At 37.1% G+C, this 60,716-nt stretch overlaps 7 protein-coding genes and 1 long non-coding RNA gene across 10 annotated transcripts; 5 read left to right on the top strand and 3 right to left on the bottom strand.

Annotated features, from left to right (window-relative positions):
* The first annotated feature begins 3,917 nt into the window (after positions 1-3,917).
* Positions 3,918-8,210, top strand: ABCG21 (ABC-2 type transporter family protein). Its single transcript, XM_021959461.2, has 5 exons — positions 3,918-4,583; positions 4,755-5,553; positions 6,764-6,961; positions 7,056-7,237; positions 7,341-8,210. Exons 1-5 carry the CDS (start codon positions 4,362-4,364, stop codon positions 7,989-7,991), a joined length of 2,052 nt encoding a protein of 683 aa, XP_021815153.1. The 5' UTR covers positions 3,918-4,361; the 3' UTR covers positions 7,992-8,210.
* A 7,120-nt stretch (positions 8,211-15,330) lies between these two features.
* LOC110757737 (uncharacterized) lies at positions 15,331-15,995 on the top strand. Its single transcript, XR_002526841.2, has 2 exons — positions 15,331-15,722; positions 15,801-15,995. It is a non-coding gene; the product is annotated as an uncharacterized LOC110757737 (long non-coding RNA).
* A 260-nt stretch (positions 15,996-16,255) lies between these two features.
* Positions 16,256-20,925, bottom strand: LOC110757736 (putative isoprenylcysteine alpha-carbonyl methylesterase ICMEL1). 2 transcript variants are annotated; one of them, XM_021959440.2, is made up of 11 exons: positions 20,307-20,925; positions 19,579-19,655; positions 19,316-19,385; positions 19,133-19,213; positions 18,781-18,855; positions 18,468-18,569; positions 18,205-18,345; positions 17,677-17,742; positions 17,425-17,568; positions 16,988-17,078; positions 16,256-16,512 (listed from the first exon to the last, which is right to left on the bottom strand). In XM_021959440.2, the coding sequence occupies exons 1-11, from the start codon at positions 20,693-20,695 to the stop codon at positions 16,351-16,353; spliced, it is 1,398 nt and encodes a 465-aa protein (XP_021815132.2). In that variant the 5' UTR covers positions 20,696-20,925; the 3' UTR covers positions 16,256-16,350. The 2 variants fall into 2 exon arrangements, with proteins under 2 accessions (XP_021815132.2, XP_088103120.1); XM_088246994.1 differs by having other exon boundaries at positions 19,579-19,650; positions 20,307-20,446.
* A 10,026-nt stretch (positions 20,926-30,951) lies between these two features.
* On the top strand, positions 30,952-36,640 carry PHO1;H1 (EXS (ERD1/XPR1/SYG1) family protein). Its single transcript, XM_021959396.2, has 14 exons — positions 30,952-31,497; positions 31,582-31,882; positions 32,189-32,603; positions 32,750-32,798; positions 32,890-32,961; positions 33,286-33,415; positions 34,113-34,233; positions 34,343-34,592; positions 34,713-34,817; positions 34,910-34,954; positions 35,090-35,242; positions 35,349-35,627; positions 36,007-36,143; positions 36,302-36,640. The coding sequence occupies exons 1-14, from the start codon at positions 31,159-31,161 to the stop codon at positions 36,390-36,392; spliced, it is 2,487 nt and encodes an 828-aa protein (XP_021815088.1). The 5' UTR covers positions 30,952-31,158; the 3' UTR covers positions 36,393-36,640.
* A 232-nt stretch (positions 36,641-36,872) lies between these two features.
* LOC110757698 (Zim17-type zinc finger protein) lies at positions 36,873-38,318 on the top strand. 2 transcript variants are annotated; one of them, XM_088245885.1, is made up of 4 exons: positions 36,873-37,140; positions 37,226-37,349; positions 37,649-37,777; positions 38,040-38,318. In XM_088245885.1, the coding sequence occupies exons 1-4, from the start codon at positions 36,953-36,955 to the stop codon at positions 38,088-38,090; spliced, it is 492 nt and encodes a 163-aa protein (XP_088102011.1). In that variant the 5' UTR covers positions 36,873-36,952; the 3' UTR covers positions 38,091-38,318. The 2 variants fall into 2 exon arrangements, with proteins under 2 accessions (XP_088102011.1, XP_021815087.1); XM_021959395.2 differs by having other exon boundaries at positions 36,874-37,140; positions 38,056-38,318.
* On the bottom strand, positions 38,226-39,398 carry AGP19 (arabinogalactan protein 19). Its single transcript, XM_021959394.2, has 2 exons — positions 38,658-39,398; positions 38,226-38,522 (listed from the first exon to the last, which is right to left on the bottom strand). Exons 1-2 carry the CDS (start codon positions 39,369-39,371, stop codon positions 38,427-38,429), a joined length of 810 nt encoding a protein of 269 aa, XP_021815086.1. The 5' UTR covers positions 39,372-39,398; the 3' UTR covers positions 38,226-38,426.
* Positions 39,399-40,654: 1,256 nt separating this feature from the next.
* On the bottom strand, positions 40,655-45,991 carry TADA (tRNA arginine adenosine deaminase). Its single transcript, XM_021959408.2, has 4 exons — positions 41,787-45,991; positions 41,622-41,709; positions 41,188-41,315; positions 40,655-40,984 (listed from the first exon to the last, which is right to left on the bottom strand). The coding sequence occupies exons 1-4, from the start codon at positions 45,800-45,802 to the stop codon at positions 40,711-40,713; spliced, it is 4,506 nt and encodes a 1,501-aa protein (XP_021815100.2). The 5' UTR covers positions 45,803-45,991; the 3' UTR covers positions 40,655-40,710.
* Positions 45,992-54,358: 8,367 nt separating this feature from the next.
* LOC110757759 (ATPase E1-E2 type family protein / haloacid dehalogenase-like hydrolase family protein) lies at positions 54,359-60,614 on the top strand. The gene is made up of 11 exons (XM_021959471.2): positions 54,359-55,900; positions 56,205-57,556; positions 57,747-57,857; positions 57,956-58,232; positions 58,332-58,420; positions 58,516-58,624; positions 58,819-59,028; positions 59,163-59,288; positions 59,397-59,495; positions 59,592-59,783; positions 59,893-60,614. Exons 1-11 carry the CDS (start codon positions 55,505-55,507, stop codon positions 60,511-60,513), a joined length of 3,582 nt encoding a protein of 1,193 aa, XP_021815163.1. The 5' UTR covers positions 54,359-55,504; the 3' UTR covers positions 60,514-60,614.
* Positions 60,615-60,716: the final 102 nt, after the last annotated feature.

The following is a 60,716-nucleotide window of genomic DNA, read 5'->3' as shown; positions in this document are numbered from 1 at the left end:
GAAGGCACTAAGATGTTTGTAGACTTCCTTCTCAACAAGATATAGTGGGATGCTTCCCCTTAGTATAACACCAGTGACTAATAAGTATAACCATTTTAATTGAACTTGCATATGCATATGCATTTACTCATTTGATATTGATGGGGTTTCCAGTGGAGGCAAAAAGCACAACAAGATGCAATGAACGAGCAGTGCAGTGCAGGCCCCTGCGTCCTTGTGCTTCTTATTAATGTACGTCCCCAAAGCAACTTGGACAAGACGGTCGATTTGCTCTTATCTGATATGTACATGTCCCCATTGTTGATCAACCACTTCTATGCCTTTTCCTTTCAACATTTTAATTTGGTTCAGTGCAGCTCATGACCTGCACAATGGGGTAAAGGTAACATATATCTCATTATTGGTCTCACATACAATCATGGATTCTATAAAAAAAAAATTATTTAGTTTCGTTACATATATATACATGATTGTAGTGAAGTGGGATAACCTTCATGGATCTCGAATCTCTATATTTAAGTCGACACATAAGAGTTTTGTCACATCATAATTTGTGCATATATGTAAATTAGTAGTCAACGATCATGTTTATCACGTACATATGAACTATTCACTTTCCTCGCTCTCTGTCCTTCCAACGGCTCCGATTATTATAGCATGCATGCAGCTACATGATTCCGTATACGTCAGTAATAATATCTAATTCTTGATGAACATTATCTCGGAGAAACTTCACCTCTTTTTTTAATTTTATTTAAATAAAGGTTAACCTTGTCGCTAATTTCCTTAACATGCTTGCTCACTAACCTTATCACGTACTTCCTTGACATACTTTTCTTTCTTCTATAAGAAAAGGGGCTCGTCTCCAGACCATAAATATATGTCTAACTTCTGATATATATATCTCGTGAATTGACATATGTTTATAGAATGACATGCATTATGCATATATTTACATAAGTTGAGAGACGAAAGCTATATTGAGCAAACATGCTAACGATGGACAATTATTGCTCATGCATATAATTGCTACAGTTTTTTTATTTTATAAAAAAGATATTTTTTATTAAGAGGGGCGATAACATACTAAACTCATACACACTGCTAGGACTTGAACCCAGAACTTTTCCTGGAAAAGCAATTACTCCAAACACTACACTAGTGGATCTTTTGCTACCTTATTTTTGATTGATGTGAAAGTCTCGTATTAAATCTTACATCAATTGATAACTAACAATAATCAATATTGTTTGTCTATCCACAGACCAAAGTTATAACTTTCCTTCCTCATTAAAAATATAAAAATCCGATGGATATAATCTTGATCATAAATAAAATAAACTAAAATTTTACTCGCAAGTTCTTTTTTCCCTGAAGATAGTACGTATTAGTCAATTCTGAATAGTATATAATGCTTTGCCTACGGAATTCGCTTTTGAGGTTTTACCTGTTTGAAACAAATTGAAATGAATATATAAGGTCATCATCATCAAAACCCCACAAGTGTGATATTTAGAAGAGAGCTAGGGATTTTCCAAAGTGCAGATGCAACGTCACCAAAACTTGAGTGCTGAAAATTATTGTCAATAAAGCAATGGCCTTTTTTCATCCTTGAATCTTTTCTTGGTGAAAATCAAATTAGTAAATTATTTTGACCATCTCCACCAGTTACGAGGGTGATGATGATCATTACAAAATATTTTCATTTCTTGGATTCAACTGTAAAAATCTCATTTCTTTTATATATGTATTTTTGGGTCTAGAAGACTAAAATAAATCTCATTCTAATTGCGAGTAAAGTAAGTAAAGAATCTGATTACTCACAATGAATGAATTTTAAATTAATTGGTCACTCACGTCAAACTTGGATAGCTATAAAAAAGGAAAAAAGAAGGATCGTGGGGAAAAAATAAAGCACTAAACAAAGCCATACGTGGCAACTGTGTAAAAAAGTTGTATCGATTGCCCTCCACTCTTTCATGGCAATGTGGAAAGGATGCGTCTTCCAAAGGGGCCTTCAAACAAGGAGCATTGCAACACCTGGCACTTAAAGAGGCTCCTCTCGCAAGATAAGACTTATAAAGTACCTCCGAATCAAATTTACTGTATTATAACAGTAAAGGGTTAAAAAAAAGTATACAAAAGAAGCTCCCTTTTTCTTTTTCTCGTGACAAACGAACAATATCGTATGCATAACATCTGTTAAATTCATCTTCTTCTTTTTCGGTACAAGGAATGAACATGTCATTACCAAACGGAGATTACACAAGACCCAATACAAAGTCATAAAAAGAAAAACAAAGACTCAAATACAGAAACCCTAAAATCAGATCCTACAAACAAACCCTAATGATCTGTTGAATTTTTATTTTGATTTGGGGTTAATTTGGGAGTGTGGCATTACATATGGATGCCTTCCAACACAAAAAATAAAAATAAAATATATGAATGCCTTAATTAGATGCAAATAATAGAGCTTTGAACCCCAATATTATATGCATGTACCCGAATCTTGTCTTGAAAAGTAAAAGATGTCAACAGATTTTCATTTCGATTTTTCCGACCGAGCTTGTGTTTAATCAATCAATAACTGCTACACTATTTATACTAAAGAATAATTCGATCGACCTGTAAATTATATATACTTTGTCTGGGGTCCAAACAAATATGGATGCTACCTCTTTTTGCCTAAAACACGTATGTATATAATTAGTGAGAGTAATTAGCATAAAACTACACGACTCCAACCAAATCCATCGCTAGTTGGTGTGATTCCAATTCCAAGAAATTTTTAAGAAAAAGTATGGCAAACTTTCAATGATGGTGACACCATAGAGGACCAAGCTTTTTATGTGAAAGACGACACAATTTCTCAGCCACTATCTCGCATAATGAATAGGTATTTGACACCTACAAGGGGCACGAGGAACCCAGCATTCTCTCTCTACTACGTTCTCTTTCTTTCTTTCTTTCTTTCTTTTTTCCCTTAAGGCACACCACAAAAGGAGATACCCTACAAAGAAAATAAAGCCAAGATAAAAAAGAAAAAAATGGGGTTGGTTGGAGTTCCTTTGCATTCAAATTCAACACCTAATTAGTGATACAATTAGTCTTAATTTAATTCATTTCTGTACTAATTCATACAAAGTCAGAGATTGATGATAATAATAATAATTAGTCTTTGGGGCCCCCCCACTCCATAACAAGCATACTAAAATATCGTAAACAAGAATCCTCAAGGGAACATCTGCGACCAATCTAAATAATATATAATAGGTCGAAGCTTATGGACAACAGTAGTTTTTGTATTGTAGAATTCGAATAAGCTTAGCTAGCAGCTGCTGAGAAATAAAGCGCATACGCATACTTTATTTGTCTGGTGCTTTCTAATTTTGGAAAAGAGATGGGTGTGACATATAAATTATTGAATACATGTACAAAGTCATCTAATGACTAAATGCAGAAACTACCCAGCTGATCAAATATGGTTTTGATTGATGCCCATGTGTGGTACGAACGTAGCACACAATTTAAGCCTATTTTCGTTGACATCAAATCATATTATGGGAATGTGAATTTAGTAGGACCTCTACTTTTTTTTCTTTTCTTTTTCCAAATAAATAACATACATATAAATTATTTCCGTTGCGGAAAGCTTAATTATAGAATATTAATACAACCTAATTTGATAGCCAAATCTTTGTCTAATTATCTTTTGAAATTGATAATATAAGGGGGAATGGGGAATGGGAATTGGGGGGAGAAAATAAAGAAAACATGAGAGAATATGTCATTCATCCATCCATCATAAATAGTGATGATCGAGACTATAAGGCATAGCATATAAATCTCTATTGTACAAGATATATGAGAAGAGCACAAGGAGCTAACGAATGCCCTGCAAACACGTTACCCCCCAACAAAACCAAAGTAGGAAAGAAACACTATTTTAGTTTAATACGTGCATCATCCCTACACCCAATCAAACTCAGTTGGTTGGTCTCTTTTTAGCCTAGCTGCTACAACTAAACAGCACCCTAGCTAGCTATAAGCTTCGCTTGGCCACCATAAACCACACAACACAGACAATCAGTCCTCCCTAAGAAATTCTCGTGCCTTGATCACTTTATAAAACTCATCACATGTCTTCTTCTCTTGCATGTGACCTTCCTTCCTTCCCCTATTAATTCCTCTCTTCCCCGCCCAAACCTCCTCTCTTCTCTTCATCCACTCATCTCCTCTCTCTCTCTCTCTCTCTCTCTCTCTCTCTCTCTCTCTCTCTCTCTCGCTGGTCGATCAGCTAGCTAGCACACAACCGCCTCTCTGTTTGATCTCATCTTATTGCAATATCCCTTGAAATTATGATACCTCCTGAGCAAGAAACCAGCATGACAAGCACTCCAGCTAACATTTTTCTCTCTACTCTGAACCGGCCCGACCAGAACGGTTCGGTTCATGCTGAACGGTCTGCTCCTCCAAGCAGTAATGTCAGCCCATGTTTGGGTGATGACATGCCAGCTGACCGACCCACCTCACATAGAACTTCCATTTTGCGCCAATCCTTGCGCCCTGTCACACTCAAGGTAATTACCAGACTAAATTTTTATGTTGCCAGATATTTGACATGTTATAATAATTCAGGTTTACATATCGTGTAACATGTTAAATTATCTGATAAAAAAAATTTATCGGACATTCATAATAATGTAGATACATTAAGCTAACATTTGTATGTATGTATTTTGATGGTGCAGTTTGAAGATGTCACTTACAGTATTAAGCTGCAAACCACAAAGGGAGGTTGTGTAGCTTCACATGAGCCAAAGCAAACACGCACTATACTCAATGGAGTGAGTGGGATCGTTCGACCCGGTGAGCTACTCGCAATGTTGGGGCCATCGGGCAGTGGCAAGACCACCCTCTTGACAGCCCTCGGCGGCCGCTTGCCTGGTAAAATCTCCGGCAAGATAACCTACAATGGCCAGCATTTCTCAAGCTCCATGAAGCACAACACCGGCTTCGTCACACAAGACGACGTCTTGTACCCTCACCTCACTGTTCTCGAGACCCTCACCTACACTGCCTTGCTAAGGCTGCCCAAGCAGCTCACTAAGGAAGAGAAAATGGAGCAAGCTGAGATGGTGATCATGGAGCTCGGGTTGACCCGGTGCCGTGATAGTATAGTTGGTGGGCCTTTGTTACGTGGCGTTTCGGGTGGTGAGCGCAAACGGGTCAGTATCGGGCAAGAGATGCTGGTTAACCCGAGCCTTTTGTTGCTCGACGAGCCCACGTCTGGGCTCGACTCCACCACCGCGCAGCGTATCGTTGCTACGCTGCGGCAGCTGGCCCGTGGTGGCCGGACGGTGATCACCACCATTCATCAGCCGTCCAGCAGGCTGTATCGGATGTTTGATAAGGTGGTGGTTTTGTCGGAGGGGTACCCAATCTATAGTGGGCATGCGGGTCGGGTCATGGAGTATTTTGGTTCCATTGGATATGAGGCCGGGTTCAACTTCATCAACCCTGCTGATTTCTTGCTTGATCTTGCCAACGGTATGAAATTTCTTCTCCATGTTTTTTATTTCTTTAAATTTTAATAGCATTATTAATTTCATTACGTTTCAGTATATTTCTTTAAATTTTAATAGCATTATTTCTTTAAATTTTACTTATAATTATGAACTGTAATTTAATTTTCTAGTATAATGTTGACCAAATTTTTTATTTTCCTAGCATAATAATATTTTTAAATTGATATAGAGTAATTTTAAAGAGATTTTTTTTCTTTTTTTGGCTAAAAAACTTTGAGATATATATATATATATATATATATATATATATATATATATATTATGTTATCGGATAATATATATTAGCTAAAGATAGGATGTCAACTTCACAATGTAATTATATTGAGAAACTTTTAACAGTTAATTGCTTTAGGTAAGAGTTAATTTTCACAATAATTATGTAGTGCGTGTGTGAGTGGTCCAAAAAGGTTTGATCGCACCGACTGCCTTGTGAATAGAATAGAGGGGGCAAAGGCAATCACGTCCCTCTTATTAGTCGCATTTGAAAGGAACACCTCACATGGCCAATATGGAGTATGGACTTGGTGCCAATCCAAAGCCCAAACTTTTTTTCTTTCTTTCTTAATTTAGCTATGAAATTGATAAAATCTAATTTTTATAAATTTGAGCTTATGGAGCATTTAAAAATGACAAATTTAATACGTAAAGATTTGTAACTCAAGTAGTCGAGATCGTTTACTTATTGCACTTAGGATGACTACTGCATGCCTCTCCACCAAGTAAACCCACCCAGCTTGAATTAGGCTTTTCAATATATGGTGCAAGCCAATGCATTGAAAGACTCTTACAACTCGATTTGACCCCTCATAAAAAACTTTCTGCTTTGCATCCTTTTCATTCACTTCTGTCAAATTTTGTAACAACCTGAAACTGATGGGATGCTGAATTCATTTCCATATGAGTATGGAGTGGTGGATCAAAAGAAAGGAAAAAAAAATCAAGAACTTTACATCACCATTCACCATCAAGATGATTAAACATAGTGGGTCATACATGGTTTTCTGTTTTATTGGTTTTTATAGGGTGATTGTTCTTCAATAATTGTAGTATGTTTCAAGGACCATCCAAATCATACAACTTTACCTTTAGTTTATCCATGAGTATGGTATTTTCTTTTATCAATGATCAATTTATTTTTTTGTTAAATTTCTTGAAAATTGATTGACAAGCAGGTATAGGACCTGATGCTAAACAGGATGATCAACTAGAGTATAATGGAAGATTAGAGCACCAAGAAGATCAAAACACAACCAAGCAGTTCCTAATATCTTCCTATAAAAAGAACCTATACCCTGTTTTGAAGGCAGAGATTCAGCAAAGTCATAAAGACACAGTTCTTGCTCCTTCAAGAACAACACCATCATCTAGAGGTAAGTAATTCCAACTAAGTCTCTCTAGGTCTTGCTGTTTGATTTGTGCTGTTGTGCATTGCGTTTTGATCATTTGTACATGGTACATCTGCAGGCAGTGGAAAGTACCAATGGACCACCAGCTGGTGGGAGCAATTTAAGGTTTTGCTGGAAAGGGGTTTAAAAGAGAGGAAGCATGAATCTTTCTCAGGCTTAAGGATTTTCCAAGTCTTGTCAGTTTCCCTTCTTTCAGGCCTTCTGTGGTGGCACTCTGACACTTCACATATACAAGATCAGGTATTGCAATTTCCACCCATCTATAATTTTCAGGCCTTAATAATATTTGAGCAATATTTGATCGCTATAAGCACTAATCAAATTAATATTACACTTTGAACAGGTGGGACTTCTTTTCTTCTTCTCCATATTTTGGGGCTTCTTCCCTCTATTCAATGCCATATTTGCATTCCCCATGGAAAGGCCAATGCTAGTAAAAGAACGCTCTTCGGGCATGTACCGTCTCTCTTCCTACTACTTTGCGCGAATGGTTGGTGATTTGCCAATGGAGCTTGTGCTCCCAACAGTGTTTGTGACAGTAAGCTATTGGATGGGGGGTCTCAAGCCTTCATTTGTCACATTTGCACTAACCCTTTCCATTGTTCTTTATAATGTTCTAGTCTCCCAAGGCCTGGGGCTAGCACTTGGGGCCATTCTAATGGATGTGAAGCAGGGCACCACTCTGGCTTCTGTGACCATGCTGGTGTTTTTACTAGCAGGTGGATATTACATCCAGCACATCCCATCTTTCATTGCTTGGTTGAAGTACATTTCCTTCAGCCATTACTGTTACAAGCTTCTTGTGGGAGTTCAATACTCAGTAAATGAAGTTTATGAGTGTGAGATGGGGATGCATTGTAGTGTCATGGACTTTCCTGCTATCAAGTATCTGGGACTTGATAGCATGTGGTCAGATGCAGCTGCTTTGGCTGTGATGTTGGTGGGATATAGGGTTTTGGCTTATGTGGCTCTAAGGATGGGGCAACCTCACTGACTTCTTGAATCTTGACGGTGATAGATCAGAAACTGACATGCACCCCTGCAGCTAGAGAATTTGATGACGTACTCTTCGATCTCCAATTTTATCAAAATAATCATATGGTTTTCAACTGATATTGTGAATCTGGATTTCATGCTGGCTGGAGAAATCTCAATTGTACTCCTTTTCATGGAAATTGATATGATATTATTAATTGTAGGTTTGTAAACAAAATTGCAATTCAATTTGCTGATGACAACTCTTATTCCATTATAACTTGAACAACAGAACTGTGAAATAAATAGAAAGAATTTCCTGAACCACTCGGGCTTGTTTAGATGAAGTAACCAAGCAATGATGTTTTAACAGTTTACCAAATTTCAGAAGTTATCACTTTGATGCAGTAAAAAGTTCTGCACTACTGCAATATGGTGTTCCAACCAAAATTTTACTTATTTCATTCTGTATAAAAGGTTCTGTGGTGCTTCATATTTTCCTTAAAACTACAAATGTATACACTTAACCTTCATGCTACTGAATTGAAAATTTTACAAAAATTTCAAATGAGGGAGATGCATGTTAGGCTGCAAAATGACATGAGGTAAGGTTTTAGGGAAATTTGAATGGAATATCTGAAAAAACAGTAAAATCTTAGTCCACAATGGATTGATATCTACATAATATCTTTAGTACAGAAAGTGGATGTACTTCTCTGTGGGTTTATGCATTTAAATCAACTGTATACCAATGCGCACCCTAGAATACGCATCGAATGATGTCAATTTCAATAGGTCTTGATTAAGCATCTGATTCAACGGCATCTCCCAACAGGCCACCAGACCATTTTATTCCATCTGCTCATGTGCCATCAAATCTCTGTTCACCATATATCTTCTGCAAGTAGGATTCTGATTCCGGGTCACAATTATGAACCTCAACTATAAAATGGCTGTATCATAGTAGAGCTAACAATTGAAGCCAGACAGGAAGCAAACGAACACTTTTGTGTGTAAGCTTAACAAACAGAAAATGGCATCACTCAAGGTTGAGAAACCTGTTGGCACTCAACCCTCTGCAGGGCAGGCCAAGAAAGAACCTGCTCCCAAAGCTAGTGGCACCACGCCCAAAGCTCCGGCCTCCAAACCAGCCCCTAAGAAGGCTGAGCCAAAGCCTAGGGAGCCTAAGAAGAAGGTAAGCAAGCAAGCCTACATACCCCATCATGCTATTGAATTATAAGCACTTATTCTCCATTTATTTCTTAAGTGTGTTCTTACATAGAATCTTCTAACGCTTATGGGGCATTGATTATGTGCTTACAAGCTTTTTATTATGACTATTTTCTTAGACAACGGGAAGCAAGCCTGCAGCCAAGAATTAGATGAAAACCAGCGGCGCAAGGTGTGAAGTAAATGAAGATGCTAAATCACCGCCGTCCTCCCTATGTTTTATAATAACATAACCAGAACACTTGGTTGTGATATATGTACATGTCTCTCGTTTTAGGCTTGGCGTGATGAATAAAAAGATACCTATATTTTAAAAGGAACTGGTCCTTGCTTGCCATTGTCTTAGAAAGTTCAAGTGCTTAACCAGATGAACTCGAAAAACTTGGTCATGACAGTTGGAGGAGGTTAATGAGGGTAACGTTGCAAACTGCAAGGGGTTTGATTGATTACAAGTTAAAACAAGGATGACTAATTAATAAGAAAAATGTTCAGGATTGAAGTCATACTGAAAGTAAAAACTTGGGAAATTTTGATCTATTCGTTCTATTCTAATGTGGAATAAGGCTAAAGAGAATCTGATAAAATAAAGTGAGATAAAAAGCAGATTTATACTAAGGTGGGCTGTTGTCTAATTGGCTAAAGATCCTTCCCAAATACCTTGTGTCTGATAAAATCAAGTAGAACCACGCTTTGTTGAACCAAGTTCAATTTGCTGTTTGTTCATAGGCTTGGCAGAAATGAATTGAGAAATACCTAGCTAGACTGACCAGTACTCAAGAGTACTCAGCTTTCCAAACTCGTAGGATACGGCAGACTAGTCCTAGGATCCTGATCCCCTGGTGCGCCTCTTTGTTTTCTAATCTAGACCATCTGTATTTAAAAATGGGAATTTATAGGCTAAAAATATGCTATGAGACCCCAGAAGTTAAAAATTAATGCAGACTACAAAACAGGAAAGAAGAAGAACGTACGAGGACCTTCCTCTCCTTCATACATGGCCGGAAAGATGAAATTAACACAGTTTGAAAATGAAGATGCATCTTGCTCCGGCACTTAGAGAATATGGGAAACTGTTGCAACTTACAACAATGCCATTGCCCACATTTATTTCAACATATGCACACACACACACACACACACATATATATATTTGCTTTCTATAGTAAGAACGATATTATCCATGCAAAATTCAGCTAAATCAGGAATTGTTTAGCCATCGGATTTTCCACATTTTCGTTTCAGTTTTATCCAACGAATTGCATTTTTTGCACATTTTAAATTACCAAACAAGTTTCAATCTGAATGATATTTAGTAAGAATAATCTTTGACATTGTCCCAAAGATGAAAGTAAAGATTCAAACCCCTAGTCTTCAACGAATTGCATCTTATAACGTTATGTTCATTAGCTTAGAACCAAATTCGCATTAGATCTTTCAATATCGTGGGTTTTTTTTTTTGTGGTCATAAAAGGTACTTCATAAACCCCACACAGGGGAGCCAAAAGGAGGATACAAGATAAGCAAAAGCTGGGAAAGGAGCATATGCTAGACACAGCTTAGTGCAGGAAACCTAACCCAGCAAAACAAAATATTAAATAACAGGAGGGCAAGGAAGCCCATCAGAGGTTAAAACACCCATAAGGGACGGTGGTGGCTGATCCAGCCAGGTAACCCATGCACTGCTCCTAAACCAAACAAAGCCGCAGCCTGAGCTGTTGAATTATAAAAGTTAGTTAAAACAGTATTTTACTCATTTAATCTTTTCATAGCCAAATGTAATGATCCTATTGGATAGTTAGATGGATGGCTGAGATCGTCTTGTGATGTAAGAGATCCAGCTACTGTGCCTAAAGGTAATATTCCTCACTCCAAGTGCGTGAGGTTGTAATGAAATAGTATGAGAACATTCCTCTGCTTTAGAGTTGCAGAGGAGTAAGAGAAGGATTCATTCTCTTTGCCACTCTCAATCTTTCTTCTTCTTTCTTTCGTCACCATCACTCTCATACATCAGAAAACACTAACATGAGCCGCTCGGTTCTTTTCAATGCTCTAGAAGACCCCCAAAGTCCAAGAACCATGCAATTATGTCCGAAGGGAATCATATAATTAATTATTTCCATGATCGCATAAATTGTTCCTTTAAAACGTCATATATTCAGTTACTCACACCAATTACCAAATGCTGAGATTGATTTCTAACAATTTCAGATAACAGGGTAAGCAATAAGTAAGAAAAAGCATCTGATGCCAACAGCCTTCAAGTGCAGTGCAGCTCTGCCATTTGCCAATACAAGTTCTTCCGTTCTCCTCAAACACTACGTACCATCCTTTTAGTTGTCGCCTTTTATCTTAACTTGTTATTCTAATTCTTTTTCCACTGTAAGGAATTGCTGTTATAATAGAAGGGCAGGCTCAGAAGGAGCCAGCAGTCGAGTTGAGGCCATCGAGTTAATACGTACGTTAGATTTTTCATATATCATTGTGAAAGAGTTTCTTAGAGAACTATACATGGCATCAATGAAGGCTGAAATAAAGCAAGTTGGCACTCGACAGTTTGGGCAGGCCAAGCAAGAACCCAAGGCCAGTGATGGTGGAGCCAAAGCTCCAGTATCTAAGGCAGCCCCAAAGAAGGCTGCACCAAAGCCTCAGGCACCCAAGAAGAAGGTACACATATATATCCACATTTGGGTCATCTTCTTGGCCTATCAGTTAAATGTATGATGTGGTTTGTCTTCATGCTTTATGTTAATTAATTTGGTTTCATTAGCAGATGTGGGTTAGGCCAGTTTGCCAAGGTAGTAAGCCCGCCCCATTTGCATCCAAGTTTGAATCCCCTTTAGAGCATCTCCAGCCTTGGCACAAGACTGGGCAAAAGGCCCCCCAAGATGCTCCAGCGGAAGAAAAATGGCCCGGGCAAGGCATGGGTCCCACGGAACTGGGCAAGCCCACGTGCAGATCTTGCCTGGGCAGCAGCCCAAAGGCGCTGACGTCAGCGAGCGGTAAGTTCAAATTTTTTTTACTGTTGGCGCGTGAAATTCACGCGCCAACGGTAAAAAAATTTGACTTTCGTTCGCTGACGTCAGCGCCTGACACGGCCCAACGGAAAAATGCCACGTGGCGCTTCCTGGGCGCTGCGATGGCTTTTTTCTCAGAAATCTGACGGCCCTCTTTTTTTTGGCCAAAACAATTCCAAAAAAAGTCAAAATTTTTTAAAAAAAATTCCAAAAAAAGTTATAATTTTTTTAAAAAATATGAAAATCTTATCTGACATGGACATGTGGCAACCAAATATCTTATCCGAAAATATTATCTGAAATTTGAGGTGATAATTTTATAATAAATAGTGACACGTGGCAACCGAAAATATTATCTTAAAAGCTTATCAAAATTAATGGTAAGTATAAAAAAATAGAAAATAAAGTACAATGAATAGTATTTGCCCGGGCAAGCCTTCCAAGGGTGGAACCAACTAAGGCAAGGCTGGCACTATTCACATGAATAGTACCAGCCCTTGCCTTGCCTTAGCCTACATGGGTGGAGATGCTCTTAGATTAATTTTAACTATCATTTGTATTAAAAAATTTGGTATCATTAACAAACCAATGATGATTGTACAGGGTTCAGGTGGCAAAGCGGCAGCCAAGAACTAACCAAATTTCTGATTACTATTTAAAAAAAAAATACAAGTAATAGCATAAACTAAAAGGGAAATGGGGTTTCTCACACACACACACTACCAATATGTGTCATGAGGGTTCGAACCTGAGACCAATGGTCTACAAGTCAAAACCATTTTCCACTAGACTAGACCTCGTATAGTATAGTATAAGAGACAAAAACAAAAAGCATATGAAAAATAAAGATTTCATTTCTTATTGTCTCATAATGGAAAGTATGAGTGCAAGCAATGAGTGCATTTGACAGTCTTTTTATGCAAGCATGGGAACTATGATCTCATCCACGAGGCATTAAATTATGTGCTTACAAACTTTTTATGACTGTTTTATTAGACAACGGGAAGCAAGCCTGCAGCCAAGAATTAGATGAACGGCCAGAGGTGTGGAGAACATGAAGATGCTAAATCACCGCAGTTCCTCCCTACGTATTATAACATCATAACCAGAAATCCTGGTTGTGAAAATGTCCATGTTTCTCTCTTATTAGGCTTGGCGTAATGAATAAAAGATACCTATATTTTAAAACGAACTGGTCCTTGCTTGGCATTTGCTTAAACTAGATGCAATATATGTACCCAAGCATTGAATAAAAGAGGTGTTCACAAATCTGAATCATGGACGAGGAAACAAGTGCAGGATATTACAAAGTTCAAGTGTTGAAAAAATAGGCAGGCAGGTTCTGTATATGTGGTATTTTCACCACTAAAGCTCCACAGAGCATCTTCCATTTCCTTTCTAGTTTTAAGTGAACCTGAAAAACTTGATCATGACGGAGCAGGGTAACGAGGCTTGATTGAAGGACAGGAAAACATATCAAAACCTGAACTTTGTTGGTGCAAACTGCAAGGGGGTTTGATTGTGTTACAAGTTATAACAAGGATGACTATTTAATGAGAAAGATGCTCAGAATTGAAGTCATATATATTGAAAGTAAAAACTTGGTGAAGTTTGATCTATTCGTTCTATTCTAATGTGAAATAAGGCTCAAGAGAATCTGAATAAGTGAGAGAGAAAGCAGATTTGTACTAAGGAGGGCTGTTGTCTAATTGGCTAAAGATCCTTCGCATATACCTCGTCTGATAAAATCAAGTAGAACCACGCTTTGTTGAACAAACTTTAATTGTTGTTTTGTCATAGGCTTGGCAAAAATGAAATTGAGAAATTCTTAGCTAAGACTACCCAGTTCAAGTTCTCAAAACCCACCTCTGGTTTTTTATTTTGCCAATAGATGTGATGTTTGAATTTGATCCGCAAAGAGGAAGACCCTTCTCCATTGAAGTGGGTTTCTTTGACTCTGTCCTAAAGATCAAACAAAAGATTCAAACCCAAGTCTTCAAAATGAAGTTAAAATATTCACAGTTTAGCGTAGAAGCAAACGATCCTATTAATTTTTCCTGTTTAAAACCAAATTCGGATTTAGATGCTTTTGTGGATTTGGGCCAAGTTGCGTAGTGAAACCTGACTCTGATACCAATTGTTAAGAACTCATGGGTAGAACTTGCCCTTAAAAACCGGCTTGTAAAAGAAGGGTGCTCATGAGCTCTTAAACCACTCTAGGTTCCAATGTGAGATCTTGAGTTCTAACTAGGCACGTCCTTACTAACATGCTAACCTGGGCTAAAGCCCAAGCAGCTTGTTTTTTTTATAGACTAAATTATTATTCTAGCCTAGGTCACCTAAATAAAATATTATTAATTAATCCCACTAAGACTAGGCTAACCACCCAAATAAAATATTATTAACTAATCCCACTAGGACAAGGCTAACCAACAAATAAATAAAAAGAACAAAATTAGCAGAAACATACTACTTGATTGATAGATTGATTCATTTGGTGCTAACTCTTCCTGTATCTACAACAACAATAGAATGAGCATTTTCATGTATGAGACTTCGGAATAAGATAGGTGATGAGTTTCTTGCTGATTGTATGCTACTTTATATTGAAAGAGAATTTGCTGATAATATAGATAATGAATCAATAATTAGTGATTTTAATGTTGTGAAGACTCGAAGGGTGCAACTTATATAAGTGTTATTTGAGGGGTAAGGCTCATAATGTACCCCCGTGCATTTTTTTTTGTTATCAATGAAATTTACTCATACTGTTGAGTTTTCAATAGGTTTATACGTAAGGTAAATATAGCCCACGCCATTTTGAAATCCTCAGTCCGTTCCTGGTCCTAATAGCCTTGATTTTCACTTCAATATCCACTTGCTATAAGTATATATACCGATGTTCTAGAAGACCCCAAAGTCCAAGAACCATGCAATTATGTCCGAAAGGAATCATATAATTATTTTCATGATCGCGTATTGTTCCTTCAAAAGTCATATATTCAGTTATTCACACCAATGACCAAATGCTGAGAGATTGATTTCTAACAATTTCAGTATAATATATATATCGGTAAGCAGTAAGTAAGCAAAAGCATCTGATGCCAACAGAGCTCTGCCATTTTGCCAACACCAGCCAGTTATATTCCATTCTCCTCAAACACCACCATCCCTTTAATCGTCACCTTTTATCTTAACTTGTTATTCTAATTCCTTTTCACAGTTGGGAACTGCTGTTATAAAAAGGGCAGGATGAGGCAGTTGAGTTGAGGCCATCGAGTTAAGATAAACGTACGTACGTTAAGTTTCATATCTTTGTGAAAGAGTTTCTTAGAGAACTATACATGGCATCAATGAAGGCTGAAAAGCAAGTTGGCACTCAACTATTTGGGCAGGCCAAGAAAGAACCTGCCACTTCCAAGGCCAGTGATGGTGGAGCCAAAGCTCCAGCATCTAAGGCAGCCCCAAAGAAGGCTGCATCAAAGCCTCAGGCACCGAAGAAGAAGGTATGATATGGTTTTTTTCTTTCTAATTTGGTATTAATCAATTTGGTTTCACTAACAAACTGATTGATGATTGTACAGGGTAAAGGTGGCAAAGCTGCAGCCAAGAACTGACCGAAGTGCTGATTAGCGCTTATAAGAAAGAAACGACTTCATTCCGTATTGTCTCCTAATATTGTGTTTTTGGATTTTGTAATCAATGAGTGCAAGCATGGCAACTTTGATCTCATCCATGTAAAGCCACACCCTAATGAAATAAAAATATGTTTTTAGCTACGGTCCTCAAATGTTATACTGCAAGACGGGTTCACCTTGTCACAGATTAGCCAAAAGAGCTTCATTTTTCTAGTTCCCGATGTAAAATAATCTGGGTTTATGATTACAAATATCCCCTTAAGGTCGTCAATATCATTACATATCATCCTAATACGATTATACAAGTTTCCAGAATCTTTCAGACATTATACAACGGGAAATAAAATCTTTGATATGAGACAAGAGAAGCGGGTAAATCTGAAGGTTACCCAAAAAATAAGGGGTAAACACTTCAACTGTCATTAATGATATGTACAAAATGAATAGAGTAAATCACCAAGAAACTCAAGGGGCTGATAACTGATTGACAAAATGGCTAGAATGGGCTAACACGGTGAGCCAACTTCAACATGAACTCAGGTACAAGACGTTTTCTTGGCGGAGCCACTGCGTCTTTGGCAAGAGCCTCTGAATCACCTTCATGAATGATAGCTACTAAATCTTCAAACATATCGTCTTTACCACCTCGCATTGGATCCTGAATAACACATCCACCAAATAGATTTAGTATAAGAAACTCTTTCTTTCTAGGGTGTTCTTTTCCGTCTTGGGGAGGGGGAAATTTAAAAGGTAGGATCTTTTGATAGGCCATGTTAGTACTTCCAATATCCGAAAATGGAGAAGTAATCTCTTGAAAAAAAAGAAGTAAAAATATTTATAAATATCCAAGAGTGGCAAGTTTGCTTTGTAAGGTTCTTGCAGGAAAGAATAAATCCCAGACCAGTACTTGAAGATGCAAGAGAAACAAAGCATTGGAGCATTTCACCTTTTTAATGAATGAAAATAAATGGTTGTGTCGTTGATGGAGATTCTAGATTTAAGAAACCAAAAGGCAACTAAGAGCTAGTCTGCAGAAAATGTACAGTTGAGTGGAGCATTTTTCTTAACTACAACCACAAACTCCACAACCCCAATGTTAAAACAAAAAGGAACCATCTTTAGTGATCCCTTACCTGAAGAAACAAATCCGTGTGAGTCTTCCCTTCATAAAGAATCGATTTAGCTTTCACTCCAAGTCTCTGAAGAGTTTCTGCAAAATTCTTGCTGCACAAGGGAACATGTTAGTCAAAGCCTGTAGACTTATAATTGTAACCTATAAGATTTAAAGGATAACCTTATGTCTGAATAGTATATTTTGACTCTAATAGTTACATTAAGTAATGCAACAATGAAATACTCAGTTGTAAGATTTCTAAAGAAGGGGTTCACACTGTTACAATTGAGAAAGAACTATAGGCGATCAAATAGTATATTTTGACTCTAATAGTTACATTAAGTAATGCAACAATGAAATACTCAGTTGTAAGATTTCTAAAGAAGGGGTTCACACTATTACAATTGAGAAAGAACTATAGGCGATCAAGTAATTCATTTCAGAGGAAACTTATACCTGGCATCTGATGGTATGGAATAATCTGCTGTACCATGAAATAAAATAATTGGAGGTAGGAGAGAAGCAGCATGTCTAATGTTCAGGTCCTGAATCATGAGTTCTGGAGAAAAACGTTGCAATGATTGCTCCCCTTCCATTATGCTGAAAAAGGTTTTGAAGTCATAAAAATCAAATGCATTCTAACAAAAAATATGGCACTAGAAGAGTATATGTACAGTCAACTTTCTAGGAGACCAAGAAGGTCCTTACCCTAAAAAGATTGAACGGTATAAACCTCGACGGTGGAAGTGATCCACTAAGTTAAGCAAATTGTACCTGTTTGAGCATGTCAGAATGAGAACCTTAAGTGCAAAAAGAAAATTCATAACTTACAAAAATACATGAAAAAGAGCAGCAGGTGCAATCAGAAAGAATGGGATTGTGGATGAAGAAAAAAAACAAGTATGATTTATTAGACCATAGTTGTACTATCAAGTCCGGAGACTACACTGAAGCAAATACAATTATAGAATACAAGTAGCCTTTTTATCAGTTCAGAAGCAAAAGGTGATCTAAGAATTTGGTCATGAACATGTGTATGCCATACAAGCACTAAAACCTGCATTACCCACTAACATATTCAAATTAAAGACGTAACTATCTGGTTCGGCCTCCTACAGCTTTGGGTCAGTTACACTAGAATGCATTTGCCTGTTCACTGGTGCCATACTCTCATCTAATATGGTTCACTATAACAGAGAAGAGGGCAACAGATTTCAGATGAGTTTTGACATTTACCCTCCAGATAGACCAAAGTAAGCCTTTATCTGGGAAACACTCCAAGAAGTGCTCTCTCCTTCACCAGCCTCCTTGATTGCCTGGTCAATGAGTGCGCACGCACCAATATGTGCACCAGCTGATTGTCCCATTAGATAAATCCTGCACAAACATAGCATGAAAAATGCCAACTTTGGTTACTAGGATTATCTCCACGACTAAACCAAATTATAGAACCTAAAAAAACCTCCATGACTGAAATTTAGAACAAAAGATTCCATTACCTATTAGGATCACCTCCATAATCAGCAATATGATTGCACACAAATGAGATTCCTTGAGAAGCATCCTTTACCATATCACTGATAGTACCCTGAGGAAAATTTCTGCATGAAGAAATCATATCAAGATAATGTCTAAAATCGGGTAGCTAAGGATTAGATACATTAATTCCCTTTCATAGATAACAGAGGTGGTGTATCAGAGAGACTCAAATCTCCATATATTCATAAAGTTCCTTCAGAAGAATAGAGTTTCATTTGGACACATGGCACCTATCATTTGTAGTATGTGCTTGCTTGAAGGTAAAAAAGCCACCTGTAATCTATGCATGCCACTATGATGTCTCTTTCTGATAACTGTTGTCCTAAAAGAGACCCCCATGCTTTGTAACTGCATCAACAGAAAACTAAAAACATATTAAGAATAAATAAGCAGGAAAACGTTGCAAGAAAAAGGCAACTGTGATCAAAATGAACAAACAAAGCAAACTATGACACACTGAATACAACTCAAGCATAAGGAATCATGGTACCAATAAAAGGGACCTCAGTCTCAGCTCCACTGCTTAAAATTTACATCCCGGAAACCAACAGTAATGTAAGCTACTGCTAGCTAGACCCTTCATAGAATTATTCAAAATAGGCTGCCAAGGAGTAACATCACTCACCCAATAATCCAGGCTCCACCAGTTACAAATGCAATGACTGGCTTTGGCCCGTCGGTATTTTTGGGTAAATAAAGATCTAGCCTGCAGAACAAAGTATCAGCTATTAATGCTGCAAAACCAATGAATATTAAAATATATACTGCTCCTGAATACACACAAAAATAAAGAAAGTTCATATCCTACCTATTTCTTGGTTGATCGCCATAAACTATACCTCTGTGAACCTGACTGGAGAAGAAATAATGATAGCCAACTGCAAAAGACAGGTAGACTAGTCTAGTCATCCTCCCTTGGATGATAATTTGTGAATCATATCTCATGGCCATGATAATGGTCTACAAAATTTAATATCCGAAGTGGACAAAAAAACTATAATGCATAAAAGGTATGCAAGAGGTGAGGCATATATGCAAGATAATTTTAAGATGGCCCCATATGAATGTTACCTTGAATAAATCCTGGCATGAGTAAAAATGAATAACAACCAAGGGCAAGAAATCTTGTAATCCATCTGTAGCCTACCCTGAACAAAAATATACAATCAGGAAGCATCTAATAATAGAGAAATGCTTGATAAAGATCTCAAAGATCACGAATCCATGTAACATAAATAATATAAAACATAAGAGTGCCCTTTAAAAACAAGTTTTCTCTCTTTCTAATGTGTAAACTTCAGGATGATGAATTTTAATAGATTACGTTCCATTTTAAGTAATTCCAAGTTCCCAACCAGTAGAAGCCGTTTCCATTTTGCTTATGTTAGGTTATGTATCTTCTTTTATCAATGTTCTTTCCAACAGTCATGTTCCACTTACAGAGCTCACAAGGCAATATCTTTTGTTTCTTGTGTGATCCATAGACTATTTCACACATGTTCAAGCCGAAGGTCAGATTTTCCTCAATGTCACTTTCCAGAGATCTCATTAGACAGTTCTAACTCATTGTTCAATATTATTAGTCTCAAATGATAATCAAATAGTTCTCACTCTGAAAGTGAAGTCCTTGATTCCAATCCAAGCATACAACCATTGATAGACAGCACTATTTGCAATCCAGTTTTACTCAGTTTGCAAATAATCGAAATCACAAAATGGGTATCCCAAATCGGAGCAAGTGTCAAATCAAAATACACAACCAACCAAGAATTTTAAAAAAAGAACAGAACTTTGCGTACCCAAGATATCTCAATAGCTTCAAACTTAACCGGGTCACCAAGAACGTCTCGGCGGCAGCGTGCTCCACCTCGCGGCCCAAGGAATTGTTGCGGCTATCATCGGAGAGCGAAGAGAGGGAGCTATCGCTGGCGGTCCGGCGCCGCCTCTGCTGGTGCTTGTTGGCACCATTAGTGGTGGTGGTAATGTAACTTGAGGCCCTAGGGAGAAGGGGCTTTATTATGGGGGTGCCCTTCTCTTCATCTTCTTCTTCAAAATGTGAAAAGAGGAGAAGCCTAGTTGTTGGGTCATCCTCTGCATCTTTGAGTAGCAGTTTGTCTGTGGGAGAAGATGAGCTTGAGAAGACTGAAGGTGGATGGTATGATATGGGCAGAATTTGTTGGGATGGCATTTTGCTTTTTCGGGGGAGTTTTCTAGAGAGAGAAAATTGGCAGCAAATCTTGAGCTTTCTATGTTTGCTGTGAATTGGGTAACTGTTAATAACTGCTTTTTGTGATGTTGGGTTTCTTTGAGTCTTGGAAAGATTGGAAATTTGGCAATTGGCAGATTTAGAGATCAAGAACAGGTGGAAGAAACCAAAGCCATTTTGTCAAAATCAGTGTGTACAATGTTAGGCATATGGCATGCAAACAACCAGAGAGAGAGAGAGTGGAGCAGCCCCAGTTAGCTTTTGCCACATGGTGTGTGATGATAGGTTACTTTGTTTTTGTACAAGTTGGAATTGGTCGTATTCGAATTTCTTCGTGCTATGCATTTTATTATTTTGTCGCTTCTCTAATGGCTAACGTAACAAGGAGCTGTTTGGATTTCGCTTTGAAATTATTTTTTTGTTTCGCTTGCAATCTTGCATGACGAAATCTGGAATGGGTTTGTGATTTGTGATTTTTCTTCGAAATGCAAAGAGGATGAACTACATTCCAAAATCTGCATTACCTGCTGCAATTTTTTAATTTTTTATTGTTTCAAAAATATATTTTATTATAACACTAGCCTCTCCGCACACGCTTCGGAACCTGCGAGAGGTTTTTTTTAAAAAAATTTAAATTTATTATAGGATTAAAAAAGATAATGGATAGTTGTGTTTCATAAAAATAGGATCAATTATCTGTTTTTTTTTTAAAAAAAAAATTTAATATAAAAAAGTACGAATTTACCATATTATCCTTATTTAATTAATACTTTCAATTCTTAATGTTTGCATTAACCAAGGACATTTTCTGATATTTTGAATGTTTTACCATTTTCTGCCTTTTACTTTATATATATAGATCATAAAGGGGAAGATAAAAATATCCGAAACTTAAAGTGAAAGATTTGAAATTATTCAGAAAAATGAAATAGAAAAGTTCACACAATTAACCAAACCAAACACGCCCTGCGTTTTATCACCCGTTTAGGTTACTGCTACAAAACGAAGCTGTCAATGACTCAGCTTTTGTTGACCTGTTTCTCAATGCATAATGTCGATAGTGCCCTTTCTTTGACCCAGCGATATCATATAGCTGGGCTTTCACTTTCATATTGGGCAACCCAGTTCGATTGGGCTTCGCAGGTCTTTTCTGTTCTTTTTTATACTAAATGGGATTGCATGAACCCAAAGATCTTGGAATTTTGGGCTTTTTCCAATATACTTACTTGCATTGGCCCATGGGCTTCGATGTACCACAAGTCCAGAATTGCACACCAGGTGTTTGTTTGTAGACCTCAATGAGTTAAATGGCAAAAGGAGTGACCTTTTTGCCTTTACCCAACACACTTTTAGTTCATCAAAGCATGTTTTCTTCAATGAAAAAGATTTAATATTAAGATCACGAATGTCTCATCATGGTGGGAGACAGACTTCTTTTCATGTATCAAATTTCTCATTTTGATTTGCAAATTGCAGGCAGCAGCGAGCCAAACACAACTGACATTATTGCAGACAAATCCGAATTGGTTAGTTTCCTCATCATCAACAATGTACATAAAACTGATCATGCGTCTACTGTGGCTGCGTTGATAGCTAAGCCCATCGGTCAAACCCATCTTTTGCAAAAAGGCATAAAAATATATGTCGCAAATTGCAGTGGTTCAATAATAAAGAGACATCTTTTTTTTTTGGGGGGGGGGGAATGTTGTTCTTTTTTTTTTCCCATAAGGAGATCCAAAATAAGTGATTGAGTAAGCGAAGCAAAAGCATATGGGGTCCTCGGCCTTGAGGGTGTGTAAGTGGTGTCACCGCACAGGATCCTTAATTTTTAAGGGCCCTGAAATTTTTTTATAAATATTTTCATATTAGATTGAGGGCTCCCGTTTAAGTTTCAAACAGGGCTCTCAAAATCTCAATATTGGCCCTGGATCCTCATGCATGCTAGAAAGAATTATGTTAAATTCAACAGAGAGAGAGAGAGAGAGAGAGAGTAATTAATTATTGGTCAGCTGATGGGCTCTTTTGAATGGGTTTTCACTTTTCCAATAATGCATGTCCCATTTGCAGCACTAGATGTCACACTTCCTCTGGTGGTACCACAGAATTATTAATTTAATTTATAGTCGATATGTTAGGGAACAGTGAGACCCATTAAGCAAGAAATCTCTAATGGAACAATGGAGCAATTTTAACTCAAATGAAATTGCATGCATTGTTGTTGCTTCCATGTCCAAGTGATCTCAGAAAGGTGTGTGTGGCTTCGCTGCGTATGGGCAGTGACTATGTATGTAGTGTTGATATAAGAATGATTGAGTGTTTGAATTCTTACAGGCTAAGATTATTTGCCTCCACTTTTTGGGAAGGGAAAGATATTGAATGTGATTCGATCAGTGGTGGTTTTGATTAAGACGTACATAGTTAGTCCAAAATTTGTTCCTTAACTTTAAAACGTTGAACATACTTTTACACGATACTTGATGATAAAAGTTTAAAAGTAAGTAGCAAAGATTTCCCAATCAAGGAGGAAGTGCTTGTTAGTATTTGGGCTTTTTTTGATAAATACTGGGAACTAACGTGTCCTTTATATATCTGAGTGTTGTGAGTTCCCGTGTAAATTAGGTTACTTAATTCTAGATATTTTGTGATCCTATTTTAATTTTGATTACATTGATTTTGCGATTTGATTATTAGGATAATCACACGAACGGTGTAAACTTTTTTTTGTTTTTCATATATAGTAAACCATACGAAAAGTGAACTCTAATCTAGCTATCCTACTTTGTTTTTTTCACCTTTAGATTGTGTGGGGAAATGCATGCATGCAGTCCAGTCGTAAGTTGCCTTTGTGAAAGATCTGAACTTTTCTTTCTTAAAGTTGATATTATGAAGAAACAAGTTGAATAACGTAAAGACTTGCTTGTCGTATATTCAAAATCATTTTAAAGGAATGTAGTTATAGAAACTGAGTGAATGATATTAATCAACTACGGTGGTGATCATGGAGATTGTTGGCTTTTTGAGTCCATACGCTTATAAGTGCTTAATTAACCATAACTTCTGGTGATAGAGTTCTATTTCCATATGTTTTTCTGCCTTTCATTTTCATGTCTTTTTGGTTGTGAAACTAGCAAAAATCAATATGTATACTTGCTCTGCCCTAGCGAAAATCAACATGTATACTTGCTATGTCCTGTGCGAAATTTAAACTAAAGTCCTTGCATAATCCAATACGAAAATACTAACAAAATAATTTTTCATAACTTAATTTCATAAAACAATTTTTTTTATAACTAAAATTCATCGTCAACCATGGCAATCACAAATTTTGAATAGTCTTTATGAATTTAGGAATTTCACTTTTTGGTGTTGCAATTCCTGAAATTAAGAAAACAAAAATTGTGAAATGATTGAACAAAAGAGCTTGATGAATGGTGATGGTTACTTACCATAAAATAACATTTTTAAAAGGAAGAAGAAGGCACAAACTTATTTTGTTTTGTTATGAAGGGACATGTGATGGAAACCAAGTCCACCAAACACGCAATGGTATCAATGTGCTGCTTGCTCTAACCTTCACTCCAACGAATCTCAAGCCATATATATCTCTTTTGGAAAATGCTTATATCTATTGTAATGGCACTTTTAGTACATATACTTTGAATTACATATATCTCTTAGAGAAGATGGATGTTTTTTTTTATGAAGCACTGAAAGTGATTCTACAATCAAAAAACTATTTTTGTTTTCAACTAAACATCATTTAAAGCATTTTTGGGTATCTCAAACACAGTCTCGATTTTAAAATGGCAATCATCCTCATCTGTTCCTCGTGTTAAATACCAAGAGATATGGGAATAGTAGTTAAGATTAGGTTAACGCAAATTGATATAACAATGAATGCTTAGATAGATATATACTATTCTAATGGATGCTTAGTCTGTCTGTATAGCATTAAGTACTTAACCAATCCTGATCAGCCACACGTAAACAGATACAAGCCACTGCTTACGTCAGCTGTGCATATATATAGTGGGATTCTTCTCTCCCACCACAAATGTGCAAACATATATAGAAACATATATAATCTAATGCCTGCGGTCATAATCGTATCTCAAATTAGTAATTAGGATAAAGACAGAAGAGATTAGACTTTGAGTAGCTGAAACAGTCTGCAGTGCAGGTACTAATTATAATTAAGCTGCCAATTATGTCAAAGCTAATTTATGTGTTATGATTGTGGTGGAGATCGTTGTGTCTGATGAACCGTGCACGTACAAAACATTAAAAGGTTAACATCCATAACAACACATTTGTCATCTTTTCATTTATGATGTTTTAGTCAAAAGCCAGTTTTTTAGTTTTTGTCTTTGTTTTATGGAAGCTCCTCCTATTGGCATATGCAATGTTGCGCCTATCTATTTGGAGGCATAAATGGAAAATGACCAAACTAAAGTTTAGAAGCATGCATGTTTTTCAGTTTTTAGGTTCATTGACTTCACTAAACTAATATATCTACGCACAGTTAGGCCCGTTCGATAACCATTTTAATTTTAGTTTTTAGTTTTTTTTTTTTGGTGCTATAATACAAAAGAAAATGAGAGTGAATGGAGATTGAGAGAGAGGATGAAAGGGGATGATGAAAAGGATGAGTTACAAAAGTGGAAAAAAAAATATTAAAAGTGAAAACAATTTTCAAATAGATTTCAGTTTTTAGTTTTTGTTTTCACTTATGTTAATTATTCATTCCTCCCATCCTTCCCTCTCATCTTCTCTCTTATCTTTCCTCTCATTCTCACTTCCATTCTCCCTCTTTTTACTCTACTCTAGCGTAAAAAATGAAAATTAAAAATTAAAATTGAAATGGTTATCAAACGAACCCTTAAAAAAAATTAGTGATTTATACGAGTGACCACCCAATCATACAAAAATTGATAAGAAATTAGGCCCTCAAAATTCTTAACTTCCTTCAGTGCAGATAGCTTTGTTCAACTGAACTAATGGGGAGATTTTATTAAACAATATTAGCTTCAAATCCTCAACCTTTTACCCAATTCAACTACGTACATTTGGAACTAGTTCAAATTAGGCAGCCGGGAGCTTCTAATTCCGTCTTGATCTTTCTTTTCTTCATATTGGATCTTGGGACCAGATTTAATAGTCAAATATATGCATCTTCTTGAAAAAGAAGCATATATAACCATATATACATATTCCCTTAATAAGCCAGCTCTTGTCTAGTCGACAATCTATGCATGCAGTCACTTATAATATCCATGCCGGCATCGGATTATACTAGCTATAAAGTATAAACTGCTTCTGGGTGGAAATTAAATAAATATACGATTAAGATGCATTTAGGTTTTCATGCATCCAGCCACATGCATGATTCATTTCCTGTTTTCATATTCATGAAGCTGTTTTAATATGCTGCTCTTCCAGTGCCAGATCAAATTTAAGCACTTCTGATGATCAATCCAGCAACCCAGAAACCTCCCCTGTTTCTAATTTTTACCCTCTTTTTTATTTATTTATAAAAAGGCGATAGAATAATTTTTACCTTTTATCTTCTCCCGATTGGCATGAAAAAATCGATCATAAAATTTAAACTTGTGCAAATAAAAAAAATAAAAAAATAAATCTTCATACTCAATCTCAAAATCTTAAGAAAGTTTATTCTGATTCTCAAAATCTTAGTACTTGTACTAGTACTGATTATTAATTTTGTTCCTGTCTCTCTATTCCCCTAATATTTTACATTTGAATTTCTTGTAGACAAGACACATACCAGTGATACCAATGAAGATGGAGAAAGAAAAAGAATAATAACTAGCTGCTTCCCAATATCTGTGTCTTAAAATGATAATAAAAAAGCTGGAAAAACCAGTCACTTCAAGTACTTCCTACCTATTAGCATTTAGCATATGCCTTTTTTTTATATATAAAATTTCCTAGCTAGGATAAACTTTAAATACAAGTATAATCCATAGAACTTGGGAGACATAGGGTACTAATTCATTATCCTTTCCTTTCCAACACTCTGGAAGATAATGATCCTGATCTCAAGGTGAGAATATAATCCAAGTCAGTCCAGTAACTATTAATTAAGCTTACTTAACACTAGATTTCTTTATGTTTAAGTGCAATATTAATTACAATACAAGGATTAATTTAGTTTAAAAAAACCCCGACATGGGGTACCGGCAGTCTCACTCATTCAGTTACATATCAAACTTTCCATGATCCCCTGAAGACCAGAGAAAATCAAATGGTTGTCAATTCGCACGTTTGGAGGAGAATCAAAATCTGTTACCTCCCATTTCAAAGCCAAGCTGGGGATGATAATGCATATGTAAAGATGCAAAGTAGAGAGCATATACTAAGCAAAAATCCATGGTTGGTATGTTTTAATGTAGCAATTATGGCCCGTCTACAAAGGATAGAACCATTATTAGTAGTCATTCAAGTATATGCTCTCACTGAATCATCAACCTCTGCCGCTTAAAGTGATAATGGATGGATGAGATGAGATGGGGTTTCAAGATGATAATTTTTTATATAACTAAATTGGGGATATTCTTATTTAACATGACTAATTTTTCAGGGCATTTGTTCAGAGTGCCGCATAACTAAGAATCGTATGCCATAGAATCATACTTGAAAGTCATAATTTATTTTGTCTTTTTGTTGCGTGATGTAATTAGGACAAATTATACGTCTAAAGGTTTTGTATAATTGAAGAGAGGCATCTCATTCTCGAATATGGGACGACATGGATTTTGATGAGCTCAAAGCTTGTGCAAGCATTATTCAGAGACATGGAGCTAGTGTTGAAATATTACTTCCATCCATCAAACCCATCATTTTTCACTCTGAATTGATATACGATGGATCTTCTAAACATATTGCCTTTTCGAGCAATGGTCAAAAACGCTTTGGTCCATGAGACACATGTCCAGAGCTTGAGTTAAGGTATAAAAGCAAATACCAGTATATAATTTATTCGCTAAATTTCGTAACGGACTTATAACTTCATCAATAGAGCACTTAATTAAACTTATCAATACCTCGCAATTAGGGCTCTTAGTCAAAAGTCACAACTAGGGCCAAATTTTAAAACCACGAGGGTAGAGCAGAACCAATAAATTTCAAAGTGACTAATCCCCACGTTTAAGCTTTCTAGTATATTTTATAACAAGTTTTTTTTTTAATTTTTAAAAGAGAGTATAATGACAAATGGGCAAATGCTTTACTTGATTTTTAAAAATAATAATAATAACAGCACTCTCATAAAAAGGTAAAAAGTAATTAATCCAAATTGCATTGACCATATTCATGATCCTTATGATTGATCATATAGGAATATGTGGGGTCAAATTCTATTTTATTATTTTCTTTTTCTACTTCTGTTTTTCCTTTTTTATCTTTTGGAAATTATAGCCACGCACGCAGAGGAGAAAGATGATAATGTAATTAATGAAGGAAGGGAAAGGACATGGAGGTGGGGTTGGGTCGCTCTGCAAGGGAGCACCCAAATGTGGCATCCGAATCAGATCATCATTTCCATGGCTTGTCATTGGCTCTATACTATATGCCCTAATAAACCCTTACATTTCATTTCATGGCTCTTCTCCCTTTAACTGAAATATATGTCCCTCTATTTTAAACCATTGTACCTAACCAATGTCTAGGTTCTAAAATAAAGCTGTTATATATAGGGTAATATATTCTTTTACGCAGTATAGCATATTATATTGTCAAATTTTCAATCTGAATTAGGCACCTTCTTCTTCTTTTTTCTTTCTTTTTTTTGTTGCTACAAAAGAATATTAATCTGTTCGTTCTTTTTTATTTTTGAGATAAGCTGCAGTAGAAGAAAAAAAACTTATATTGGCTTCTGCGTAAGATAAGAAAAAAGGAAGTGTGAGTGTGAGTGTACGGATGTAGGGAAAAAAAACACAAGAGGGAGTATCTTTTCTTAGTCACGCTGTCAATTTTCCACAATTATAATGTTGATGTTGCAATCCATTTCTTGGAAGAAAAATGACAAAAGATAATAGCTAGCTAGCAACGGCTGCGGATCTTTCTTTATTTTCTTCTTCTTCTTTATTTTTTATTTTTTTTTTATTTTATAAAACAAATTTTTTATTTTTTATTTTTATTTTATTTTTTTATAATTTTTTGTTGTGTAGTTTTGGTGGGAAGGTCTGATCATGTTGACAAGTTGAGCAAAATGGAGTGGATTTAGAACAAAGGAATAGAACAACATATATCATATATGCAAGAACCTCTCGCCATACAACCACCACTATTGCCCGACTAGCTAGGGCTACTAGAAATTAGCTTAATTTAATTAATATTTTTATATATATATAAATATTATGTCACACTATTCTTTTTATATGGATCTGATGGAAATAATGATATCCAAAACACCTTTCTATGTGGAATATATAGTACAATAAGCATATATGCAGATGTAGGTTGGTCGATCTGCATCATAGGTTTATATACTTGTTTATTTTCATTCTCCTTTTCATTTTGGTTCCAAAATTAAAGACATAATTTTTAGGTCTCATGATTTTCCCACTCTTCTTTTGTCCACTTACATTCCCTTTGTTGGAAATTGTATGTTCTCACTCATCTTTTATCCACTTACAATCCCTTATTGGAAATTGTATGTTATAGTAAAAAGTATTTAAAAAAAACAAAAGACAATGGGAAAATCAGCTCCCTTTCATAAATAGACCTATTCTAACATGACATTTTATACAAAATTGCTTAGAGAGCTTGTTTTTGGAGAAGAAAAAAAAACCACAATTAGCCACTTGTCATATTCTGATTGGTTCTTTGTGTGTTACAATTTTTTCACTTGAAAGTACAACATGAAGTTTTTCTAAAACATCGAACTTGAAGGGTTTTTTATATTATAAAATGTCACGTTCAAGGACGGACCCAGGATTTTAAAATGGGGTGGGCTAAATTTAGGTACTAAGTAGATAGAAAACTTAACAATACCATGTGATTTCATTAATAACCAAAAAATAAAAAAAACAGCAAGAACAATGAAAACAATTACAAATCCGATTTGATAATTCATAACTCATAAACTGAAACTGATGCCCCAATTGCAAATCCTAATTGATACTTCATAAACTCCAAAAAAAATCCTCAAATTAAAGCATCAAGAAATTGAGAGAAGCTTACATGATGAATATAAAAACTTGGTTCACTTGAATTAAGTTTTGAAATTGAGAGCGTTCTTTTTTTTTTCTTTTTTTTCCTACATGCTGTGTGTGAGTTTTTTTATTTATTTTTTATTTTTTTTTCTTTTGCTGTGCTGTGTGTGAGTTCCCCCACACCCCAACTAGATGAGGTTAGGTTATTTAAATTGGGCGAGCTAGGATTTAATTTTTTTGGCAGGAAAAAATAAGCCATCTGGGCTATAGCCCAGGCGGCCCCCCCCCCACCTTTTTCTTTTTATTGACTAGGAGAACTAGATGAGGTTAGGTTATGGGCGAGCCTAGGATTTTTTTTTTTTTGGCTGGAAAAAAGAAGCCACCTGGGCTATAGGCCAGGTTTGCCAAACTATAGGTCCGTCACTGGTCACGTTAGAATGAGCTTATTTGTGAAAAGCTATAATTTTTATGAGGTAGCTAGTTTTTGTTTTTCCAAGTTTTACTGTTGTATTAATGAACTAATTTTTATGATCCTGGTGATCTTGTATGAGCCTAATTAATGCAGCACCATCATATATTAATTTAATATGATCCATCTCTACTTTTTATACTGCAAACAGAAGTATTGATTGGCTAATGAAAGGTAGGAAAAATAATTGAAGCTTTTAATTATCTTCAATTAGTGGAAATCAGGCTGGTCTAATTGGAGGTGATCTTGGTGTGCTTGTAAATAATTTGGCCAATAAGCTTCAATCTCACAAATAAGCAGCTCTTGACTTTTACCTATGGGGCGCTGCCTCCAACTTCCAAGTGTCTAAATTACCCTTTGATTACATGCATACTAGTTGTGGAACAAAGGGTTTGGTGGTAAACTAGGAGGCAAATATACTACATAATCTCTCACCAAGAAAAAGGAACAAACTTTGCTGATTTTCCTAAATGACAAATTATGCCCTCCTAAGAGGCCATTCTTTTTCATATATTTTTGAATTGGATTTGGTCCCACCTCCTTACCACTTTAAATTCCCACCCTTTCAAAATCTTCATGAGCACAAATTGGCTGAGAGAGAGAGAGAGAGAGAGAGAGAGAGAGAGAATCCGGTGGTGGTTTTTGGTAACTTTCCGGCGAAGCTGGCCACTATACCTTTCCAAGTGGAGGAAGCATAGGATGATGGTACAAGTGCATAGGATATTTTAGAATGTGCTATTGTTGAGCATCAGTACGAAGCACACCAATCAAAGTTACTTCCTTTTCCAACTCCATAAATAATGTCACCAAGGCCTTCCTTTGAACACTCACAAGGAGCAGCAGAACCTTTTCCTTTTCTCTCATCACAACTCAACAACACGCAAGGAGAGAAAATGGTGAAGTTCTCTAAGCAATTTGAAGGGCAGCTGGTCCCTGAATGGAAAGATGCATTTGTAGATTACTGCCAACTCAAGAAGGACCTCAAAAAAATCCATCTCCTTAACACTAACAACAACAACAACAACAACAACACACCAACTTCTAAGCACCAAAACACCTCTTTGTCCAATACCCTCTTCACATCTATAAGGAAGTTCTCTCCATTTGGCCATCAACATAGAGAACATGACCTCATTCATGTATGTTCATTTTTTATTTCTGTTAAATTTTAAATAAGTATTTCATTATGTGTTCATTAATGTGTGTCTTGTATTATATACCAGGTGCATAAGAAGCTTGCCTCATCAGCAAGTAAGGGAGACATGTATGAAACTGAGCTGCTAGAGCAGTTTGCTGACACTGATGCTGCAAAAGAGTTTTTTGCATGCTTGGACCTCCAGCTCAACAAGGTGAACCAGTTTTTCAAAACAAAGGAGAAAGAGTTCATGGAGAGAGGAGAGTCCTTGAAGAAGCAGATGGATATACTCATTCAGCTCAAAACTGCTTTCAAGCAGCAGCGCAGCAAAGGAGCGTCTGCAGTGGATTCCAAGGAGGATGCCTCTATATCATGCTCCTTCTCATCTGGTATATATTCAAATTTGTCTTAATTTTCAATCAAAATGAGCAAGCTCTGCATATGCTTCCATAGCTGAGTTCATGCATGCATACTACATATGTTGCTTATACTTTTTGGCATATTTATTTTTCCTAGTTTGCTTTAATTCAGTACTCAAACAAAATGTCCGAGGCCAAGTACCAAAATCTTCACTGAGAGTACAAGTAGAGTAATTTTTTGTTATTTTTTTGGACCAAACTGATGGAACCAAAAATTGATGATCTGTTTCTCATTAAAAAAAACTTTAAAAAAAAAAAATCTTTTCTTGGATACAGAGGAGGACTCTGTTAAGGACAAAACAGAGCATGAACAGGAGCTGCAAGACATCAGCACAGAGGACATGGAGAAAAATGAAGTGCCATATTCAGAAGGGTCAATATCAGGTGAATTGGGAAAATCAATGAGAACGAAAAGTGAAGATATTGGGAAACTGAGGACCATGTCAAGTCGTTCTTTCAGTTGCCAAGGGAAGAACATGAAGATAAACATTCCTCTCACAACCCCATCGCGTACCTTCTCGGCAATCAGTTACTTGGTCTGGGAAGATCTGGTTAATCAGTCCTCAAAGAAATGCAGTGCAGAAGGCAGTAAGCTGCATATCAACAAAAAAAAGTTGCACCATGCAGATAAGATGATCAGAGGAGCTTTTGTTGAGCTCTATAAGGGTTTGGGATATCTCAAAACATACAGGTATCAATCACCCTCAAAGCTTTTAGATGTATAGTTTTTTTTTTGTTTCTTTACTTCAAAAGATAAACAATTTCGAAGTTATTACGTATTGGAATTTGATGAGGCAGAGAAGCTTACGTGTTGTCCACAACACTAATGATTTGCAGGAACTTGAACATGCTTGCTTTTATAAAGATTTTAAAGAAGTTTGACAAGGTAAGTAAAATGAGTGACTTTATAGCTTCTTTTAAACTTTGGATTTTTGTTTTGCGTATGTAATTAAAATGATTTTTCTTTTCTTTTTCAGGTCACTGGAAAACAAGTTCTTCCCATTTACCTAAAAGTGGTTGAGAGTTCCTATTTCAACAGCTCGGATAAGGTATTTGACTGATCCAAGTTTTAGACCCACCAAGTAAAAAATCTAATTCCTATCATGCTCTAGATATGTTAAGTAAAGAACAGTTTTGCATGCTATTATGATTGGATCATGTTCAAATGTTGGCCACCAACTATCATTTCATCCAAATATTTGCCGACAATGTCAAGTGGCCACTGATTCTTATAGTTCATGACTGCACAATGGATGCCATTAGATTCATATAATCAAACTCAGATATGCTTGTCTGAGTCTGACACATGAACTGGAAATTAAAGTAACTTTGGCAGCCAATAGTATTATGCTTACAAGTTTAAAAAATGACAGGTGATGAATTTAGCAGATGAAGTTGAGGACCTATTTATCAAACACTTCGCTGAAGAAGACAGAAGAAAGGCCATGAAATACCTGAAACCGACTCAGCGTAAAGAATCGCACTATGTAACATTCTTCATTGGTAAGTCCATGCCAGTTTACAACAAACTAGGAATGATGAACATTATTTTAATCATAAATTAAAGTACCCAAGTGGTTTTCCTTTACACAACTTTTGCTGGGGAGCTTAAAGTTTGTTCATTTTGGAGCCATACAAGATTTAAGAAACCAAAGAAAGGACCCATTAGGCCACTAAGCTTTGAAACACAAGGGTGTGCCTAGTTCACCTTTCCTGGGTGGGCAATAAAGCACAGGTCCCATGCCATGTCACTGTTATCTTGAGACAATTTTTTTATGGTACAAAGGTAGAACCCTAAAAGGGCCATCAACTCCTAGAGGGCAGCAATATTTTGTTTCCTCAGTGCGGTGCCAAACTAGAAGAGCATGCACACTGCTAAGTACCCATGTTGGTCTAATTACCATGCCCTGCACACATCTATGAAGTAAATATCATATCATCAAGTGGTAAAATTGGTAGCGGGGTCTTTCATTCTTGCCTAGCAGAAAGCAAGTGTGGAACTTAAAAGATATGTAGCATAAGATTCAAACCCTTCTGCTCATACATGACATGTGAAGCTGATAAGGATGTTCCCTTTACCTTAATTGACTACACATTGAACCATGACACAGATTCTAATTTGAGCAATTTGCTGCATCTGATTTTAACTGCAACATATTGCATAACAAGTGACTTTACCTTCTTTGGTTATAATCATCAGGTTTATTTACTGGGTGTTTTATCGCGCTCTTTGCCGGATATGTCATTATGGCTCATATTATGGGGTTCTACAGACGGCAACCAAAATCAGTCTACATGGAAACTGCCTACCCTGTACTTAGGCAAGTGTTGCAGCTATTCATTTCTTTAGCACCATACCTGAACAAGTCTTAAAGACGCAACATGCAAACAAGGAGGCTAAAAAAACAAACATTTTTTTCTTTTTTGCAGCATGTTCAGCCTTCTGTTTCTACACTTCTTCCTATATGGTTGCAACATTTTCGCATGGAGAAAGGCTCGTATAAATTATAGTTTCATCTTTGAACTGTCCTCAACAAAGGAGCTAAAGTACAGAGATGTATTCTTGATCTGCACCACCTCATTGACTGTTGTAGTGGGGGTCATGTTTGTTCATTTGTCATTGCTAACAAAAGGCTATTCACACAACCAAGTTCAAGCAATCCCTGGTCTGCTTTTATTGGTAATTACTTGAACTCATGACATAATAATTAGAAATTGCATACCTGTTAATCTTTCTTACGTATGCCTACATTTTAGAATAATTAGTCACCAGGCATTTAACTTTCTTCTGAATGTGCAGATGTTTCTACTAGTACTTGTGTGCCCCTTCAATATCATTTACCAATCAAGCCGTTTCTGCCTTCTTCGTGTGATAAGAAATATCATTTTGTCACCTCTGTACAAGGTACTGCATATCTCCAACATCCAATTAATAGCTGAAAACATATTAGACCAATCAAATCATATTTCTAATTTATTTGTGTTTGCTATCTGCAGGTTGTCATGCTCGACTTCTTCATGGCAGATCAACTTTGTAGTCAGGTATTGATGAGCACTTAAGAATTACTCTTTTTTTTTTCCTTAAGCGAATAAAAAATTCGAACTAATGTTTACTGGAGTTCTTAAATCATAATCTTTTCTGATTTATCATAACAACATATTCATTCTATTCAACAGGTTCCGATGCTTAGGAACCTTGAGTATGTGGCATGTTACTACATAACTGGGAGCTACAAGACTCAGGACTATGACTATTGCATGAGGGTCAAGAATTACCGAGATCTTGCTTATGCTGTGTCCTTTCTGCCCTATTACTGGAGAGCAATGCAGGTAAACTACTAATCTATATTTTCCTTTGCTTTGATCTTTATTGTGGTTTTTCTTCAACTAACTTCAAACATTTATGACCAAGATTTTTGCTTAATTCGGTTTGCAGTGTGCTAGGCGGTGGTTCGATGAGGGACAGACAAGCCACCTTGTCAATCTAGGCAAGTATGTATCAGCAATGTTAGCAGCAGGAGCTAAAGTAGCTTATGAGAAAGAAAGGAACATTGGATGGCTCTGTCTTGTTGTGATCATGTCGACTTTTGCAACAGTGTACCAATTGTATTGGGACTTTGTAAAGGATTGGGGTTTGCTACAAATGAATTCCAAGAATCCTTTGCTTAGGAATGAATTAATGCTTCGCAGAAAGATCATTTACTACATCTCAATGGTATATGTCATGGCCCTCCCCCTCTCCTTTTCACTTCAGGAAACTTTCAAGAGTCTATGCGCCATTGGCATACAATTGGCACCCAAAGCTAGTCTCTGACAGAATTAGAAACCAATTATCCAACTACTTGATTGATATTAGCATCTAGCAAATTGTCAAGATATATATGATCATAAATTGGATGGACATATTCTCCAAACAAAATACTGATAATGCCATTATAAGAAGACAATATGCCAGCAAAGAATTAGATGTTGTCTGAGGCTATGTACACATCACAGAAGCAAATTTTCTGTTTTGTTTCTAGGTTACAGTTTTGGTCTTGTCAATTTGACAGTTTGAAAATCTGATGTTGACCAATATTTTGGATGCTATGCAGGGATTGAACCTTATTCTCAGGCTAGCTTGGTTGCAAACTGTTCTCCATTCAAGTTTTGGACATGTGGACTACAGGGTAACTGGGTTATTTTTAGCAGCCCTTGAAGTCATCAGAAGAGGGCTGTGGAACTTTTACAGGTAACTACTCAAATCCCATGATTCTTATTCTTATATCAGTCTACATGTGCAGCCATATAGAAGCAGAACTTGACATGAAACTGAAATTTAAAAAAACCCTTTTCATTTTCAAGTGCAATAGCTCTAATCTAATGAACAATTTGTTCGAAATGGTCCAGGTTGGAGAATGAGCATCTAAATAATGCAGGCAAGTTTAGAGCAGTTAAAACAGTGCCACTGCCTTTCCATGAAGTGGATGAACAAGACTGATGCCCCATTGGCAACAGTTGCATATAGAATTTGATGCGGGGTGGTCATTGGTGATTTAGGCGTTTTCAGAACAAATGTATCAAAGAGGAACCTTGTTGAGCTCATTCAAGTTGATATAACAAACAAGACATCAACTGTAATCTCTTTTTGTTCGGTGGATTTTGGGGAACATTTGTTCATACTTGTATACAACCATCTCCTTCATCAATGAAAAGAAAATTATGCAAATTGCAAATACATTATTAGTATACAGTTGAGTTGAGTTCACTTATTGCTAAAATTGAATATTGAATTATATCATCACCAGCAAAATCGTTTGTTGTATTTCCTTATGTGGTATGATACAAGGTTAGGGGTAATTTGGATAATCTCAAAATTTGGGTTTCGAAAAAGTTTATAAATTGGACCGTTGGCGGCCCAACTAACCAGCTTTTGCCACTCAGCAGCATTTTCCATATAACACGTGGCAAAAACCCCCAGTTGATTCTCAAAAATTGAAAATAATACAGAGCTCCAAAACCCAATTCATTCTTGCAGCCGCAGTACACAGAGTTACACCCATGGCGGCAACACCAACTGCCTGGAGTTTATCTCCAGCCCTTCCTTCTCTCTCGTCTCCAATAACTAATTCTCATAAACCCATTAAAGCCATTCTTCATCCCAACTTTTTCAGACCATTTTCTTCTTCCAAGACAAACCCTGCCATCGGCCTCTCCAGGTCCTTAACCCAAGTACAAAACCCTCTCTGGTGAGTTTTCTTATCTGGGTTCCTTTCAATTTTTCTTCTTTCTTCGACTATGCCAATCTATAACTCTTTAAAACTTTGGTTTCAGCTCAAGAATTTCCCATACGGCTGCTGTAGCGCCAAAGCGTGCCTATAAGGTACTGGCTGTTTCTGGACTGTTGAATGGCAATTTTGAAACAGACGGAGAATTGCAACAGAACATTCCGAATACGGTATAATAATGATGTGATTCTACTTTAATTTTATAAATTCGTTGTCTTTTTTTTTTTTTTTTTATGTCGTTGATTTACTATTGCTTGTGGTAATTTATCCGAAAAAAGGGTATTGCTTTTGGTCTAATTTCAAGATTTGGTTATAAATTATTTGTGAATAGATAATTGCATTGGGAGGATTAAATAAAAATGTCAGAAAGTTTTGAGGCCAATGTGACATGTGTGTATTTTGCTGTTGCTTGAATGTCTTTACTTTCTTCTTTAACTCGGTTCTGTTTCCTGCATGCTCTCTACAAAAGGATGCTACTATTGATATACAACTCCCAAGAAGAAGCTTGCTTGTAAAATTTACTTGTAATTTGTGCGGTGAAAGAACAGATAGGCTCGTGAATCGATTGGCCTATGAGCGGGGGCTTATTTACGTACAGGTATTTACTCATCTTGTTGATTGATATAAGATTATGTGTGGTCTGTTCCTGATAAGGATATACCTGTAAAACCTTTTTTAAAGTTTAAATCCTGTCAATTCTTTTCTTATTGAGATACATTTCTATTTATTCGTTATGTCAAACCAAAAAAAGAAAAAACATATATAAATTAATAGGATTATTTAAGTGGTCATTTCAAAGTTGATTCTAGTTCTCTTCATTGAAAAGTAAGAAATTTCTTTTGGTTTATCTGACTGATTAGCACTGCTACTCATCAGTGTGCAGGGTGTCTCAAGCATCACAAATTAGTTGATAATCTTGGCCTTGTGGTTGAGTATGACTTAAGGAAAGATATCGATGTGGACACAGATACGGATGAAGTTTGATCTGGCATTGAATTCATTTTGCATGCTTGTTTGAGTTGTCTTTCTTGTTAAGTTATGGATGGTTGTTGGAATCCAAAAATCATCTCCCTTGAAATATTGAACACGAAGTAAATACAAAAATGCTAATATTGATGGTTCATCTTTTGCATTATTCATTCCTACATCTGGAATAATCATTTTCTTGCAATATACCTTCTTCTCAAAAAATCTTCTTGCAATATACGAATAAATTCACTGTCCATTGTCTAAGATCAGTAAGAACTTTAGCTTCTCATTGCCAGCAGTATAGCAATTGCTAATCCAGTTGTAACCCACATTCCTGATATCCCTCCTTTCTGGTGCAGTGCATTTCCTCCATTCTATGAGACAAAAAAGAAGAAGGGTAATCCAATTTTTTTTTTTTTTTAAAGTAACATTAATAAAAATTGAGTTCACAGTGCATGCAAATATGGTGTTCTTGGGTCAGCAGTTCTAAGAAAGAATTAAGAACTTACCAAATTCAAACTGGGTGATGGTGCCGGTGTTGTATCCTCTGTATCTGTCACTGTAGTAGGTGGTGCTGGGGGGCTTAGTACAGTTGGTGCAGGTGCCGGTGCATGATGATGCCTCCTGTGCTTGTGCTTGTGCCTCCTGTGTTTGGGTGGAGCAGGAGCAGTTGACGGTACTAGCACTGGTGCTGCAGCTGGTGGCACAAGAACTGGTGCTGGAGCTGGTGCTGGGGGTGATTTTGATGGTGAGGGCACTGGTGCTACCTTAGCTGGTGCTGGTGCTGGTGTCTCTTTAACAGGAGCTGGTGCTGGTGGTGCTTGAATTGGTGCTGGTACAGGAGGTGGCAATGTTGGTGGTGAAACGGGTGATGGTGGCGGCAGTGCTGGTGGCTGTGATGGAGTTGAGACAGGTGGACTTTGTGGTAGTGGGGGTGGGACTGTTGGGCTTGCGGCTGGTGCAACCTTAGGGGATGGTGACGTAGGTGTGGTTGTGGGTGGGGTTGCTGCTGCGTTTACAGGTGGTTGTGTTGCTGCAGTTGGTGATGCAGCAGAAGTTGGTGGAGTTGTAGTTGGCAAAGTAGCCGGGGCAGCTGGTGTGGTGGTAGGTGGGGGCGTTGCAGCCGGCAGAGTAGAGGGTGCAGCTGCCGGTGTTTGTGCATTGGTAAGGACTAGTAGAAAGCTAAGACAACTTAGAACGAAAGCCAAGACAATTGAAGCCATTTTTTAAAGGATGGATGATAGTAAGAAGAATTGGAGGTTATATATTGGGTTTTGAGAATTAAACAAATGCAGCAGGTGAAAGAAACGTTTGGTGAAAACTTGAAGGGAGAGATGTAATTTTCATGTGATTGGAACTTCTCTTCTAATCATTTGGCGAGCAAGTTGGTTGTGAATGATGAAGATATCCCCTGCCTCACTAGATGGTCCCATCCTATTAATCGTAAACCTGAACTTGAGGGGGGCAGTGCCTTAGCCTGAAAATAAAGCATGAGAAGTTGACAAAGAAATTATTGTTTTGTTTGTAGTATTCAATTGCTACACAAAATTCTCGTGGCACAAATAGCAACAAAATAGAAAAGTACAAGATACACAGTGAGGTGAATGATGCATGCAACAATTAGAAGAAACGTCTACCTAACCTTTTGTTGATCTTAACAGCAAACCTTAGCTCTGGTAAGCTGTACACATCAACCTTTTTCGAAAGCAAGGTCCTGGCTCCTCTCATGAACGCTTCCTCAATGCCCTTCTTTTATTTACACGATCAAGCAAGTAAAAATAATGATCACAATGCATTTAGTTATTAGTTTATTATTCAATTAATGATCTCTTACTGGTAGTGTCAAATTGCATTTGAAGCCGCTGGTGAGAGTTTGGAATCACCGTCTGGTGGGCCGGTATGCTCATGCTGCCACGAACATGAAAGATTGAATTGTTGATGCAACTGCACCAGGCAGGGGACGTCATGTGATTAAGCACCAACCGCCATTTACCACTATTCTAACTCATAAATTCTAATGACATGAACATTGTCACACGATGTGCGTACAATTTAAAGAAAGGAGACATGCGGACTGGTTATATCACATATCAGTATTCTAATATTACACAATAATTTCTCGCGAAAAGGCTTTTTTTTATATTGTTGATGGAGGGGATTCGAAAAGCTAGAGCAGAACCCAACTCGCGAAATTTTATAGTGAGGGTGCCATATATGAACCTTCATATTAATCACATGGTCATTTTATTAAACTTAAGTCTAAGTTACTATTCAGATGAACTCTTAGACATTATGAATGTTATGGTTATGCGAAAAGTTTGGACTACAATTGGGCTTTAATGACCGATAGGAATACTGTTCTATGATTATCTTGGCTGAAACCAGAAAACCCATAAGAAAAGGTTTAGTTTCCACCCAGCGGTAGGGATTAAGAAATGGGCTTTGTGAGAACGTGCGCACGCTCATGAGAGTGTAAGAGAGAACAATTTTATCTACGGGACGGACAAAACTTCAACTGAGATTTGTACATTTATGATCAAATTGTCGGTTTTGAACTATCCATCACAAACAGAACATTATATGGAAGATGTCATGCATCTTTGTAAGTAACTTTGATGGATGGTGAGAAACAGGCTGACGTGCGGGCGGTGCTGGCGGGTCTGCTTGCTTTTCTTTCTTTTTTCTTCTCAGCTGGAAGAACTGCTTCATTATATCTGCACACTCTGATGCCAACACACCTCTTCGGATGTTCATCTTCGGGTGGAATGGGTGGACGGGAGCAGCTGGCTTGTCTGACTGTTCCGAGCCGTTTCCTCCCCTCCCGTCCGGAAAAATTCTGCAAGTATTGTTTACATGTTGACCAGATAAGGCACTATTTCATCTTAAAATGTGGTATATGTAAAAGTAGTTTCGATGGAACAATTGAAGAACAAAGGCCAGCCTCTGATAAAGCTTAAAGATGAATAACACTAATATCAGATATCATATCTAAGACAAAGAACAGGCTATGGCCTATGAAGAAGTACAAAATTTGCATACCTTATCCAGCTGCCATCAGCTCCAAGAAGCTTATTGGGAGCTCCCCACACAACAGTGTCGATTCTCGCTTGGAGTATTGCTCCAGCACACATAGGGCATGGTTCAAGTGTTACATATAGTGTACTATCCTATGAGTTCGGAAAACAAAATTTAAGTCAAGACAAGGTGCTATGACATTGCTTCATTCATCAAAGTAAGTAGTAACTTGAATTATATACAAAATAATTCCAACACAATCACTTCCACATTTCCTATAATCGATAAGGAAGGGGGGGGGGAACATGATTGTAGAACAGGTCCAATCAGAACTAGTCACAGTTGCTCAAAAGAAAAAAGAACAGCAGGAAATCATCAGAATGAATATACACACGTACATGCATATATGTATATTGGAATAAAAGTGGAAACTAATTACTAAATAATAGAAAAATTACCGCAAGCCTCCATGTCCGAAGAAGGTTTGAAGCCTCTCGTATGCATATCATCTCTGCGTGGGCTGTTGAATCCCGTAATTCTTCCACTCTAATGAACACATCAGTGTAAATATCCAGAAGAAAACATTTAATTATAAAGCATACATATAAGCTTATAAAACTCACAGGTTACATCCACGTGCAATAATCTTCCCATGTTGTACCAGTACGGCCCCAACAGGCACCTCCCAAGTATCAGCAGCCTTCTTAGCTTCGAGCAGTGCTTCTCTCATAAACATTTCATCAGTTTTTCTCTGTTCAATTTCAAGTGTATACGCGTCTTCCCATTCATCAAATCTGTCTCTCAGGACTTGCTTATTCCTCTGAAGCTTCCTTTGTTTCAATTCCCCACCCATTTGGACATTGTCCGATACTTCATTTAATTTTTGACTACCAAATTGGTCCATGTGCTTCGTTGAACCACTTGCAGACACAGTGATACCTGGATTTGAAATTTCTTCCACAACAGGAGACCTTACGCCACTTGCAATTAGTGGTTGCGATGACTCCACTTTTTTAATACCAGAAGAAGAACCTTGAGAACTATTTTGATTCTCTTTTGAACCCAAAGTTTCCCCACCAGAAGACACGGAAGCAGCTTTTGATGTCAAACCACTGTCCTCTTTAATGGGAGACGATGGCGTACCTGCTTCAGGATATCTTACCTTGTCCTTGGTTCTCATTATGCCAGACACTCCTCCTTCACTTTGAGAAAATGATTTACCTGGTTGCAGCTGATCAGAGGTGGGTTCTGGTTGCATGTCTTGATCCCTTTTCGCGTTCTTTTCATTGTTGTCTTCAGGCTCACGGCCAGAAAACCATGCCTCACTACTTGCAGATTCATTTGATGAAATCCTTCCACCTGATTTCCCAGCAGAACGAGGGGTTTCAGCATTCGAACTCCACCTCAGCCTTAATATATCTGCAACAATATTCCATACAGACCTGCCAGTTCTCTTGACAATGGCATTCCCACTTGTTGTAGTGACCTCTGATTTTTCTGCATTGGGGTTTCTAAGAGCAGATGGGTCTGTTACATCCCACATTTCATCTGAAGGCCCCTTGGTTCCAGAACCTCCAGATGAACGCCTTGAGTCACTCTCCTTCTTCTGCAAGTCTTCAGATCCATTTTGACTTGAATTCCTTTGCCCATACTTCTCATCTCCATGCACCAATTTTTCTTCAGAAACCGTATTCACATTCTGATTTTTAGAAGTTGAGATTTCATGCCTTACTTTCTCAGAAAACTCCCCAACAAACTGTGAAGATGATTTCTCCAAACGATGAGCTGAATTTAAAGCATCTACAGGATTAATGAGGTATAAAACCTCCCCTGGAGTCCCAGGGTTTCCATTTCCGCTGCCTGATGCTTGGAGCAAAGCCGAAGTACTTTGCCCATCCTCCTCGCCCCCATATACTAATCTTGGTTCAGAAACTGCCTCATCCTGGTTTTCAGAAGTTGATACGCCATACCTCACACTCTTAATGAAATCCCCCAGAAACTGTGAAGATGATTTCTCCAAACGATAAGCTGAACCCAAAGCATCTTCAGGAATGAGGTATTCAATCTCCGCTTCTGTCTCGGCATTTCCACTTCCAGTGTACGATTCTTGGTGCAAAGCTGAAGTTTGTTTCCCTGAATGAGTACACAAGGCTGGAGAACCACTTTCTGAAATTTCTCCGGAAACCTCCTGAGTTGCCATCCCACTTGTTGACTCAATGTACGGTGATCCTCTGGCTATCAATTGAGAAGGGGGAGGCAATAGCATTGCCTGTGGGCTTCTCTTATTCCCCACAACATCATGTGGTTGTATTCTAGCTTGGGAAACCATACTCAAAGATGCTTGGAAACTAGAGGCTCCTTCTGAGTCTTTTTCATAAAAATTAGATAATCCTGTAGAACTTTGGGCCTCCTTTCTGGGTTTAACTTGCATGAGCGTTTCATCAGTTTCATTATTTCTCTGTCTTGTTTCCTCAAATGATGTAGCAGCTGATGCTATATCACTTCCTTGATTGATAGTTCTCTTCTTAGGGATTCTTTGAGCATTGGTATTTCTCTCTTTATTACTAGCACGGACCAGTGGCATTTCAGTAACATCATCAGTTCCTTTTCTGGATTGAATCCTCTGAAATGTTTTCTCATCCATTCCTGAGTATGGCTCTGATGACTCTCCGGTTGAAGCAGGAACCAAGTTTGAACGCTCTGCCTGATTCTTAATTCTAATTTCGGGTTGAATAATGTTGGCTGTTTCAACACCACTGTCGCAAATTTCTGATATGTCAGTGATTTGTTGAGGCTTTCTTCCCAAGTTGACACGTCCAATGATCTGCTGGTCTATTTGGTGGTGTTGCACGTCTATCTGATTTACTGAACTCAGCAACACATTTGTGTTTTCTTCCTGGTAAATCCTCCTTGTATCAGACTGCCCCTGCCAATTGGACGTCCTTTCAACGTCAGCAACTCTAACTTGTGAAACTCTTGAGAGCTTTTGGTTGTCTCTGTTTAAATCTTCTTTTTGATTGATATTGCCAGCTGTCTTGTAATGTTCATCTTTTGTTTCCTGCACTAAGTTTTTAGCTATCCTTAGGTTTTCCCTTTGCGTGGGTCTCTTCTGGGACCAGGAAGTTGTTTCAACAGCATTTCTACGAATCTCTGATAATTCGTTGTGTTCTTGGAATTTTCTTCTAGATTCAGGCACACCACCAACTTGGTTCTCTGTTTGACTATATTGTTCTTTTGTTCCCTTAGTCAAATACGAAGTCTCTTGCTCATCATCAAATTGCTTGTGGGATCCAGAGGCCTTTCCTAACTCATGTTGCTTGGTCTTCATCACTCTTGAATGCATTTCTGAGGATTTCCAATCAGCCTGTGTTTCTTCAGCCACTACTTCTGTTAGCTTCTTTTCTGTCTTCTTCCTCCAATCCCACATAACACCACCCTCAACTGCAGTATTTGTTTGTCTTGTTATTTCTCCATTTCCATCAGAATCATCTCTATGCTTCCTGTACTCTTCACTGACCTGCTCATCAAATCTATCACATTCTGAATCCTTGTACACACTTGAAGCAGGTTCCTCAAGGAGGCCATGCTTATCCTGAAAATCCATCTCAAAATCGCCTGAAGATGAAAAGGAGTAATAAGATGAACTAGAACCCCCTTTCCTTCCCCTAAGATTCTCACTTCTCAAAAACATTCCCCTCTCTTCTTTCTGTATAGAATCTCCTTCACTCAAATCAATTGTGGCCGATTCAAATTGGCGCTTCGAATTACTCTCCGAAGAACTCAACCTACCATCATTTTTCTTCTTCCCACTGTTACACTCACTACGATTGTTTCCTTCAATCTCCACTTGCACTCCTTTTGATGAACTCCCATTTTTCTCTCTACCACCAAAACTCCTCCTCTCTGCTTCTACTCTCTTAGATGAAATCGCATTTCTCTCTCTACCACTCAAACTCCTCCTACTCTCCTCTTCTACTCTCTTCGATGAATTCACTTTTCTCTCACTACCACTCAAACTCCTCCTACTATCCTCTTCTACTCTCTTAGATGAACTCACATTTCTCTCTCTACCACTCAAACGCCTCCTACCCTCCAGTTCTACTATCTTAAATGAAAACCCATTTCTCTCTCTACGAAAACACTCCTCGCCCACTTCCTCACTCAACAAACTGAGCATAGCCTCGGCATCATCGAGATCACCCGTATTGCAAAGTTCACCCTTTCCTTCCCCATCAGCCATACAACAACATCTTCCTTTTCTTCTTCTACCACGTCTACTATAAACACTCCCCTCCATAAGGGAGCTAGGGAGCTCATAACAACCCCAGTCAGGACTCTGTTCCTGAACCCGGTAATTGTACCGGTCCCTGCCGCGCAAGATCAACCTTCTGCAAGCTGACCATTGAAGCAAGGTGGATTGCCTCAACCCATACAAGTAACAAGGGTTTATGGGCACTCTATGAGTTGAAAATGCACAACAAGAACAACAACATGATTTTGATGATGATAATGTTGATGAATGAATTGGGTTTCTGTCAAATCTTTCATTGAGTAAGTAAGAATAGTCATTGAAAGAATAAGAAAGAGACCCTTGAGTTCTAACAGAGTACATACTTGAGCTAAAATATGTGTTCTGCATTTCTACCGGTGAAGAGAGAGCGCGGGAGAGACAGAAGAGGAAGAGGAAGAGGCTTACCTTTGAATTGAGAAGTGGGTTTTGGAGGGTTCTTGACAGTGAGGCTCTGAGTGAAGAAAGATGTGGTCTTTGTCAAAGATCAGATTGCTAAACTGGAAAATCATGGAATCAGAAACTTTTTTCTTTTTCTTTTTTTCTGATCGAGCAGAACAAAACCACCAAATTGAGTTGAGTTGAGTTGACTCACCGGGTACAGAAACTCGGTCATTTTGGGCTGAAACATATATTTTGGCCGAGTGCCTTTTGGACCGAAAACTGGATAGTGGATTGGGATGGGCTTAATGCTTTTTGGACACTAAATTCTCACCAACCTAAAAAAAAAAAAACCAATCTCTTGCTTGAATATTATGATTTTTATTACCCTAATTCAATTGGAAAGAGAGCCCACATCCAACTAAAACCCATCATGAACAGAGTTAGATTCATCTCAGTTCATGTAACAGCTTAAAAATAAGTTTCTTTTGAAGACTTTATTCGAGTGTTCTTTTTAGTACAATTGACAATTTAAACCACATGAGGATGGGGATTTTCCCGCACGTACTAGAACGGTGTAATGGGGATTCGAACTCGAAATCACTAATATGCAAGTCAAGTTATTTTTCCACTAAAATAGACCCCGTTGACTATTTGAGTATTTTAATAGTGAATGACTCTATAAACAACAAACATAAAGATGCAAACTTTTGGATTTCAGTATTATATGATGATATTTGTAGCAGAAAATCTTCACTTCCTCAACTTGCAAGTACAAAAATTAAAATAAACCGAACCAAAATGTTTTTGCTCACTAGTTTACAAATCAATACTACAAAGGAGTTGAGGAGAGGGTGGAAAAAGAATTATCCTACTATGATGACAAAGTATCATCAACCCAGCTATTACAATCAATCACGAAATAAAGGATACAAAATCAATGATCCTGTACAATTTTAAATTATATTAAAGAAAGCAACCTTCAACTTACTACTTTGGCTTCCCCTATTTGTATAATTCTGACCCATAAGCAAATGCATAATTAACCACTTCCTAAATTATATCTCATCCATAATATTGTCAACTCCCCCTTACTTACATGATACAAACATTTTTATATAATATGATTTATTTAAATCGTGCTTGTGCCGATGGTGCAACTATAATAATTATATTAAATAAAAATTATAAAAATGTTGGCCTCTAGTATTGCTACACCTGTTCAAATTCTAGAGCGGTACCATGTACGGAAATGGCCAATTATTTCTAGGGTTGGTGATTATATGTAACGCTAATTCTAGGGTTGGTAGGTCACCTTATTGGAAGTCTATTTCAACATGACTATTACTTGTACATTTGGCGTTTCAAGATATTGACAGTTCCTATTTTCTTTTCTGGGCGTTATACATGGATTGGAAGAGTGTAACATTTTTGTTGGGACCTTGATCCAAATTTGTACTCAATTAAACATTAACACTTAATTTATTTTTAGTATATAAACGATAGTTGAAATTATTATAATTAATTCAATTTACGGAAAGATGAATTCAAAGTTTTGTACAAACGGACATATTCATTTCCTTAACCAACTGGCCTAACTCACGTTTACTTAATATTGGTTTTGTGCTAGGTCACCTAATTGATTGTAAACAATGCTTTCAATGTATTCCTATACTAAAGTCCAAACCTTGTAAAAAGTCTTCTCCTCTCTTTATCCAGACAGGGATAGGATAGCGAGTTAGGGAGGGTGGCACGCAAAGGGGCTGCCAACCACATATTAAACAACGTGAGCATTGAGCACATAACAAGTTGAGGAGCTTCTTCATTTTTCACATCAATTCAATCTCTTCTTAAAAAAATCCACTCAACTTGTTCGAGGGAACAATAACAGTTTTTCAAAATACAAGTGCAACTACTAATTGATCTTGATTCTGGAGCACGACAATCCTGCCCTACAACTAACAATTTATATTTTTATGATTGATTCAATCAACAAGACAAAGAAACTATTTTAAAAATACATACATATATAAGTTGGTGTGTGAAGAGCATAAGAAGAGGAACATAACCCATGCAGCCAGGCTTACACGAGCAGCAGCAGAGCATGAGCAGCCACGTCACATTTCTTGAAGCTTATATTATTATTATTAGGGAGCTTTAGTTTTAAACCATAATATAGTTTACTAATTTAGTAGAAAGAAATACAATTTCATCTAATTAGCATAAGGCCAAAGACCAAAATGAGTACCCAATTTTACAAAAATATCATTAAAAAAATATCAAAATTACACACAATGCCATTCCTTCTAAAGCAAGCATACTATGCCACATGTCCACATCCAGCCAACCACCACCGCCGGCCAACCACCTGCCTCCGGCCACCTCCGACCAGCCGCCGCCGCCCACCTGTCGCCGTCGGTCACCTACCACCGCTGGACTCCAGCGCCGTCAGCCAGCAACCACCCATCACCGGCCTGCCATCGTCTGCATGGGACCAACTCCGTTGCCCCTTATTCACTTTTTTAAAAAAAAGAAGATTTTGTGTCATTAAAGGGACTCGAACCTTGACCCTCAAAGGAAGAGGGCTCACTCACAAACCACTACACCAAACTTGATTTTGTAATATTTATTCAATTATACAATATTTATATAAACGATCAACGGTTTTAAAAATTAAAAAAAAATCATTTCACCACATATTCACATAAAAACTGCAAATAAAAGCAGAAACTGAAACAAAAATACAATGTAGATATCAATTATATATATATATATATATATATATATATAAAATTAATTTTATAGAAGCAAAATGGAGGAACCAAGATGAAAGTACTAAAATGGAAACTGCGATGCAGAAATGGAAACTGCAATGCAGAAGCATAAACTGCAATGCAGAAACAGAAACTGCAATACAAAAATAGACACTGAAATGCTGAGCCTAGGCAAAAATGCTCAGCTCTAAAGTTAAACAAGAGAAACTGCAATACAAAAATAGACACTGAAATGCTGAGCCTGGGCAAAAATGCTCAGCTCTAAAGTTAAACAAAACAAAACAATAGTTTTTTTTTATTCAAAACATGTTGGGAGAGAGGGAATCAGACTGAAAACCACCTAGAATGTAAAATAGGTTATTCATGTTTCTATTTTTTGCATTGCACATTCTGTTTTCTGCATTGCAGTTTCCGTTTTCTGCAGTCTAGCATCGCCAGAGAGAGAGAGAGAGAGAGAAACTATAAATAATGGCTAGCTGAGGGTGATGAAATTCACTTACATTGAAAGAACAGGAATTGCTGAATTTGCCCAATACATGCAAAGAAAAGTAGAGAGAAGGAAAAAATTATCAGTATCTTCAACATAAAATGATTTAGCCTTTTGTAGTAGAAATATGCAATTAATATTAAATAAAACAATCTTCAATGTGTTTAGCTTGTTGACGGTATGATTAGTACATTTGAGCTTCTTTACATCTTTTGATGTTTTGCAGCAAGTTCCTCAGAACTATTCTCATAAGCGTGGGTTGTCTTTTTATTTTCTTTCATGTGGTGCTTACTCTCAAAAAAGCAACAGAATACCCATGGTTTGACAGATAATATTTCCTTGTTTCTTCATTAGTTCATGTTGTTTGGCAACATCATAAATTTATGTGATGTCTCCTCCCTCCAATTCTCCCTCAACCAAATAGCACAAAGGATCATCAGTACCCCTCCCTTCCCTTACCATGATTACCCATTTTCTAGGGAGCTTTAGTTTTAAACCATAATATAGTTTACTAATTTAGTAGAAAGAAATACAATTTCATCTAATTAGCATAAGGCCAAAGACCAAAATGAGTACCCAATTTTACAAAAATATCATTAAAAAAATATCAAAATTACACACAATGCCATTCCTTCTAAGGCAAGCATACTATGCCACATGTCCACATCCAGCCAACCACCACCGCCAGCCAACCACCTGCCTCCGGCCACCTCCGACCAGCCGCCGCCGCCCACCTCCGACCAGCCGCCGCCGCCCACCTGTCGCCGTCGGTCACCTACCACCGCTGGACTCCAGCGCCGTCAGCCAGCAACCACCCATCACCGGCCTGCCATCGTCTGCATGGGACCAACTCCGTTGCCCCTTATTCACTTTTTTAAAAAAAAGAAGATTTTGTGTCATTAAAGGGACTCGAACCTTGACCCTCAAAGGAAGAGGGCTCACTCACAAACCACTACACCAAACTTGATTTTGTAATATTTATTCAATTATACAATATTTATATAAACGATCAACGGTTTTAAAAATTAAAAAAAAATCATTTCACCACATATTCACATAAAAACTGCAAATAAAAGTAGAAACTGAAACAAAAATACAATGTAGATATCAATTATATATATATAAAAAATTAATTTTATAGAAGCAAAATGGAGGAACCAAGATGAAAGTACTAAAATGGAAACTGCGATGCAGAAACGGAAACTGCAATGCAGAAGCATAAACTGCAATGCAGAAACAGAAACTGCAATACAAAAATAGACACTGAAATGCTGAGCCTAGGCAAAAATGCTCAGCTCTAAAGTTAAACAAGAGAAACTGCAATACAAAAATAGACACTGAAATGCTGAGCCTGGGCAAAAATGCTCAGCTCTAAAGTTAAACAAAACAAAACAATAGTTTTTTTTTATTCAAAACATGTTGGGTGGGTCAACACAGCCAAAATAACAAATGTAAGGTGGGTCAACAAATGAAAAGGGTATAATTGTCTTTTTAATGACTAATGTAAGGTGGGTCAACAAATCTGGTCTTCCTTTTGGCCTAATCCAAAATAACAATTCTTTTCTACGTATTAAAACCCAAACCAAAATATCAAATGTCTTAAATACTAATAAGTAAAGTTATCTATGTCTAATACCTAATTTTCCTTTATTATTATTATTATGAATATTCCCTGCTAGCTAGGCATAATAAATATAGAGAAGACAAAAAACGCGGCTAATTAAATAAATAAAGTCCCAAGTCATTGCAACTTAATTACAAGGAAATTTCCATTTGATGCAACGTTCTCCCCATCAATCGCAATTGGAATTTGGGTGGGTGACTTCATTGACCATACCACCTTGACCGTGAGAATGGTTATGGATGCCCCATTCCTTACTCCATATGGGGCTTGACTTTGAGACCAAAATTCACACGAAGTCATCTTAGAATTTTTCTTGCAAAACAAGTTCCAGATATCCACCCCATTTGTACAAGTTGACAGTTTTATTATAGATAATGATACGCGGTAGATGAAGCCGTTCATACGTATAGCATGTATACAGTTTTATTAAAAGCACGCAAATATTGACAATCTATATTTTGAGTTGTTTCTGTAGTTGCAATATTACTAGATCAACTTTTTATTTTCAATTTTGAAAAATCTATATTTGACCTTAGTTTTCAAGTTGTTACACTTCAAATTGATTTAGTATTGGAGGGACCCTATAGATTTAGGATATTCCAAGAATAAAAGAGAGAGTAGTATGAAATACGTATGTATGTATTTGTCTCTGCATGTGTATTTTCTTTTCTCATTTTGGCTCATTCGAGAGAGAGAGAGTGTGTGTGTGTGATTGATTGGTGACTGCCCCTCTTTTTACAAGTCGTGCCGAAAACGTGTCACTATATAAATGTTCGTCTGGACACGTAAGCAATGATGCCCTGGAAGATTTTTTTTACTTTTCCTTTTCCTTTTCCTTTATATATATATATATATATTATTTTTTGGACGAAATTTCCTTTATATATCATTCCACTATGTGACGTGACAATATCTATGTGTACAAGTAATAAAAATATGTGGACTAGTCAACGCAGATGATGGCTGGGTCTTAAAAATATTACATACGCATCCCTCCAATTGGGTTCAGACAATAGCTGTTAGAAACTGACCATTTCAGGTAAGGCAATTTTGCATGATTTGCTTTGTGTAATTTTTTTTCCCTTTTATTATTTAAAAGATATCAACGTCAAGGATGAGATTCTGTAGCATGGTCACCTTTTTCTTTTCTTATATCCTATTAATTTGTTATGTGCATAATGCATGGTTGTTGGAGGAAATGGACGGATGTGTTTGCTGGTAAACCAACTTTTTGGCTCCCATTGTGATTATCTCCAATTTGTATAATATGCATCTTCATTTGTGGTTACATATGGAAAAAACTTTGCTCAATGTCAAACTTTGGATTAAAGAAAACTCATTTGTGATATTATAATAATATATTTTCAGAACCTATCAATTATCTTTTTTTTAAAATAAACTACTGTACGAGCATGTAAAACAAAATGAAGAACTGTAAACGTATAAAAAAATAAAAACTTAACAATGGAGTTGACACTTGTATGTGGTACGTACCTAACAACTTCTTGCTAGTTAAATAAGTTTTTTCTATTTTTTAATATGAAAATTGGAAGAAATATAATGGAAGGGTAAACAACATGATCTCGAATCATCGAATGAAACAACATGAAAAAATTAAAAAATTTCATAGGGACCATTTGTGATAGGTGTGTGAACCTCAGGGATGTTTTGTGATATATATATATATATATATGCTATGTTAGCAAACTAACAGAGTTTTTGACAAAACCTAACGGCATGGATCATTTGTGATTTCACATACTAATCTTGAGGATCACGAGTGACAAAAAAAAAACATTAAGGATGCAATCTGATAGTTTCGTAAACCTTAAGGACGGTTTGTGATATTAAGCCTTCCTTTAATTGATCTCAAAACATAATAAATTAACAAACAACAATGATAAGCAAACAACCACTTGATCTAAGAAATAAATAAAAATTTGATAAGCCACATCACGGATGACGAATGACAATTACAATGAAAATGGCACACACTGATTGGTCAATAAGCTGAAGAGCAATGAGCCCCCGGCAGCCGCTGCGGGCCAAGTGGCCCCCTAGCCCTAGGCAAAATATAATACGACTATTTTTGATAGAGATGTAAATTCATGCACACACATTGAATTCACAGTCCTTTTGGATGAAATACAAGGGATTTTTGCTACGGCTAATTTATTTTACGTGTGTCTTTGTTTCTTTCACGGGCTCGACGGCTTCTTTGCCTCTTTTACCAATTCATGCATGCCTGCCATTTTGTCGGAAAAATATTCCATGTGCACGACCTCCTTCCTTAATACACGTGTCTATAAAGATAAATTAAGAATAAATTTATGGTCTCCTAAAATTAGGTTAATGGGTTGTTAAACAAGATTAACACAAAATGATGCATGTACCCATCTATATAATGTCTCAATACTTGATTTACCTTTTGTTATTCACCATTCTAGATTCATTACCATTTTGTTAGGTTATTTCCTTTTTCGATTGTTCGATTCGTAATCTCCTCTAAAATTTCTCAATCTCAATTTATCCGAATAAAGAAAGCTATAATTTATTTGCATAGTTTAAAGCATATGTTTAAATTAATTTATGTGTTTGATGATGTATCATTGAACACGATCAAGTGAGTTTACAATATTCAGGAATTTTAGATTGGATTGTTTAAATTAATTTATATCTTGGTGAAGTATCATTGAACTCAATTAAGTGAGTTTACGATATTCATGAATATTTTAGAATGGTTGTTTACTGAGTAATTTTAAGTGGTCTTAATGTACATTTTGCCTGAAAAGCAAAATCGTATACTACTAAAACACTAATAAATATTAAGTAACAATTACTTTCTAATAAATATATCGATAATAAATTAAATCATATCTACCCGCACACAGTGGCAATTAACCTACAAAGAAAGACTTAATTGTCTTCGTGGCTATATTTGCCATGAGTTATGCTTCTATAGCACTCATCACGTGATAGAAACATGAATATATATACATGCCAAATTCCTCTTTACCCATAGCTTGATCTATGAGTAGCAAAATTTGGTAATGAGAATCCTTAATAGATTTCACGCAAAAGTAATGCCCAGTGACGGGATATTAACTTCAAAGGAAATAGAAACATACCATTAATCTCTTGTCTTGTATGTTTTTATTTATTTTGCTGAATTGACGAACAAAAAGCTTTTATTTTTGGTCTTTGAACCAGACAAAGTGCCAAGAGTTTTAAAAATAAAACAGGAAAAGAAAAAAAAGAACAAAAGACAAGGAAAAGTGCATGTGATGTTTAGAAGGAGAATATTAGTGCTTGGTTGTAAGAGTGTTTGACCCGTCCATCGCGTTGCCATGCCCGTCATGACTTCGCACATCGGCCCTAACTTGTGTCTCAAAATTCCTTAAAAAATTCAATTTTGTTGTGTTTTCTTTCCTTTTTTTATTTATTCCAACCAATTAAAAAAAATGCCCAAAATAAAAAAAATAACCGATAAAAAAAGAAATTTACTTGAAAAAAACCCAACTTTCCAGTAATTTGCTCAAAGTTTATTATATACTTTCCAGTTTCCAATTTGATGAAGGTGGGAAGTGTGGGCAATTTCTGGTCAAGCAAAAAAGAAACAGAAAGTTTTTTTTTTGCTTGACACAAACCTTCCAATTTGTCTTCCTTTCATGCCTGTCTCTCTCTCTCTCTTTCCTTTCTTCATGCTTTACTGATATAATGGATTAATTATCTTCTGATTAATCATTGCATCAGAAAAATTAATGTATTTCATTTTGCGGACTTTTCTAATGAAGTTTCTGAGAGAGAGGGACAAGAAGGAAGACCATTAACATTCACATAGAGAAGGAGAGACAGAGAGACATTAACAGTCACCATTGAGGAGCTCCCATAACTTTCCCGCGAAACTGAATTTTCCCAGAAAGCAAATCCCATTAATCAAATCAATCTTCTAGACCTTCTCTATCGCCCCCCTTTTTTTTTCATTTCGAAAACATCTATTTCAAACACATTCCTTTCCTTCTTCTTTTGTTTCCTGGGAAAGCAGTTGAATTTGGAAGTCTATAAACAAACCCAAAAGGAAATGCGCGTCCTTAACATAAGTCAAAATGCGAGATCCAATCCAAGTCTTCGTTCAAAGCCTCCATGTGTAGAGACCATTTCAAATACCCGGATATTCATGTAAACCTTTTCTCTATTTTACCAACTTCTTCCATACTCTATTTTCATCATATTCTTGGTGTTGGATTTCTGGGACAAAGTTCACACTTTTGGCTGCCAAAGTTGCCTAGATTACAAACTGGGATTACAAAATAGAAACCTGTGTGCTTATATTAACCTTGAACAGTTAGCCTTTCTGGTTTTATCTCTTTCAAGCTTTTTTCTCTCAAAATTCTTTACATTTCTTATTCTTTCTCTGTCTAATACCAAATTTTTTATTCTTCTTTTACTGGGGTTCTGAGCTTCTGGCTGAGAAACTTTTTTTTTTTTTTGGTGGGCTTTCCCTGGGGTTCTGTTCTTATAAACTGGGATTTTCCCCCCTCGTTTGGGTGTCTGTGTTTAATATTTGTGAATTTTTGGGGGGTTGTGGAACTGGGTTTTTGTTGTCCTTGAAGAACCAAGCTGTATTTATCAGTGAGGAATTGCTTTTCAAGGAGCTGCAGTAGCTGTTACCTGTTATTTTCACTAGGCTTGTTTTCAAAATTATATAGGTAGTTTTGGGTTGGTCTTGGTATTGGGGTTAGCTAGAGCTTATAGTAGTGTGAGAGGGACATAGACAGAGAGAAAGAATGAGGGGAGGTGGCAGAAGGAGAAAGCTGCGTTTCAGCAAGATCTATTCTTTCACTTGTGGTAAATCTTCTTTGAGGGATGAACATTCACAGATTGGGGGACCAGGATTTTCCAGAGTGGTTTACTGCAATGACCCAGATTGTTTTGATGCTGAGATTCGCAATTATGGAGACAATTATGTCAGTACTACAAAGTATACACTTGCTACTTTCTTGCCAAAATCTTTGTTTGAGCAGTTCAGGAGGGTGGCCAACTTCTACTTTTTAGTCACTGGAATTTTAGCCTTCACTCCTCTGGCTCCATATTCGGCTGTCAGTGCCATCATCCCTCTTATTATCGTCATTGGGGCGACCATGGTGAAAGAGGGTATCGAAGATTGGCGTCGAAAACAGCAGGTACTATTTTGCTTACCCAGTTTGGCTCTGTATTTTCGTTGTTTTCATTTTCCTCTTCCCTTCAGAATCCTCATTGAATGTGTAAAATCAAACAATAGGATACAGTTTTCAATACTATAACTAACTGGGGATTGCTTTGGAGGATGATCAAACTAGATTTTAAAAACTTTCTTCAAGATATTCTGTATCGGAATTATTTGACTGTGCTGTGTATCTTACCTGTTTTGTAGTTTATATATCATTCGTTCTTTATGTAAACTGTCACCCAGGGCTACATAATTTTACAGTTGGAATAATTTTTCAGGACATTGAGGTGAACAATAGAAAAGTTAAAGTACATAAAGGTAACGGGGCTTTTGATTATACTCCTTGGAAGAATCTGAGAGTGGGAGATATAGTGAAAGTAGAAAAGGATGAATTCTTTCCAACGGACCTCCTCTTGCTTTCATCTAGTTATGATGATGCAATCTGCTATGTTGAGACCATGAACCTTGACGGGGAGACAAATTTAAAGTTAAAACAAGCATTGGAGGTAACTTCATCCTTACATGAGGACTCTAACTTGTGCGATTTTAACGCGGTTGTTAAATGTGAAGACCCGAATGCAAATTTGTACTCATTTGTTGGAACTATGGAGTTTGAAAAGCAACAGTTTCCCCTCTCTCCTCAACAGCTTCTCCTCAGAGACTCTAAACTCCGAAATACCGACTACATATATGGAGTTGTTATCTTCACTGGTCTCGACACAAAGGTTATTCAAAATTCTACTGATCCCCCTTCAAAAAGAAGCAGAATTGAGAAGAAGATGGATAAAATTATCTACTTTTTGTTCTTTGTTTTATTTACCATGGCAATGGTTGGATCTATTTTCTTTGGGATTGCAACCGAAGGTGACTTGAACAATGGGATCATGAAAAGGTGGTATCTCAGGCCAGATGATTCTACAATTTTCTTTGATGCTAAAAAAGCTCCATATGCAGCAGTTTACCACTTTTTGACTGCCCTGATGCTATTTAGCAACTTTATCCCCATCTCCTTGTATGTGTCAATAGAAATTGTGAAAGTTCTTCAGAGCATCTTCATCAATCGAGATATTCACATGTACTATGAGGAAGCTGACAAACCAGCACATGCCCGTACCTCAAACTTGAATGAGGAACTCGGCCAAGTTGACACAATTCTCTCAGATAAAACTGGAACTTTGACTTGCAATTCAATGGAGTTCATTAAGTGTTCTGTGGCAGGGACAGCTTATGGCCGAGGTTATACAGAGGTTGAGAGGGCTATGGGTAGGCGAAATGGTTCGCCATTGGTTCATGAAAATATGAACAGAGAGGCCAACGTCAAGGATTCTCCTGATACAAAGCCACCCATTAAAGGCTTCAATTTTAAAGATGAAAGGATTATGAATGGAAATTGGATTAATGAGCCACATGCAGAATACATCCAGAAGTTTTTCAGTTTATTAGCAATCTGTCATACAGCCATTCCGGAAGTTGATGACGATACTGGGAAGGTTTTGTATGAGGCTGAATCTCCTGATGAAGCAGCATTTGTGATTGCAGCAAGAGAACTTGGTTTTGAATTCTACAAAAGGACGCAAACAAGCATATCACTGCGAGAGTTGGATCCAGTGTCTGGCAAGATAGTTGAGAGGTTAGTATATTTCTTTGTTTTTCTCATAAATAGGACTTTCAAATATGTATGCCAGTCTTCTTCGGTTTCCATTGGTGTGATGTGGGTTCATCAGGATACCCGATTCCTAATGCCTCCACATTGATTTCACATACACTTTTATACCAGGAATATCCACTTTTATATTCATCAAGAAACTTCTATTTTGCAGGTCATATACACTTCTGAATGTTTTAGAGTTCAACAGCACAAGGAAGCGAATGTCTGTGATTATAAGAAATGAGGAAGGAAAAGTACTATTGCTTTGTAAAGGTGCTGACAAGTATGTATTAACTGTCTCAAAACTTGAATCTGTCCCTAATTTACCTGTTGCTAAGTTAAAAGCACTTTTCTAACCAGCATAGCTCATTTTCTGTCCAGTGTCATGTTTGAGAGGCTTGCCAAAAATGGTACGGGGTTTGAAGAAGAGACCATGGAGCATTTAAATGAGTATGCTGATGCAGGGCTGAGGACCTTGATACTTGCCTATCGTGAACTTGAGGAAGATGAATACAGAGAATTCAATGAAAAATTTATCAAGGCCAAGAATTCAATTAGTGCAGATCGCGAAACATTGATTGATGAAGTAACAGATATGATTGAGAGAGATCTAATTCTTCTTGGTGCAACTGCTGTTGAGGACAAACTCCAAAATGGGGTGTGTAGTCAAATACTGATGGCATAACATGGAAGTTTTTTTGTAGACATGGTATTGAATTCCAAAGTGATGTTCTTTCTTTCTTTCTTTTTTGGTTAGGTTCCTGATTGCATTGACAAGCTTGCCCAAGCAGGAATTAAGATTTGGGTTTTGACTGGAGACAAGATGGAGACTGCCATCAATATTGGGTATGATTTCTGGGTATCGATTATTTGGGCTGAGGTGAGGCCTTTTTTTTTCTTCCTACTAATGAAGGTCTCTGACTGAAATTGTTAACCTGCAGGTTTGCCTGTAGCTTGCTTAGACAGGGAATGAAGCAAATTATAATCAATTTGGAGTCTCCTGAAATCCAAGCGTTGGAAAAGACAGGAGACAAAGAACCCATCGCCATGGTAAAACTATATACATATAGTTGAGTTAGTTTATGTATTGAAAATGGAATCTGTAGCTTTGATACTCAAGGAAGTAAAACAGTGATCTTGAACAACATAATAGCCTAATAGAGTACATACACATTAATCCATCTTAAACCATTTGAAGTCAGAGTACATATGATGCTGATAGGATATTGCTGATTCATCTTTAGGCATCAAAAGGAAGTGTTCTCCGTCAGATAACTAGGGGAAAGGCTCAGCTTAAAGCATCAGGCGGGGCCTCTGAGGCATTTGCATTGATCATTGATGGAAAATCCCTTGCCTACGCTCTGGAGGATGATATAAAGAAAATGTTTCTAGATCTTGCGATTGGCTGTGCATCTGTTATTTGCTGCCGTTCATCACCAAAACAGAAGGCATTGGTGTGTTTACAAATTACAATCTCATGGGTTTTTCTTTTTCATTTCAATAGCTTCATAAGGATGAATTCTTGCCTTTTCATGCTCAGATAATCAGATTTAAGAATTGATTTGTTTTAAATGTTGAAATGAAACAGGTCACTAGACTGGTCAAATCTGGAACCGGGAAAACGACACTAGCTATTGGTGATGGAGCCAATGATGTGGGAATGCTCCAAGAAGCAGATATTGGGATTGGAATTAGTGGTGTTGAAGGAATGCAGGTATTTTACAGATTCTTCCACATGTTCTATTGAATAATTTGTTTGTTTCCCTGTATTTTCTCTATGCTTTTATTCTCATGAACTTTTCATGCTTATTATTCAATTCAGGCGGTCATGTCAAGTGATATTGCCATTGCACAATTTCGATATTTGGAGCGTCTGCTGCTTGTGCATGGGCATTGGTGTTACAGAAGGATCTCATCAATGGTAATGCAATCTCGACAATGTGACAAAAAAAATTAATTTATCACAAGAAAAAACTTGTGTCATGGTAAATTGACTTTAACAAATTTCTCCTTGCAGATTTGCTACTTCTTCTACAAGAACATCGCATTTGGTTTTACTCTCTTCTTATACGAGGCGCACACGTCCTTCTCTGGACTGCCCGCATACAATGACTGGTTTTTGTCACTGTACAATGTATTCTTCTCATCATTTCCGGTGGTCGCTATGGGAGTTTTTGACCAGGATGTATCTGCCCGGTTTTGTCTCAAGGTAAGCTCACCGGGGCAATGTGCAAAATTAAGTTCAGATTAACATGCGTAATTTTGAGCCTGGTTTTTGCATCTTTTGGATTTATTGTTTATTCTGTTTGGCTGTGCAGTTTCCTCTGTTATACCAAGAAGGGGTGCAAAATGTTCTCTTCAGCTGGCGTAGAATACTCGGATGGATGCTGAATGGTGTTACAACTGCCGTGATTATTTTCTTCTTCTGCACGAAAGCGCTAGAACACCAGGCCTTCAACAATGAAGGGAAAACTGTAGGGAGGGACATTCTTGGAGCAATAATGTATACATGCACAGTTTGGGTTGTGAACTTGCAGATGGCACTTTCCATCAGTTACTTCACCTTGATACAGCACCTTTTCATATGGGGCTCAGTTGCATTATGGTATCTTTTTCTCTTGGCATATGGAGCCATGTCACCCTCAGTCTCCACCACTGCATACAAGGTCTTCGTCGAAGCCCTTGCCCCCGCCCCTTCCTTCTGGCTCATCACATTCTTCGTGCCAATCTCAGCACTAATCCCGTATTTCACATACTCATCGATTCAGATGCGCTTCTTCCCTATGTACCATAGAATGATACAGTGGATAAGGTATGAGGGCCGGTCAAATGACCCTGAATTTTGTAATATGGTGCGGCAGCGATCCTTGCGGCCAACCACCGTGGGTTTCACGGCACGCTTAGCAGCAAGGACCAGACGTAACCATAACCGTAGGTGATTTTTGTAAGTTTGTTCTTTGGTACTGGTACAGTACAGTAGGTCTCACAGAATGCACTTCATCAATCTCTGCCAGTTTTTGTAACCTCTGCCTTTTGTACATGATTGGGTTGCACATGCGTATATATATACAACAACATTTTTTGGTTCAATTTGTTCTAGGAGCGGGCCCTGGGGAGGGGGTACGGTAGCTAGATGACTCTG

The sequence above is a fragment of the Prunus avium genome, chromosome 1 (genome assembly GCF_965620075.1).
Source record: "Prunus avium chromosome 1, drPruAviu1.hap1.1, whole genome shotgun sequence".
Lineage (NCBI taxonomy): Eukaryota > Viridiplantae > Streptophyta > Magnoliopsida > Rosales > Rosaceae > Prunus > Prunus avium.
The sequence above is the reverse complement of the archived record's forward strand: the minus strand, read 5'-3'. Positions and strand labels throughout refer to the sequence as shown.

Coding starts and splice junctions, on each gene's coding strand:
- ABCG21 (XM_021959461.2), top strand. CDS start 4,362: ATGATACCTCCTGAGCAAGAAACCAGCATGACAAGCACTCCAGCTAAC. Junction 4,584..4,754: donor TGCGCCCTGTCACACTCAAG/GTAATTACCAGA, acceptor TTGATGGTGCAG/TTTGAAGATGTCACTTACAG. Junction 5,554..6,763: donor CTTGCTTGATCTTGCCAACG/GTATGAAATTTC, acceptor ATTGACAAGCAG/GTATAGGACCTGATGCTAAA.
- LOC110757736 (XM_021959440.2), bottom strand. CDS start 20,695: ATGCCATCCCAACAAATTCTGCCCATATCATACCATCCACCTTCAGTC. Junction 19,656..20,306: donor AAGCTATTGAGATATCTTGG/GTACGCAAAGTT, acceptor ATTTTTGTTCAG/GGTAGGCTACAGATGGATTA. Junction 19,386..19,578: donor CATGCCAGGATTTATTCAAG/GTAACATTCATA, acceptor TGTCTTTTGCAG/TTGGCTATCATTATTTCTTC.
- LOC110757698 (XM_021959395.2), top strand. CDS start 36,953: ATGGCGGCAACACCAACTGCCTGGAGTTTATCTCCAGCCCTTCCTTCT. Junction 37,141..37,225: donor CAAGTACAAAACCCTCTCTG/GTGAGTTTTCTT, acceptor CTTTGGTTTCAG/CTCAAGAATTTCCCATACGG. Junction 37,350..37,648: donor AACAGAACATTCCGAATACG/GTATAATAATGA, acceptor TCTCTACAAAAG/GATGCTACTATTGATATACA.
- AGP19 (XM_021959394.2), bottom strand. CDS start 39,371: ATGGCTTCAATTGTCTTGGCTTTCGTTCTAAGTTGTCTTAGCTTTCTA. Junction 38,523..38,657: donor CATCACCCAGTTTGAATTTG/GTAAGTTCTTAA, acceptor TTTGTCTCATAG/AATGGAGGAAATGCACTGCA.
- TADA (XM_021959408.2), bottom strand. CDS start 45,802: ATGCAGAACACATATTTTAGCTCAAGTATGTACTCTGTTAGAACTCAA. Junction 41,316..41,621: donor TTCGGACATGGAGGCTTGCG/GTAATTTTTCTA, acceptor CCGAACTCATAG/GATAGTACACTATATGTAAC. Junction 40,985..41,187: donor GCTGATGGCAGCTGGATAAG/GTATGCAAATTT, acceptor CAATACTTGCAG/AATTTTTCCGGACGGGAGGG.
- LOC110757759 (XM_021959471.2), top strand. CDS start 55,505: ATGAGGGGAGGTGGCAGAAGGAGAAAGCTGCGTTTCAGCAAGATCTAT. Junction 57,858..57,955: donor CTTTGTAAAGGTGCTGACAA/GTATGTATTAAC, acceptor TTTTCTGTCCAG/TGTCATGTTTGAGAGGCTTG. Junction 58,421..58,515: donor GAGACTGCCATCAATATTGG/GTATGATTTCTG, acceptor GTTAACCTGCAG/GTTTGCCTGTAGCTTGCTTA.